The sequence below is a fragment of the Stegostoma tigrinum genome, chromosome 8 (assembly GCF_030684315.1).
Source record: "Stegostoma tigrinum isolate sSteTig4 chromosome 8, sSteTig4.hap1, whole genome shotgun sequence".
In the NCBI taxonomy this organism is placed as follows: Eukaryota; Metazoa; Chordata; class Chondrichthyes; order Orectolobiformes; family Stegostomatidae; genus Stegostoma; species Stegostoma tigrinum.
The window spans coordinates 34,548,590-34,620,678 of NC_081361.1; the positions used below are offsets into that span (position 1 = coordinate 34,548,590).

The window sequence follows — 72,089 nt, forward strand, 5'->3', positions numbered from 1 at the left end:
TTGCACAGTTTGCATTTAACAATTTACATTTTGAGATGATCCCTAAGACAATTACTTCAAAATCAACAAATGCAAATCAACATGGCCACTCAGTTTGCATAAGAAAATCATGTACCTGTCAAAGGTTATTACTGTACAGTGTAGAACTGGGGGGAAATAAATTATGCCCAGTAAAGATAAGAAGCATGATCCTTTATGCTTTAGGGTACATATACAAATTATGCTCTTTATTTAGTTTGATCTTTGGGTTATCTCTAAGGCCGTTTTCCCACTTTGCATTTTGTTCTGTTCTTTAAATTAATTTTCTTATCATCAACTGCATTTTTTACTTTCATGATCTGGTTTTTTGCTCTTATGATATTCAGTTTCATGCACTCTCAAAATTAGGCTTCAGTCCTAACTTCACACAAAGAGCCATAAATGAGTATATTTGCTCTTTAGTAAGCAAATATTGATCTATGACTATATTGTTGCCTAAGTCAAAGAATCACAGAAGTGTTACTGGTAGATGGAGGCTGGTTGACCCATCATGTCTTCATCAGCCCTACCAAAGAGCATTTAACCTGGTTCTATTCTCCCACCTTCTCCCCGGAACCTTCTTCATTTTCAAATAACAGCTGAGTCCCTTGTGAGTACAGAAAACACAAGAGAGCAAATTTTTCCTTTGTCATAGCCATTTCAAGGAACGGAACACCGCTAAGTTGGAAATCAGCCAGTGAACTGGCAATTGACTTATTTCAAACGACTTACAATACAGAAAAGGGCTCCTCCACCCCCATTGAGTCTATACTGAGGTTTGTGCTTCATATGAGCCTCCTCTTTACCCCTCAAATGCCACCAACACCTCATGTTATTCCCAAATTCATCAGTTGCATTATTAGCGACTATTTTATGCGAATAGACCCTAATTATGGTCTTGCCCACAAGTGGAAACTTCTCTGTTCCAACATTTCTAAAGAGAAGAATTGTTTCTTGTTCAACTTTTCCTGACATGTTCAACATCTCAGTTCTAGTAAAATCATCTTTTTTGCACATTCTGCATTCCCTCAATATTCTTTTCAGCATATGATGCACATGACTGCAAGGTGTCAAGGTCTATCCACAGTTCCAAACAATTAAAAAACTGAAATAACTGTGGATGCTGTAAATCAGGAACAAAAGCTGAAGTTGCTGGTAAACCTCAGCAGGTCTGGCAGCCCGTGTGAAGAAAAAAGTCAGAGTTAATGTCTCGGGTCAATCATAGAATCCCTACAGTGTGGAAATAGGCCCTACGGCCCAACAAAAAGAGCATCCTACCCAGACCTATCCCCTTAATCCAACATTCCTGAACACTATGAGCAATTTAGCATGACCAATCCACCTAACCAGCATATCTTTGGACTGTGCGAGGAAACCGGAGCACCCAGAGGAAACCCACACAAACACAGGGATAATGTACAAACTCCACACAGACAGTTAACCGCAGGTGGAATCAAACTTGGGTCCCTGGCGCTATGAGGCAGCAGAGCTAACCACTGAGCCATCATGGTGCCCCTCAGCTCTGAGGAAGGGTCACCAGACCTGAAATGTTAACTCTGATTTTTTTCTTCACAGATGCTGCCAGACCTGGTGAGCTTTTGTTTTTGTTCCAAACAATTTAACGTAACTTCTCAATTTTCAATTCTCCTTCTCTAGAAATGAAGCTAGGCGCTTTGTCTGTTTTCTTTGAGGCTTGAATCTCTAACTCATCTCTGAGGATTTGTATTATCAGGTTTTACTGTTTCTCTACCCATTTGGATACATTTTCCAAATAGGCTGTCTCCTTAGTCATCTTAACAAACTGTGATCCCTTAATGTACCTTCCTTTGAATCCATTGTAACTGCCTGTGATTGTCCAGCATCAGTGTATCATGGATGCAGAGGGTATGCCTACAGTAGTAATGTTTCTTCAACAGTCCATGCCAAACCTGTGCTTGCCACAACCTATAAAGAGTAAATACAACAGATGCGTGGGAACACCAATTCCCCACTAAGCCATGCATCATTTGACTTGGATGTACATCATCATTCTTTCTCTATTTCTGGGCTAATAGCCTGAAATTCACTCTTTTTATTAGCACTCTGGTAGGACTGCCTGGGAGATTTTCTGCAGATCAAGAAGACAACCCCCAACGGCGTATCATGCAATTGTGGATGGACAATAAATGCCATCTGTGGGATGTGAAAGAACTTGCATTTATGTAGCAACTTGCATTTTCTCAAGCATGTGCCAGATCACGTTGCAGGCAGTGATGTACTTTTTGAAGTATAGCCTCCCTTATAATGTAGGGAAATGTGGTAGTTGATCGCACACAGCAAGATCCCAGAAACAGTCTTGAAGGTAAGTGACCAGATCATTTGTTCTTCATATTCATTGCAGATTACATAGGTTACTGAGATACTGAGGAGAAATCCCTTGCTCTCCTTTTTAACATTCTATTTCTTGGTTAGAACGCCAGAAAGGGATTTGATTTACTATCTCACGTGCAGGGCAGTACTTCTGACAATGCAGCACTTGTTCAGAATTCCTCCTTTAAATTACTTTGAAAAATAGGAAGATCTTTCACGATTGTGGGATGGCTCAGAGCATTTATGAACCAATGAATACAAATTTTGTAAGGACCTCCATAGAATAGGGACATAAAAATTTACAACTGCACCTACCTGAACTCTACTGTCATGGTACCTGATATATTAAAACTATTAACCTGAGAAAATAGTGGTGCAGCCAATCATAGTAAAACGAGAGATAGCTTTAGAAAAAGAGATATTCTGCACGCAAGGAAAATAATGTTTCATCTTAACCAAGGACATTGTAATGTTAAGTCATATTTATGTATACTTCAACATACATTATGCTCATATAAATTGTAAAAACTGTTAAAAATGGAATTAGATATCTTACAATGCAGAATAGAGATGGATGATTAAAAGAATAATTGTTCCTTAATGTAATTATTCTGAAGACCTGAACTGCGTTCTTGCAGATCTCAAAATAGAAACTGTTTTCCTATAGGGTGGCTCCAGAGGATATGCATTATCTCATGTTGGATGTTACCTGCATATATTTTGTGTAAACTAATTGCATCAAAAATTCATGATTGGACTCCCTGCTTTTTGTGTAGTTTTCTTGAATCCTTTCAGCAGTTATCCATTATCCCATAAATTTCTTCTTCATTACAAATCCCCATTTGTTAAAGTTGCATGGTATAAAATCAATGATCAAAACTTCCATGTTTTGAAGAGGTGTAGGTGGCCCAGGAATGGTTTCTTGAGAAACATCCTCCAAGGAAGGAGGAGAGGTAGCCCATTCTATTAGAGATGAAGCAATTAAAGGAAATGTCTCAGCACCAGATGACTGGCTAGAAAGAAAAGGAAACAGTCAGATTTCTGAACAAAAATCCACACAGTGCATACAAGGCTCTACTTCAACCCTCCAATATTGTTCTGGAGCTATAATCTTTTGCGATTAATCTTTTGGATGCATCTGCAAAGACTGCAAGGAAAAGCAGTCAAGGGGATTAGAGTAAGTTATTTCATTTTTATTGCAGCTTTATACTTGTTAGTTTGATTAAATAAATGAAACAAGAAGAATGACCACGTAGGCAATGGATAGAGGCAAAAGGTCATGTAATAAAACTTGTAGAAATACATCCAAACAGAACCGGCAACCTGAAGCTCAAATGCAGCCAGGAGTAGCCTAGAAAGAAAGTTTTTGTGAAAACATGTAAATTAGCATATGGAAGTAATAGGCTCTATGGCTTGTGTTTTCCCTTTGTTTTGACAACAGAAAGAGATTCAATTAATTAGTGACATTATGATTGGCTGCTACGCTGTATACATACTTGCTTAGCGTAAAATGAAACAGCTCACCAATTTGTATCTGTGTTAGCACAGTTGTTTGTTGCCAAAGAAAATGAAAAATTGCACCATGGCACTTCCAAACTCTATGCTGCACTATTGGATAAATGAATGCTGGCAGGTATACATCGAAACACAACATGCTCGGACAATTTCTAGAAGTAGCCAGAACTGTTGTATCTGAGAGAATATCTAATGCAGTCCAAAAAATTGCAATGTATCATTTTAGGATGTAGTTAACCTAATTCTAATCTAATGCAGCTATTGATTTGCCTTCATGTTGTAGAAATATGAATTTTTTGTCTTTTATTAGTCGTTAGAAAGTATGACTCTTGTTTAAAGATGTGAACATTAAACATTCGTGCTGCAACTTGACAATATAGCACCTGAAGATTTTAATTTGAAGATGGAACTTACAGTACAGAAACAAACAATTCACTGTAGCTGGGCCACACCAATGTTTGTGGTGCAATGAATCTCCCACAACCACCCTTGTTCATCTAATTCTATCAACATGTCTCTCTCTTCTAATCCCTCTCATGTGCTCATCTAGCTTTAAATGCATTTAACCAGCTGCTTAATCAGAGAACTGGCCTAAGCTTCAGAGAGATTGCAATGTGTGATATCTGCTACGCACAGAAAAATGTCATCTTACAAATGGAAAACATCTGGGTAAATATTATCTTTTAAATTAAGCAAGGGAAGGGACCATTCCCCTGATGGATGGTCCGGAATCATAGAATAAGAAGTTTTAAGTGATAGAATAGCCATTAAATGTAATAAGAGAATTTTTTTTCAAGAGATAACAAAATGAGAGTTATTTCTAATGATCCCAATGAGAAAAAGGTCTGTTTTACTGTAAGAAAATTATCTTATCAACTGAAGAAATTGATGCGGCATAGTTCCAGTTAGATTCTCCTTATACAGAGTAATATTCTGGAGAAACTGGAAAGTGAAATAATTAGATCCTCAAGCCTAACAGTCAATGAAAGAGTTGTAAAATGATCCAATCATCACTGGGATGAATTTGCATGCAGTTTCGATGGGGTGGGTGTTCAACAAGAAATTTACTGTCTGGTTTGATGGCAGCTCACCTATGAATTTAGGTCCATGCTCAGGTTACATAACTGATTGCAACTACTGCCTCTGACGTCAGTGTCAGCATAATGAACGAAAGGATTGGTTTTTCACCGTGCTCACTAGTCCTAAAAGCACTTGACAAATGTTGAATTTGCTAGATGACAGAGAAATTTGTCACTATCTCCACAGTGGGAGCAATTAGGGAAATGACAGAAATGAAAAAAAAGGGCAAAGTGACACTAAAACACCTCAGGAGGTAAGGCTGGACTTAAACTGTTTAAGGAAGCTGAATATGTTTGAAGTCACTTATTTTTAGCTTCTGCAGGCCTAGTTTCTCAGGCGTCGGGATACCTTGCAACTGAAGAGGAAGGTAATGGGCCAGATCCATGAGGTAGACAACTGTACAGTATTTCCGGTGGGGAAGGAGAAAAATGATTCCTTTCCTGTCTCACCCTGGGTGACAAGACAACCTGTAAACCCACGACCTATCCAACCACCCTGCATTCCCCTCTCCACCACGATCTGATCACTGGAAAACTGGCCAAAGACTGACTTTGTCTTGACAACTGACGCAATTAAGAACAAACTTCAACGACTGAGATGGACACCCTCCCAATGATGGATCCCCACTTTCCCAATGACTTACTCTTCCTGATGTCTCAACCCTCCTCCTGAGTTGCCAGATCCCTAGATCTGGCCTTGCTCCATTCACCAGCAGCCAGGCAGCCCTCAGTCTATGCTGCAAAACATTATTACTTTCAAAATCTTGTCTTCGATCTAGTTTGACACGAGTTTCATGCTAAATTCCAGGCTGCCAAACCTATCTTTCTACATGTCTTTTGTTATAGGGGCCTTTGGCTGGGTGCTGGCTACTGAACCAAGGTTGACATCGTAGGCTGCTCATTGAAAGTTACAAAATATGAATGAAAGGTCATCAACCTGAAACCCAAATCGGAGCTGAATTTTACATGGGAGCAATTGTTGTGAGGCTACCCCTGCACCCTGCGTCCATATTGCTGACTCATCCCACAGCTATTTGACAGGCTTTGAGCTTTTATTTAGCTTGAAGCAAGCCTCCCACTCCCATTAAAGGCCAGGTCTGCGAGCGGCTGACCAGTCTGTTAGCTTCTCGTCCTAGCACTGTTACTGAAAGCCAGGCCCGATGCTGGGACTGCAGGCAGTCTCTGGCGAAGGGCAGCTTACAGGCAAATGTACGTCAGTGGGGCCTGTTTGGGATGAGTCTGATGAGGGAGGCATGTCGGGGGGGGGGGGGGGGGGGATTGGGATGGATTGGAAGCAGGGAAATGTGGAAGAGTGGAGGTGAGGGGGACCTCAGTGGGCAAATAATCCTGAAGCATATGGACAACTTGCCCAAACATAACTCATGCCAACTTCACCCACAGCCAAAAAACAACCCTGGTGGCAGTGGCAAGAGACCCAGAAGTGTTTAGTAATTGATCAACTAAGGGTCTCAGTTTGTTCAAGTGATGCTTACTTCCCTTGGGCAAAATACCAAAAGATAGGCAAGCGAAAGACAAAGGGTCAACTCCATTGCACCCAATGTTAATCAAATCACACCGCGCCAACTTCCCCATCCCTGCCAACCCAGGGGAAAGACAAGTTTTGTGCTCTTGTTTCACTCTCCACAGTTCCTGCCAGCCCTTGGAGCTATTTGCAAGCATATTCTCTTTTTGTTCTTAATCCAGCAGGTGTCTTCTGGTTCCAGATCATGGAAAGTACAGCAACATTTTAAGCATGGACTCCCCCTCAATTTCTTCTCTGTGCTGATCTCAGTCAGCTCATTGATTGTCAACCACAGTCATTCGGATGTGACACCACATCTGAGATAATTTCAAGTGTATTATTGCTGGATTATTCATTTTATACAAACTCCCCTAGCCTCCACTAAGCAAAATTTCCCTTTCAGGTTTCTGAATGAACTGCTTTGCAAGGGGCAGTACACCATCGTAAAACCCCTGTCACCTCTACTTTGGAACCTGACTCATGGTTCTTCCTCAGAGATAATCTTCAAGACTCCCTGCCAATGCCCCTCCACTTCACCCTGCTGCTGCCTGAAGCAATAGTTTCGCTTCCCTTATGTATTTGTACACAAGACACAGGCTACCACAACCACAACAGAGTGCTTAGTTGGAAACAGATATCTGCATGAATCAAATGTAATATGTGTCAAGCGTCAGGTTCTCTGCATACAAAGGTCTCCAGCAGCCCCCAAATTAGCAAATGCAACTGGGATCTTGACTTTTGACATTCTTCTTTAAAAGAGCAGCTTTGCTGGAGGGGCAATCTGTAGATCTTACACATAAGAGTAGAGCATTTGAAAGTTTTGTATTGAAATAGCACCTTTATCTATTAGCAAGCCACTTGCGTTGCAATGAAATTGACATTCCTTCCTCAGAATAAAACCTAGCTCTTTCATTATCATGACACTTGGGATATTTTTGCATCGATCAGACTTTCCATAGCTCCCCTGTTGTGGTGGGATGGAGTAGAAATAGCATGAAATGTACATTTTCACTCAAACTGATTCATGTTCAATCTTCAGCAAATTGCAGCAAATCCAAAACCCTTGTAGCCTGCTTTGTCCACTGCCCTTGGTCAGAGCAGGGCGCTACTTCTGCAGCCCAAGGGAGAATCAGTGACTGAAGTTAACCAACATTTCAAACTAACCAGCACAGTCATGGGTTACAGCAACTCCATTAAACTGGGGCCTTTAAACGGCCCTTGATCTTGAAACAATTTAGCTCATTTTTATTATAGGCATGAATTGCACTATGGATGTGCAATTCCTATTAAATAGGCCATCATTTGACCCAAGCATGTGAAGGGCCTATTCTTCATAGTGTGCAATGATTGAGCATTTTTCAACCTTCCTAAAGACTGAGGTGAGTTTTGTTAATATCTAGCAGAGATGTCAAACAAAGCAGTCATTCTGATTCTGGCTTGTAGATAATCCTTGTGCAAAGAGGAAAACGATACTCTTATTTTTGCAACACTAATTGCATCATCACATGCATTGATTCATTCTTTCCCAAGGATCTCAAAACTATGGAACTGCTTGGAGACAATTTTAATTTAATTTTTCGGACATGAAGTGCACAGGATTAGGTGGAACACTGTTTTAATTCCCTGAGTCATGCTCTTTTCAATTTATAGTAGAATTGGGCACAATGTAAATCTGTATTGTATTCAATCTCGTCAGGCCCTAGACAGGTAAAGTAGGTTAATATTTCCCCCATTGAACTACCACTGCTTTCTCTCCACATAATCCATACATTCCAGCAACAAATTTATCTGATCTATTTACATCTGGAAGTCTGCCTACCTGCCCTGTAGCACTGGTCATGTTCTTGCAGCTACAGTTTCCAATAAACAGTACTAACTGACAAAAAGCACATCATATCTAATGGTGCTTTATTTGGAAGACACGAGGGACTTCATGTGGTTCTTCGATTAGTGAGGCAGCCAATATTCGTCATGTCCAAGTTTGTGATCCACAAACCAACGTGGGAACTTGCATTCAATCCTTTGCAATTCAGTTGGGACGTATTTGCAATAGGGAGACCACAAAAAAAAAGCTTGGCAAACACATTACATTTGCCGTGAGTTAGCCACAGAAATTTGATTGTTTTACTATATTTTTGCATGTTGAGCTGGGACGGTTTGACTTTTAAATGTGGGTTGGGGGAATGAGTTATCCTCAGGCATTATAAGCATTTGTGATACCAAATTGAGGTGGAGTCATAGAGTCATACACCATGGAAATAGACCCTTCGGTCCAACCATTCCATTCCGATCATAATCCGTAACTAAAATAGCCCCACCTGCCTGTGCCTGGCCCATATCCCTCCTAATATTTCCTATTCATGTACTTATCCAAATGGCTTTTAAATGTTGTAACTATAAGACCATAAGACATAGGAGTGGAAGTAAGGCCATTTGGCCCATCGAGTCCACTCTGCCATTTAAATCATGGCCGATGGGCATTTCAACTCCACTTCCTTGCCCTCTCCCCGTAGCCTTTGATTCCTTGTGAGATCAAGAATTTGTCGATCTCTGCCTTGAAGGCATCCAACGTCCCACATCCACCACTTTCTCTGGAAGTTCATTCCACACACAAACCATTCTCTGTGTTAAAAAACTTGCCCCTCCTTCTTTTTTAAATCATTCCCCTCTCATCTTAAGAATAAACCCACTAGTCTTGAAATCCCCCGCCCTTGGGGAAAGACCCCTGCCATTTACCTTACCTGTACCCCTCATGATTTTACAAATCTCTATAAGATCACCCCTCAGCCTCCTGCGCTTCAGTGAAAAATGTCCCAGCCTACACAGCCTCTCCTCACAACTCAAACCCTCCAAACCTGGCAACATCCTGGTAAACCTTTTCTGAACGCTCTCCAGCTTGATAGTATCCTTGCTATAAGAGGACAACCTGAACTGGACACAGTGCTCCAGAAGATACCTCACCAACATCATGTATATGACATCCCAACCCCTATACACAAAGGTCTGAGGAAGGAAGGCAAGCGTAGCAAACACCATCTTAACCACCCTGTCTACGTGTGACACAGACTTCAAAGAATTATGCGTCTGAACTCCTAGGTCTCTCTGTTCTATAACACTACCCAAGGGCCCTACTTCAGCCACTCAAAGTATAGTCAGTGCTGTGTTTCCCAAATTTGCAGTCTTTCAGTCTGATGTTGAAGAGTTTCACATCTATCAAAACATGTCAACTTTCCTGCTCCTCTGATGCTGTCTGGCCTGATGTGTTCCTCCAGCTCTGCACCGTGCTATCTCTGACTCCAGCATCGGCAGTTCTTACTATCTCACAGGGGAAGAGAGACGTACTTTATCCTTTGTGAGCCATGAGACCAAACTGACTGAAGGCAGTTGAACCAGACAACTGAGATGGTGAATGCCAGGAAATAAACCCTTATTAATTGGTCATTCTTTATCACACTTTCTGCTGTATCATTTATATATGCTGTTGATGTCAAAATTGTGAATAATAAGGAGCAATTTATGTGCAACTTCATGCATCTAATCTTCTTCATATTGAACTGAAAAACTGTCAACTGGGCATTTGATGCATACTGTTGAATATACTAGAGTTGCTACGAGTTCCTTGGCACCTAATGTTATAAAAGTTCAATGACCTCACAGGAGTGGCAAAGATCAGTCAAAGCCACTACTGAATACATCACACCCCATCTTTCATCGAACAACAATGTCCACTGTTCATGACTCATAAGTAACATTCATAGCTTTACCTCACCCTCAAACATTTATCATAGCTGCACCTGTCACACCCACATCTCGCAGCTTGCCTTCTGTGGCGATTGTTCAACAATGACAACCACATCACAAAAGCATGTTATGTCATACTGACTGACTAAAATTGCTGGAGCCTCGGTTTCCTGTTCCTTTGCTGAGGTACCCATTGCCTTGGCTATATGAAATATGGCATATAATTTATAAACTTGGTGTGGAGTCTTTGCTTTGCACTGGCTTCATGTTAGCCAAGAGAATGTTTTGATGGTGAGTGACAGAGGAGGGTACTGCGTCTGAATGGAGAGGCAAGGTTGAGTTCACACACTGATCTCCATAGATCAGGGGCCCGACACAACCTCCTTATTTTGCTAAGGTTGTGCAGAACACAGCTGGGGAGATGACGGCTTAGTGACATTATCATTGGTCTGTTAATCCAGAGAGCCAGGCATTGTTCCAGGGACCTGTGTTCATATCCCACCATGACAGATATTGGAATTAGGATTTAATAAATATCTGAAATTGAGAGGCAAATGATGACCATTGTCAATTATCAAAAATACTCATGGCGGGACAAAACTGCGATGGTTTCTGGTGGGATATTGGGCACACGTGTGCATGATTCTCTGTGCATAGCACAGAGCAACTGGCTGTTAGGGAAGCAGAGCCTGCCTCAATAAGGCTACACCTCAGGGTTGACCCGCAAATGCCCAGAAGGCAAGCTCCATGCTGCCATGGGCACATGCACCCACATGGAGCTCCCAGCAATCCTCACAAAGTACCCAGGCTCAACCCAGCTGCCTCTCCCTAAGCAGAGGGAGTTACATGTGTTCACCTCTCTGCCAGCACAGATCCTCAGTGGCCTCCCGTATGCAAACAACTGACAGCAAGCTGCAAATATCTCCTGCTCCAATCTGAAAGGTGTCAGATGCTTAAAAATCGATGGCAAAAGCCACCTTCAGAGCATCCAGCAATGCATTCCTTAGTCTGGTCTGTGACTGAAGTAGAACAAAGATTTGCGTGAGCAATTGTAAGGTTGCCATAGTCTTAACAAGGCAATAGGGCTGCTCTCCTATTAAACAGAGGGACAACTAGAGGTCGTTTAACCTGGGGCGTGGGGTGGGGGGGGGGGGGGGTGGGGTTCACCATGTCTCAGGCGAGCATTTCCATACTGAGCAATGCAAATGTCTCCCACATTGTTCTTCACTGAGGTTCACTTGTTCCCTGAACCTGGGTGGATATGACTAATGGCTGTGATCCCTTCACCTGGAACTCTGCTCTCCCACTCCCCTCAATGGGATTAGGCATCATTCCTGTCAGATCCCTTCCCCAAATGTCTGGCTCCAAACAGAAACATTTCTTTTAAATTCACTCGTGGGACACAGGTGTTGCTGGCTGGGCCAGCATTTATTGCCCATCCCTAGTTGACCCTGAGAAGGTGATGGTGAGCTGCCTTTTTGAAGCCCCGCACTCCAAGTGCTTAGGTTGTCCCACATACACTTACGGAGGGAATTCCAAGATTGACGCAATGGCACTGAAGGAATGCTGATATATTTCCGAGTCAGGATGGTGAGTGGCTTGGAGGGGAGCTTGAAGGTGGTGATGTTGGGGTGTAGCTACTTGTTGGCACAAGCCAAGAGTACTGGCACTTATAGTCAATTTAGACAAAATTAAATCTCCTCTAAAATTTATCCTGATCGAAAAGTCAGTAATAAAAATAGCTGTGTTAGTGTGAGAACATAGATGAGACGAGTTGCACAATGTATTAAGTCACTAATGGAACAGAAAGTTGAATGTCTCTGTAATGTCATACATTTATGCCACTGGTGTCAAGTTGCCTGGGACCGTGGTATGTTCTTTCGATTGAGATTCTGTGTTTATCAACAGAGAAGCAGTATTCATGGTGATTGAAGGCCAGTAGAATCAGTTCCTGTTTCTCAATCAGTCAGGGCAGTCCCGTTCAGTGCAGCTGATAGAGATGTGGCCTGCATTATAAACTAATGACTTAAAAATAACAAATGATAGAACTAAATATTTTCCTTATTGGAAAGTTGAGAAGTTTTGGTGTTCTGTGCTAAAAAAAAGGCAGCATACTGAATCATGAGGAGAGAATATCATTCATCTCATACATTGCAAGATACCATTTAATAGACAATATTGTGAATAAAAGCTGAAGCAATATTAAATAGTGAGAATGACAATGGAGCTAAAAATATGTGTTACATTGGCCCAATGGTGGTTAATCTCAAAGGAGTCATGGGGTTTCTTTGTACAAATCTCACACCTACAGCAGTAGGTGTTGTTTTGGTTAGATCCAAATTCTAAAGGATGTATGAGGTTTGAGCTCAGTTTTCAGAATGAGGAGAGTTGTACACAATGTTGTCATGTAATCAGCATTAAAATTATTAAATTTGTGCAGGTACTTATGATAAATCATTTCAGGGGTTGGTATATAAACCAAACTCATTTGCTCGATGAAAGAATACAATTGATTTATGGGATTTATGACACCTTTGAGACTAAATTGCATATGCAGTCATTTCAAGTACATCAACTTTTTTTTACTGTAGCTAAACTTGAACCTTGATGCCGTTTCCATTTCATAAAACACTCAAGTCTGTAACGCATAATCAGTTTGTTTCTGATAGAGTGGAATTCCTGATGAACAATGTGTGATGGATAAAAGAAAGAGCTCATGAATTGTTTAATTGCAGAGGTGACATGAGAATGACTGCCCTTGACAGCAAGGCTACGGTTGACTGAGTGTAGCACCAAAGAGCCTGAACAGAACTGGAATCAATGAGAATCAGGGAAAAATTCTTTGCTGGTTGGAGTCATACCCGGCAGAAAGGAAAATGTTTGGGCCAGACGGAGATTAGTTATCTCAGCTTCAGGACACCTCTGCAGGAGTTCTTCAGGGTAGTGTCCTCATCTCAACCATCTTCAGCCGCTTCATCAAATACCTCCCTTCAATCATAAGATTAGAAGTACTGATGTTTATTGATAATTGCTCAATGTTCAGCACCATTCTCAACTCCTCAGATTCGGAACCAATACATTTCCAAATGCAGCAAGGCCTGGATAATACCCAAGTTTGGACTAAAAAGTGGCAGGTAAGACTTGTGCCACACAAATGGCAGGGGATGACCATCTCCAACAGCCCATGATATTCAGTGGCATTACAATTGCTGAATCTCCCTGGGGGTTACCTTTAACCAGAAACAGAACTGGACTAACCATACAAATAGTACACCTCCAAGAGCGGGTAAGAGGCCAGTAATCTTGCAGGAAGACGCTCCACTCCTGACTCCCCAAAGCCTGTCAACTTTCGATAGAGCACAAGTCAGGATTGTGTTGGAATACTCCCCACTTTTAGCGTATTGCGCCCATAGGTGCTAGCGAGTTTTGAGAAGATTTGTAGCCTTGCAAGAACTGTGACAAACACTACATTGGACAAACTGGCAGAAAGCTAGCCACCAGGATACATGAACATCAACTAGCCACAAAACGACATGACCCACTATCACTCGTATCCTTACATACAGATAAGGAAGGACACCACTTTGATTGGGACAACACATCCATCCTAGGACAAGCCAAACAGAGACATTCACGAGAATTCCTAGAAGCATGGCATTCCAACCGGAACTCCATCAACAAACACATTGATTTGGAGCCAATCTACCATCCCCTGAGAAAAAGAACAGGAAATGACATCACCAACCCAAGGAAACCTAACCAGATAAATAGAAAGCGGGACCTAACACCAGTGCTTCGTCGGAGGCTCACTGATGACGTTACCTAGAATGGTGACGAAATGTCTGAAAACTAACCTTCCAGCTCAGCGAGCAAATTCACAACGAGTACTCCCCACTTGCCTGGATGAGCGCAATTCCAACAACGCTCAAGAAGCTCAACACCATCTGGAACGAAGCAGCCCACTACTTGGCATCACATGCACAAACATTCTTGTTCTCCAGCATTTACGCTAAATAGCAGCAGTGTGTGCTATCTATAAAGTGCACTGCAGAAATTCACCAAAGATCCTAGGGCAGCACCTTCCAAACTGACGACAACCTCCACTTGGAAGAACAAGAGCAGCAGATACGTGGGAACATGAGAAGCTACAAGTTCCCCTCCCAGCCATTCTGCATCTTGACTTGGAAATGTATTGCTGTTGCTTTACTGTGGCTGGGTCAAAATCTGCAGCATGGGCTACAGCTATTCAGGAAGAAAGATCTCGCATGCAATTAGATAGAGGCAATAACTACTGGCCCATCCAAGTGATACATGCTTCCTATGAATGATTTTTTTGAAAACTATGTGGAAAGTGAAGTTTCTAATAAAAGAAAGAATAAATTGCAGGGTATTCATTGGAGTCAACAGAGTGCTGCATTACCACCTTTGGCACAAGGAGTTCACTTATAGCTATTGTTTAAACTTGCAAAAACCGTAAAAAAAAATTTACCTTAGAATTTCTCTCAAAAATATTCAAAAACAAGTTACATGCAAGTTACTTTGAAATCCCATCACTGTCATTTGATAAACAGCAATAAGGTAAACAAGCAAAAGTTTACAGTAATTCAGGGAGGAGTATTGGCCAAGGCACCAGGACCAGGAGAATTTGTTAGTTTTCTCTGAACAGCAATATGAAATATCTTACGTGAAAGACATTGCTGCTCTTAGGAATTTGCTTGCAAATTGACAGTTTCCATCTTGGAGTAGGACTTCAATCTGAGACCATATGACTCTGACCCAAAGTGCAATAATGAAGTTATCCGGCTTCTTTCACATTCTAAAGAACAAAATAGAAGCATTTTTTGCTATCAAGATGATCAAAATGTAAGGTAATAGTTGCTATTGCTGCCATCATTGGCCACCTCCAAGAACAGATTGACAGATTATTCATCTCATTTCTCTTTATCAAAATGGCAATAGGTAATGGCTTCTCAAAGTTATGTGTGAAGTGTTTTGGGATGTTTACTTGCTGTAACATTTTCAGTACAAAACCATGGTGGTTGTGGATGAAATTCTAACAGATTCAAATTTCACCATCATGACACTTCCGGTTTGAATGAGTTAAATTAAGCAAGACATGCAACTTTTAACTAATTAGCAGTGAATTATTTTTCAAAGAATCCCACTCTTTGCAAGCAACCGGTAATAGCCCATGTACATTTATCATTAAGACCACATACGTACAAAGTGAATTCGTTCTCATGCCATCATCTTTACTGGCCACAGACAAAAACAAAAACAGCTTTGTGACCTTTTGTTAACCTCTATACTGGAGGGAAAGCAGAAAATTAACTGTGCATTTGCTTAGACTCCACCTTCTTTTGCACAGAGATACAGAAATGCTGTTATCTGTCTCAAGAATCAAAGGCACAACATGTTCTGTACGGCAGGACACTTTCAGCTGATGTGATACAGTTTGGTCAGAGCTGCAGAAACCATCACATAACTTTTTTTGACCTTTATTCTCAGTTCTCAACAAGATGAGAGAAGACAATGTTGGTGATTGGTCATTTCCTTTAGCAAATTTGGGTACTATTATCATTGGAATCATTGAATCTTCACTTGAATCCAACTTGCCTTAACCCTAAACCCGGATCAGACACCGCTACTGCTATCTGGTTCTGAAGAAATGTCAGAGCGGACTTGAAACTTCAACTCTGTTTCTGTCTCTACACCCACTGCCAGACCTGCTGAGTCTCCAGAACTTGCTGTTTATTATTTCAGATTTCCAGCATCCGCAGTACGTTGCTTTTATTATAGCAATCACAATTTGGCTTAGTATGAATTTTTCCACTCTTTGTTTCAATCAAAGCTTTTCAGCAGGATTGCCAATTTATTTCTTTTGGTGACAACCAGTGCCATTTAATACAGATGTTATTTTTATTTTCAGTGCTGCCATGTCTTTTATCATTTTGAACTATTTTTGCATCATTCGTTCCTCCAGCGCTCCTAACATAGAAGTTGAGTGTAAATAAGCTTTGCTTAATAAATAGAAATATAATTCCTTCTTGAAACTTTAGGGAACTGCAAACTTCTTGCACCGGTCACTTCTGGCTGAAGGTAACGCTGTGGTGGGTTATTTGTGCGAAATTGGTGACCCATAAACTTTGTTATCTGTAAGGACAGGCGCGACGTTCAATTCATAGTTGTGTATAACTGAAATTGCAAACAGCTAAGCATTTAATGTCTTTGATGCACCGAATTGAATCTCACCATCTTTGAATTCTTCCCAAAATAATAATCAATGACTCAATTAGAATTATTTTTATCTCAGTTGTCATGAGACAGCTGTAATCATTTTCCAAGCTTTGAAACATAAAAATGGACATATAATAACAGTTGCTTCACCAATGACAGTGTGATTTCTGCATGACCAACAATGATATCTTTGTATGCCACAGATCTACAAAGGTCACTGATTATTTTTGCTTGAATGGTAATTTTAGAAAGCTGAGAAATGAACCAGTAAATTGCTTTTACTTGATTTGTTAAGTTGGCTTTCCTATTTCCAATATGACGATAGTTTCACTAGATTTGAATGCACAGCTGCACATAAGAATTTCTTTACATGAATTAATGAACTCCATCTTGCACTGAAGTTGACATTTGGAATGAAATAATCAAATGAGCTTCTTTTCCTTGACCTTTAAATGGGACTTTGGCCAAGGGGTTCTCTGCTACTGTCAACCAGAAATCTATCTTCACTAGTCAGTATATACATTGGGGTAAGATTGGCCTCATTTGTAACATATGAAAAGCATTTACTCTGGGTCCCGTAAAGTGCCAGTCTACCTCAAATAATCCTAGAAAGGTAAGGCAACCTCAGACATTTGAGCAATAGATGAAGCTAGTTGTTTCACACTGCCACTATGCAGGAGTTACACGAGTGGTATTTACCACTGACAGGATGCTGCAGTCAAGCCAAAAAGACGCTCAGCCAAACACACAAATGAGTACTGTGATATGTGAATTCCAGAGCTAGTGAGACGCAAAGTATGTAGGCTGTATGTCCCAAAGATTGTTGGATCAACTATCTTTAGTTGCTGCATCAATGACCTTCCCTCCATCATAAAATCAGAAGTGAGGGTGCTCGCCAATGATTGCAGTGTTCAGCACCATTCATGACTCCACAGATACTGAAGTAGTCCGTGTCCAAATGAGGTAAGATCTGAACAAAATTAAGCCTTGCGCTGAAATATGATAAGCAACATTCGTACCACAGAAATGTTAGGTTATAACCACCTGCAGCAAGAGACAACCTAACCCTTCTCTTTGACCTTCAGTGACATTATTATCACTGAATCCCTCAGAACCTACATTCTGGTGAATACCAGGCCATTGACCACAGGCCCGCAATAGAGTGGAAAGAGGCGGCGGCATGAAGGACAGAGCAGCGGCTCTCCTTCCAATAAAGATGTGCAGGACGATGGCCGTGAACAGAAGAAGAGGCAAGGCATCAAGAGAAGAGAGGAGATGAGCACCACCCAGCCAAAGCTGGGCATCACAAGTGGCCCAGTGAAACTCTACCTCCTGATGTCGAGAACCACAAAGTACCCATTGCATCACAGCTCCAGTCAATGGGAACAGTGTGCTCTGAACCAGGAGCAGAGCATAACAACAGCTCTCCCTAAAAAAAGAGCATCACGCAGAACCAGAACTTCCCAGCTTTGATAACACCTGATAAGGACAATGTCCCCAGGGAGGAATAAGGCAGGTGTGTGTGTGTGTGTGTGTGTGTGTGTGTGTGTGTGTGTGGGGGGGATACAACAGTTTCCAAGTGACAAAACCATGTAAGAACATTTATTGGCCTAATGGACGTGCGGTGATCTAAAAATATTAAAACAGGTTTGAAAGTTGCCGGCATAAATGTGTGTAGTGTTAAAGTCACGAGGTGATATGTCACCACTTTGGTTTACCTGGCCAGTGTCAAAGTGGACCTCCTGTTTCTGCAGGAGTGTGGGATAGCACACGTCAGCAGCTGCAGGCCTTCGATTTGGTCAGGGTGGTAGTGACTGTCATTCCTCCGGCCTGGATATTCTGCTGCGCGGAGGCAACTTGACCATCTCCAAGGTTAAGAAGCTAGTGGGTAGGTGCTTCCTCATAGCAGAAATGCTCCCCTGAGTCTAATTAACGTATACGCCCCAGTGATAAACAGCAAGCAGCTGGCCGTCCAGCCTCAACTCCCACTGCTGCTGGCAACATCCAGGCTGGTCATTCTGGCTGGAAACTTCAGCGGCATCATCGATGTGCTCAGACAATCCTGGTGGCTAACAGCAAATTGGACGCCACATCCATTTTCCGGACGTTTTCAGCACCCATACAGGCAGACCGCAGCCAGGTGGTACTATCTGTACAGGGATAGACTTCCTGTATGTGTCTCAAATGTTCCTGGCCAGAACCATGGACGTCAAGCCTGTGTTCTTCTCTGTCCACTGCCCCTTGCTGGCTGACAGTCACCTACAGGACTTCCAGTGAACTGGTGAGGGAACATGCAAGCTGAATGTTAAACTGTTGACCCCAGAACACATTGAAAAAGTCAAAAGGTATTATGGAGGCTGGAAATCTATGAAATCCCTCTTTGAGTCTCCAGCGGGCCAGTGGGAAACAGTCTTCCCCAATCCCCAGCATACTCCTTGCCAACACCTAAGCCATCAAAAACAAAAACAACATGTAAAGTTAGACTCACCTTCCAAAGGGAGTTGAGAGACTGCTGTGTGTTCTGTGTTACAGAGACATGGCTCACCCCTGCTACACCTGACTGTGCCTTACAACCTGAGGGTTTCTCAGTTCACCATATAGAATGGACCACTCAGCGTCCTCAGGCAAGGCAAGGGGCAGTGGGGTCTGCCTCCCAAACAACACCTCCTGGTGCTCAGATGTGGCAAGTTACGCTTTCCAGGCCTAGAATATCTAGCAGTAAAGTGCCATCCATACTACCTGCCGCACAAGTTCCCCTCCGCTATCGTGACAGTGGTCTACATCCCACCCTATGCAGAAGTGAAGACTGCATTTGAAGAAGTATACAAATCTACAAACAGTCTTGAGACAGAATACCCCGAGGCCTTGTTCATCATAGTCAGTAACATCAACAAGGCCAACCTCAAAAACATGCTACGAAAATACCATTAATATTTTGCCTGTCCCATCAAAAAATCCAAACACCCTTGCCTATTGTTATACAGCCATTGCTATACTGTTGCATCTCCAGTCTGTATTTTGGAAAATCAGATCATAACACAGTGCTCCTCTGCCCAGCAAAAATTGAAGTGTGAGGACCCAGTACAGAAAGTAGTGCAGTGTTAGTCTGAGGCAATGTAAGGGCTTCTACAGGGCTGCTTAGAATCAGTGGACTGGGCCATGTTCAAGAACTCAGCAGCCAACCTAAATCAGTGTGCCACTACTGGCACAGACTTCATTAATAAATGTGTAGAAGCCTGCGTGGCGAAGAAGTTAATCTGAATGTTCTCCAACATTCCCAGAAATCATGGATGATGTGGGATATTCACTCCCTACTGAAGACCAGATCTGAGGCGTACGAGTTGGGCAATACTGATCTGTACAGGAAATCCAGCTACAGTCTTTGGAAGAGACTCGAGGAGGAAATACCAAACTCAGCTTGAAACCCAGACCAACCACTTGGACATGTCACTTGTGACAAGGCTTACACCACATAATGGGCCACAAATTGAAGTCAAACAGAATCATGGGCAACGGTACATCCCTACCCATCAAGCTCAATGCATTCTATGCTCACTTGAAACAAAAGGCCAATGTAATGAGGTCACCTATCCCATCAGCCTCAGATGCACCTATACCTACGGTCACCGCTGCAAATGTTAGATTGGCATTCTTGAGAGTGAACCTATGGAAAGCAACCAGCCTGGATGGAATCTGCGACCAGGCACTCAGATCCCATGTGGACCAGCTGGCGGGAGTATTCACAGATATCTTTAAACCTCTCCTTACTACGATCTGAAGTCGCCACCTGCTTCAAGAGGACCACCATCATCCCAGAACCAAACACAAATGATGCAGCATGCCTCAATGACTGCCGCCCAGTGGCTCTGACCTCCATAATTATTTGATGCTTTGAGAGGTTAGTCATGGCTCACATCAACTCCAACCTACCAAATTACCTTGATCCTTTACAATCTACCTACTGGCACAACAGATCCACAGCAGATGCCATCTCCTTGGTCCTACACTCATTCCCAGAACACCTGGTTAACAAGGATACCTCCATCAGGCTCCTATTTATTGATTACAGTTCTGCTTTCAACTCCATAATTCCAAACAAACTCATCTCTAAATTCTGGGGCGGCATAGAGGCTGGGCAGCAAGGTGTCTTAGTGGTTAGCACTGCCCCCTCACAGTGCCAGGGACCCGGGTTTCATTCTGGCCTCAGTCAATTGTCTGTGTGAAGCTTGTACATTCTCTCCGTGTCTGCATGGGTTTCCTCCTGGTGCTCTGGTTTCCTCCCACAGCCCAAAGGTGTCCTAGTTAGATGGATTGGCCTTGTTAAATTACCCATAGTTTTCAGGGATATATCGATTTAGGTGCATTAGCTCTGGGAAATACAGGTTTAGGGGTTGAGTCGGTGTGGGATGCTCTTCTAAAGGTCAGCATGGACTTGTTGGGCCAAATGGCCTGTTTTCACGCCGTGGGATTCGATGAGTCCATGTTATGATGATTCTGAGACCTAGGCCTTGGCTCCCACCCCACTGTAACCAGATCCTTGACTTCCTGACCCATAGACCACAATTAGTAAGAATAGGGTGCAACATCTCCTCCAGCATAATCCTCAATACTAGTGTCACACAAGGCTGCGTATTGAGTCCCCTACTATACCCCTTATACACTCACGAAAGTGTGGCCAAATTCCGTCCAACTATACTAACAAGTTTGCTGACGACGCCACCATTGTAGGGCGGATCTCAAACAATGAGAGACAGACTATGGGAAAGAGATCAAGAGCTCAGCGATATGGTGTAAAGACAACAATCTCTCTATCAATGTCAGCAAAATGAAGGGGCTGGTCATTGACTTCAGGAAGCAGAGTGGAGGGCACGCTCCTGTTTGCATCAATGGTGCTGAGATAGAGATGGTCAGCAGCATCAAGTTCCTGGGAGTGATACTTACCAACAATCTGTCCTGGTTCCCCCCTGTTGACTCAATGGTCAAGAAAGCATAGCAATGTTTCTACTTCCTCAGGATGCTAAGGAAATTCAGCGTGTTCTGAAGGACTCCTACCGATTTTTAGAGATGCACCATAGAAAGTGTTCTATCTGGATGCGTCACAGCATGGTTTGGCAACTGTTCTGCCCAAGACCACAAGAAACTACAGAGATCCATGAGCATAACCCAGTCCATCACCAAACCAGCTTTCTATCCATTGACTCTGTCTATACTTTTTGGAACAGCAACCAACATAATCAAACCAGTCATACTGTCTTCCATCCTTGTCCATTACACATTTCTGAAAACACATACCAACAGGTTCAAGAACAGCTCCTTCCCCACTGTTATCAGAATTTTGAACGGACCCCTCATCTTTCTCTGCACCTTCTCTGTAGCTGTTACACTACATTCTGCATTCTGTTCTATTACCCTGACGTACTTATATAAGGTATGATTTGCCTGGATAGCGTACAAACGGTGCTTTTCAATGTATCTCGGTACATGACAATAATTAATCAAATCAACTCAAATGGTCCTGATCAGTGCAAGATGAGAAACATCAGTAAATTGTGTCTTTCTCTCAGCAACCTCCTGTGGTTTATCAAGGTTAGTGCTCATTTCTCTAATCTAACTGGTACAGTTGATGCATATGCATCGACTTGTTTATCTTACTTAGTGGGTGGCAAACTTGTAACCTACCAGCACCACGCCCATCTCCCTCCGCACCAGTCCAGAAGCCCCATCATTAGTTGTGGGCTGATCAATTACTCATTTGCATGCCACTTGCACACCTACTCACAAAACCATTATTTTTTTAAATTCATTCATGGGATGTGGGCACTGCCACCTATGCCAGCATGTATAGTGTATTTTCAAGTGCCCTTGAAAAGGTCATAAGGTCAATTCCTTTCTTGAAGTGCTGCAGTCCTTAAGATGTGTGGACACCTGTTACTGAGGGAATCCCAGGATCTGAACTCAGATGAATTCAGCAGCTGGTGGAGTACTGGTAATATCACTGGAGGAATAATCTGAAAACCCTAACCTATGTTCTAGGTTAAATTCCAGCATGGCAGATGGTGAAATTTAAATTCAGCAAAAATCTCACTTACTGTTAGCCCGAGCAACACTGTAGTCAATGGTGAAATCTCTCTGCTGGTTCGAGTCATATTAGGTGTGTGTGAAGAATTATGTTCATAGCTTGGAATTGTCAGTCAGGTTTGCAGCACAGTGCACCTGTGTATACTGGAAGTTCCATATAATGCTACACAGAGCCCTGTTCATGCACTGATCCTGTTTCAATTCAACAACATTGGTGATTTTATTTTAAAGAGGACTGCTACAGCTAAAATAGGGCTATCGATGTAAATTCAGTGACAGTCCGGCAGAGTCCTTTGTGGACCCATGGAATATCACACCTATACAAATTCAAGGGAAGTTCAAACAGAATATGAATAGGAAGGGTTTAGTGGTTTATGGGTCAAATGCTGGCAAATGGGACTAGATTTATGTAGGATAACTGGTTGGCATGGAGGAGTTGGACCGAAGGGTCAGTTTCTGTGGTGTATATCTCTACGACACTATGAAAATTTGCTATGATGTGATATTTGATCTAGGTGAAACTTTATATGGAGATGGAACTAGCATGTCTCCATTTTCCCCCTGCACTGACCTATGAGCCCTCCCCACACATTTTACTAAAGCAATCATTCTCTGGCCAGATCAGAACAAGAACAAACAGCCTTGGAAATATTTACTGCATCAATCATCAAAACTGCGACCTTCCCAATCTCCTGGATCTGTCTCCAGTGCAGTAAAGTTTCACTCAAACTGAGTTATGTGACAGTTTGTGTAAAGTTGTATTCCCCAAGCTGATGAAACACTGCCTTTCCCACCACAAAAGTACATGCCAACCTTATAACTTTTCTCCATTAAAAAAAAGCAAAATTTTTTTTCAAAAAACAGGTTACAAACTTGCTACCAGAAATAATTCCTGCATTTAGTAATTTGTCAAAATACTTCCTTCCTTGCACCAGGGTGTGATGTAACATCATTACCTCTTTTGCAGTATATCAGTCAACCCCAGTTATTGTATAGCTAATAGAAACATACAGTCCAGAAGAAATTTAACATGCCTGCCTTGATACTCCTACAGATCTACAAGTTATGTCCAGCCCTTTCCCCATATCCCTGCAAATACTTTTAAAGTCGAGATCCAATTCCTTGTTGAAAATCACTACTGAGTCTGCTTTCACCACCCTTTAAAGCAATACAATACATATAAGAACTGACAAAGGTAATAAATACAAACTCTTTTCATCTCTAAAAGCAGTCATCCCTTTACTAATCTTGTAAATCAGTACATTATTAAGTTTAATTCAACAGTCATTTTATTTTCTTCTGTTGATATGATTTGAAATTCTTTTTTATAATGTAGAGCCAATGTATTTGTATGATGTTCAGGACACTAATTGTAACACTGAACACTGATTGGTAATCTAAACAAAGGTCCCAGCATATATTTGTGGTTGCAAGTTTAAAATTACATTTACAGCTTGGTAATTCGAGGTGATGGTAGAAAGCATCTTTCTTTCCCCATGATAATCTAATGCAAATAGATAAATTAACATTTTCAAAACCAGTTCATAGATGTATTAATGAGCTTTACAGAATTGTGGCAAATAAGCACAGGTAATGTATCAATCTGCAATGATTAACTGAAAGGTCCAAAGCAGGAGAACAGTCTTCTTGTGATCTGTTCTTATAAAACATCAAATGGCTGAAATGAGATCTCAGGGTTTGAGGAATAATGTTGATTTGCTTGAAGAGTTCTTTGGGATGGACTGCAACTTATGACTCATTAAAGATTTTGGCCAAAGAAACTGAGATGGCTGCCATTGTTCGTGTAGTATAAATCCGCCAGACATTAAGGTTTAGTAAACTGTATTCAATGGTCACAGTTTTATATTTTACACTTATGCAATTATTTTAGATTGATTCTTTGTTGATTGGAGCTGCATTTTAAGTTATTTCTTTTCCGAGTGGTAAGTATCTTTTTTTAAATTTATTTACTCTGTAGGTGTATGCAAAGGTTTTCAATAAGTCTGCTTTCACTGCCATTTCATTCTTATATAGGAAACCTGGACCATGGGCAGCTGTAACCACGGTGTAGGTACACCTTGAACTCATACACCATGCCATCTGGATGGGCTGTCACATAGATAGTGTGATGAGTGAAGTGTGAAAACTCAGAAAGTTTGTTTAATCCAGATGTTCAGTACTCTTCTAGGAGAAGTCATTAATCTCAGGCCCATCGCCTTGGAATCTTTATTATGGTAAAGGCACAGCATAAATGCATACAGTTGCTACATTCCCTTACAGACAATAACCATGTAGTAGAACAGCTTCAAAGCTGAGCCGTTTAGGTTTCTAAATTAATGTTCAGTGGAAGTCAGATTCTGACAAAATATCTGTTTGCACTGCCAACCTCACTGACGAGCAGTACAAGGCCTGTTTATGAATTGTTACCCCATTAAAGACACAATCTATAACGTAAAGCTGAACCAGTACATCTTTTGAATCAGTAGCAAAAACATTCGAGTGAAAACATGATGCGCTAGTTGCGTCTCTGCTGGGACCTACGCAATAAGACAATATTTGCATGATCTTGAGACTTTGCGCTTATTTGAATTAGAAACCAAAGTGCAGTTCTGCATGCGCACGATATGCTGTCAGGTTGAGCAACAACGTCAACATTGGCCCAAAAACAGACAACTTCCTTTTTTGTGGTATCATGAACTCACATCAAACAGTTCTATTTGAGCAAACAGATACTTCCCCCCCGAAACCCTCCACCATCTCACCCCACCCCTCCAACACAGGAGCTCTTACATATATATCAGTACGATCTAAGAGGAACAAGAAATAATCAAAGAAGCGCAAACAGAACAGCAAGTGAAGCAGTGCCTCCAAGGCGAGTCAACCACTCGGAGATGCCTGAATTCGTGCTCCCTCAGAATACGTCAAGCAATTTGAAAGAAGTCTACTGCAACTGTAGCTCTACTGGAACTGAAGAGACAGAGAAAAAGAAAGCAAAGAATTTGTAAGTAATACTCTTAAATGGAGCTTCAAAATTACAGCATTTCTAATAATTTCTAGGAGTTGTATTATGCCAACATGATTGGCATTCCCTCCCAAGCTGAAATTTAATAGTAAACTTGCACATTTTGCAAACAACGTAAACCTTTTTTTTATCTAAATAGTATTTGAAGTTAAACTGAGTTATGGATACCTTAGAAAAGTCAGTTTTCACGTTTTTGAGCAAGTATTTCTCATGTACATTGATATCTTCTCTGCTTATTGATAAAATTACATGCTGCCGAAAGGGAGGTGCAGATTACAATGCAAATTAGAGCTGTACTGTACAATGAATACTTTACTGTTTATTGTATTAATCACATTATGAAAATATTACCCTTTTACTTGGATCCAAAATGGAAAACTAATGCAAATTACTTGAAGGCAAAAATGAAACGTCAGCAGAGTTCTAAGTGACTTCAACTCAGAGCTTTTATCTATAAAGCAAAGTCTGCCTACATTAGTCTATCTATATCTCAGGCCATTTCAACAACACATCTTCAGAGGTCACCTTGTTCCATTTTGTCTAAACCCGTATTTTCTTCACGTACTTTACTTCTGCTTCTGGTACTCTTCAGATGACTTACTGCTCGTTAACTCTATTCCATTTCTTTAAACAACATAGGATATGAACTCTATATTTGAGTAAAGCAAAACTAAAAGAAGGAAATTTCAATTCTTGAACGGATTGCTTTAATTCATTTAATTGTAGTTATTTAATCAAAAAATCTTCCTTTGACAATACTGACACTTGCTTTTCTTAAAATGATGTTTAGAACCAAGGACTTGAAGAGTCGGCTGTTTTCTGTATTACTGAACTCCAATTCTGAACATCCGTCCATAAACTTTCTACCCAGGATGTCAGCAAAATTAAATCTGTCCATTGGGTAAGTACCTCATTCATTCCTTTGAGTATTGAATTCTCTTTGACAAAATATTTGAGCGCAATTTAAACATTGCAAAATTGTAATCTGCAGTGAGAGAGAGTCAAGAATGTGCTTTTCATATGATAGAAATAAGAACATTTACTGACAGGGAAAGAAATATTTCAGGTTTAAACTCTTTTCACAAGCTAAGTCTAACATTTCAATGTTCTTAAAGTAACTTTATTTAGTCTATGTATCATCTTACCAAAGTAATAATCAGAAAATTTGTTCATTTTAACCAAGTTAAAAGTTGCTTTGAATTTAGGAATTAAATATTCTATGTTATTTCTTCTGTCTTTCCACAGACTGACTCATGAAGAAGCTATGCAATGGTCCAAGTCTTTGGACGTGCTCCTGGCTGATCCATGTTAGTGATGTTTCTTATTCTTTGATGAGTGCTAAAAAGCATTACTTAGAATTTTTTTCTTTAAGACAATAAATAATGATTCGACTTAACATTTTCATTTCCTCCAGGTGGTCTTGCTGCATTCAGGGATTTCCTTAAGTCAGAGTTCAGTGAGGAAAACATTGACTTTTGGTTGGTCTGCGAGGATTACAAAAAAACCAAGTCTTCTTCAAAACTGGGTGCCAAGGCTCAACATATTTACTCAGAATTCATACGGAGTGATGCCCCAAAGCAAGTGAGTGTTTTTTCTTCCATCAACAGAAATACTGCATGGCCTAAACTGCATCAATAGTACTAATCTGTAACTAGTTTAAACAAAAACAGGAACAAAAGCAGAAGTTGCTGACAAAGCTCACCCGGTCTGGCAGCATCTGAGAAAGGGTCAGCGAACCCGAAGCATTAACTGTATTTCTGTTCACAGATGCTGCCAGGCCTAGTGAGCTTTTCAGAAACTTCTGTTTCTGTTCCTGATTTATGAAAACTGTTCTAATGGAAGTCCTTTGGAGTTGTATTGAGACTGGAGTCCCTTCACCATTTGTAAAAGTATGATAACTAAACCTAATTATGTCATTATGGTCCACTCAAACGAAACCTTCCCAAAATCTTTCGTTCATTTAGTTGCAATGATCAATGCCACAGTTTAAGAAAGGTCAAGTCCCATCCTCACCTTGAGAGATTACTGTATTCTATTCAACTATTACATGACAAAAAGTATCTGCACTCAGAATAGGGCCTCACAGTCACTATTTTAAACATTAGAACTTCAGTTAGAGACAATCTATGAGCAAGTACATTTTTCAAGTACATTTTTTTTCAAGTGACCAATCAGACTACAGATTTGGAATGAGTATTTTTTCCTCACCTTGAGTTTTTAACTCTAATTTCCCCCCTGTGAGGACTAAATCTATTTGCAAAAATGTACCCCCAGTTGGGCCATAACTGCTGTGATGAAGACTGAGTGTAAAAATGACCAATTGCCAAACTTCAGGTCACTTCACAATCTGTAAAGTATAGGCTATCGTTGCATTCCCCCATGAACACTGCTGAAATAAACCAATGTGGAGTAGATTGCACAATAATCTGGACACAGCAGTTTGAACATATCATAACTTAAGTACAATCTGAGCTCAGGCTAGAATTGTAGGACCAGCGAAGCTGGACACCCAGGTACCACTTTCAAAGGCTTTCAAAGTACAGACTCTTATGACTCAATAAAGTGCCTCATGGCAGAATAGCAAATGATTTGCCTGGCTCTGTTTTGCAGAATTGAAATGACTATCAGACCATCAATGAATCTTCATTGTCCTAGGGAAAAAGGCAGTTCTTTATGATAGGGATGATGCATCAGTTATTTAAATAGATTCAATGCTGTTGGGGAAGTTGATTTATTCTCATGATGTGTAGTGACCTCATCAGAATTTTGGTCAGGATATAGAAGTAAATTATTGATAGCACAATAGAGAAAAAAGGGAAAACACAGAATGGTCTATTCAACTGATCTCTTCTTCATTCCGTAGGTCAACATTGATGGTAATACACGAGATTTGGTCAGCAAAAGCATTCTACTGCCGACCCCTGCTTGCTTTGAGGCAGCCCAGAGAATTATCTTCAGTCTGATGGAGAAAGACTCTTATCCCAGATTCCTAAAGTCAGATGCCTATTTAAACTTGATAAACAAGGCAGAGGGCAACAAGAGCCACAGCTAAATGAGGACTTCCAACCCAATAACAAAGAAAAGTATGAAACTTCAATTCTGTATTGCTCATTCCTGAGTGCACCACAATACTTCATTGAGTTAGAGAGTTGGATCTGCTGGGAAGTATGAATTAAATCTGAAACTCAATATCAAATGAACAATGACTCCGTATATAACACAGCTATGACAATTCAGATGAAGGGCTAGGACAATCTTCAAGGACAAATGCTGTGCTTCCCAGTGCTCTGGTGTATGTGTGTAATTGCAACCCTTCTCACCATTATCAAGATCATTGTTTTTCCTTCACACAAGAATTACACGGTGAACATGTAACAAATTTGTTTTAGTAAAGGGGCTGAATATCTTTGTACAGAGGAGCATGAACTGAGCTTTCCTGTTTGTGCTCTCCGGATCTTAAACTGAAATAATGCATTTCCTTTGATAGTTGCAACATAAGCTAAGTGGTACAATTTTATCAGATGTTAGTGTAAGCCTCTCAGTACTGAATTTCGTGATACGCCATCCTCCTTATCTAATGTAACATAACATTCTGGTGCAGAAAGAAGTTAGTTGGGTGAAAAGATAATTTATTTATTATTTTATTTTTTTCTAATATTAAATGAAATGTTCTAAGAGTAGCATTATTGCGATGTCATGAGAAAGCCTGTAGATGTAGATTGTGCTAAACCTGTTGTTGCAGTTAATGACAATATATGACCTGAGTTCATTAAAGCACTTTGGCATTTTGGGTGGTCTACAACCTTTCACCAGCAACATATTGTCTTGTGAAGGTTATTGCTATAAGATACGGTGATAGCGACTGCTATAATACCTGAACCATGACCATGGTCTCCAGGAAACAACTCATCCATTGGTGCCTCTTCTGATTGGTTGAAAGTCATTACAATTTCTTGAATAGAGCTAGATTATAGCCTCTGAAAGCTTTCAGAGTGTAAAATACCTTACCTCAAGCTTCATTTGTGAAACACCTGGAGTATATATCATGGATAGCATCTTCTACACAATAAGACAGATGTCAAAGCAATGTAATCTGACCAAAATTAATACACAGGCTAGAAGGATGAGTGATCAAATGTTTTGTGAAAAAAAATTACACCCACTATGTCTGCCTTTGGTGCTATTGGTGAACTTATTTCTGGAAATTCCAGTGGTCACATGATCAACAACATAATGGTGAGTGAATTGTAGGATATGGTTCGAAATCTGAGTATTCCTGATAAAATAGTTTCCTTTGCTGACAAGGAAATTATAATCATCACTGTTCCTGCAACATTGCCAAAAGATTTTTGCAATGGATTGATTGAATAAATGTTGGTATATCCTGGCATTTTATTCTTTCTAACCTCTGATGCTCATGAACAGAAAATAAAAATTCGTTGCTGTAATTAAACTGTCAAGACTATTCACTCTTCTACTAATCTTGGCTGCATTCTTATTTAACAAAGTTTTTTTTCTGTTGATAGAGAATTAAGAGTAGAAGTTTCTTCATAATGTTTGATGGGTTCAAAGTATGTTAGTGATATTCTATCATTTATGATGTTTCCTTTTGGAAAATTCCATTGGCCACTGTGATGTCTATTTGTTTAGTGATCCAACTCATGCGAAAGCATTAATGATCATCAAGTAATCGAAGGCCATAAAAATTGTGTTATAAGCAATACTTAACTTATGGGAGCTTTTCTGAAGAAGGGTCCAGACCTGAAATGTCAGCTTTCCTGCTCCTCTGATGCTGCCTGGCCTGCTGTGTTCCTCTAGCTCCACACTGTGTTATCTATGATCACAACTGGGTGCTTATGTTGATTACCCACCACAGGCAATAGTAATGATGAGCATAAAGACTATTGGCCTTCCTATACGTGCATGCAAAAACTTCCTATCTCTCCTCTGTGCCACCCTCCTTATCAGACCAGCTGCCAAAAACCATGTGCAAGCCATTAGTAACTGCACACAGGATAACAATCTATTCCATATGTAAAACATGAACAATAGTAGGGTGTTGCATGTATTCCTTAAATCAACGCCTTATATTTACATTCTGCCTTTAATGTAATGGAATATCATCAGGTGCTGCACAGTAACAGTATAACCACAAAATATGATACCAAACTACATAAGCATGGATTAGATCAGATGATTAAAAGTCTGATCAAAGACATGGGCTTTAATAGATGTCTCACAGAATAGAATCATAGAATTGTTACAGCACTAAAGAATGTCATTTGATCCACCATGTTCACGCTGGTCCCTCTTAGTAATAATTCACAACAAACTCTTACTTCCTCTCCCCACATCCATACATATTCTTTTTCTTCGAGTATTTAAAGTGTCTTACAGAAGAACAGCGCAATACTAGAGGCAGAAAGAAGTCAAATTCAGAATTTGAGGCCTAGGCAGCTGAAACCATAGTTAGTGATGATGAAGTAATTATTTCACAGATATCTCAAAATGGTATGGGGATGGAGGAGATTCCAGAAATGCGGAGGGGCAAGGAATGGAATGATTTTGGCGAATTATAAGACCAAATCATGGCTTGTTTGGAGGCCAGTATGCAGAGGGTTGTTAAGGGAATAGGACTTGCCATTGGACATGGGCAACAGAGGTTTGGATGACATCATGTTTATGGAGGGTAGAAAGTTGGACACCAGCCTGAATTTCACTGGAATAGTCAGGACCAGTGATAAAGCGAGCAAGGTTGAGGGTTTCAGCAGCAAATGAGCAGAGACGGAAGAAACATTGTGCAATGTTCCAAAGAAAACTGAAATTAAAGCTTATTTTTACTACTACTACATCTACTGTTAATGTTTTATTAACCAAAGAAATTCTCTATACAGAGAAACATACCAATGACTTGACAGCTTTGGTGACAATGGTTTGCATCATGTACTGTAAGTTGAAAGCTGCTGGATACAGCTGAGGGAGCTGGAGTTAGCCCATGAAGATTGTGCCATTTGTCGAACTTCAAGTTCTAGTGGTACACTGAGATTTTAGTTACGTGTGTTCAGCCAGATTCTGCAGTTTAACATGGACATCCATGAAGCCCAATAGGGGCAGTGATGATAAATGTCACAAACCCTGAAATCTTATCCTTATGCTGGGTCACAATTGCTGTATTAAACATTTTAAAAGCACTGTACCTTCCTTAGACGGTGAAGTTTGTGCAGATGCTGCAAAAGTCTGGTTTCTCCCGGCTGACAAAGGCAAGCAAAATAACATCAGCACCTGGAGCCTTGCCCATGACAAGACCATCAATAATTTTGTGAAACTTCTGGATTCGATATCAAAGTCTTCTATGACAGAGTGGTTCCCTATGATGTCCCGAGCTTCCTCACGACTGTGTTCTCCCCAAAGTACCAAGGTAATGCTTTATTCACCTCTCAAACTGTTTATAACAGTTGGTAATGACCTCTACTGCCTCTGTTTTCAATTGAGTCATTTTCTTTGCTGATGAATGCGTTGCCCTTCTGATGCCTTCGTAAGTGTCCCCTAGCATTCCATGTGTCAAAGGACATTTGGATATCCTAGTAAAGTTGTGACCAGTAGTCACTGACACACCACGTAGCACTCTATTAGATTTTACTTCAGCAGGACTTAAAACATTCGAGTTTCGCTCACTCAGAGGTCTCCCATAATTAATGAGACCAAATTGCTTGGTTTTAATGATAGATTACCTGCCAAGGTAGTAGCATCAAACTAGTCATCATTTTTCTGTCTTGCTTCCATATATGGAGAATGATATTGTCTTTGGTATCTGAAATATGCTCTACTTCAGCTGCATTCTGTGTGAGAATTTTGGAAAACACCTGTTCATTCAAAGCAAGGAACAATTGGCTCTTATCTAAGAAGGCAGAATGGCTAATTTTGAAATACATTTATCCTTTCTGCTTTGAATGACATGGATTCAAGGGTTACATTCTACCCAAAATCGTTCTTGTTTCTCTTTCTCAGACTATGATGTTTAAGACCCAAGGACCAAGCGTCACGGTCTGTGCCCATTCTTGGGCTGAAATCCCCCGCACAGGTAAAGACCCACTGACTTTAGTATTCTGCTACATCAGCATCAATCTTCTGATAGGACTGGTCTTTCATATCTGTAATCTCAGAGAGGATTTTTTCAGTGACCCACTCTGGGCATGCCTGGTATCTGGCAGGGAAGCTATGCCAATATTCATCCACGTCATCCTCAGCCATTTCGACCAAGTTATCACCAGGGGCAAGTCTCTGTCAGGACCGTGCACTTGGTCATGACATTCCAGCTTGCTGACCAAGGAGATGACATTTCCTTTTTGTTTGGTTTGTTTCATTGCTTGTAGCGATGGATTCATTTCACTAAGCTATCCACTGAATCATGCTTGCAAAATGACCTTATTTGGGATTAATATCCTTCAACAAAGAGGAGAGACACATTCTAGTTTTGTACCACAGCTGCAGATTTCTAAATGACATGCATACTGTTCATCATGAAAAGTACGCAAACATTCAGTCAGCTTTCACAGTGGCCCTTTCAAGTTGAATTCTCATGAAAGTAACTCAGTGCCAGGAAATAAAACAGCAGGATGTTTTTGTGTTTCTTGTGATTAGCAAGTTAAAATGATAAGATCACAACTGATCATTTTTGGTTGGTTGGTTATCGTGACATCCAGAATAGCAAGGTTAGGACAGATTACTTACCTTCTGTTATTGCTCAGTTCATTAAATAGGCTGTGAGACAGAACAACTAGTGGTGCGATCATAGTTGCAATTTATTGCACATATGCCTGGGCTCCTTTCCTGGAAACCATGTGACTCCTTTGTCTTTCAAAATCAGCATAATAAACATAGCGGATAAATGATAATTGAAAAAGGTGTTTCTACTGTGTCCATGAACTTGTGAACTGAATTTTCATTTGCAAGTGAGTGGGAAACAGAAGGGGGAAGCAGACACTCACTGGAATTTTGACAGGGGTGCTTGGAAACAGGTTCCTAATCCAATTACAGGGTGGTGAGAAGGGTCCCAAAGCTGCGGGATCAAACAGAGACACACGAGCTGCAATAATTCATAAGTAACTGAAGGGGCTTTTCAACAAGGAAGTACCATCTCAGTCACTTTTAAAATTTGAAATAACAAGAACTGCCACTGACAGGGTTGATGGTGGATGTTCCTTCTACAGGGAAGCCTATATCTACAGCTAGCTCCAGGTAGAAAGGATCAGCTTTGAAGCCTGCCAAGACTGTTAGCTCCCTGGCTTGTCACAAGGTGCCCACCACCAGGAAGCCAAACTGTGCCCCTGTCATGTCGGAAAACTGGAAGCCAATAAGAAAGTGTCTTTCAGCATCCATTACTCACCACTAAAGCATTAACTGGTTGCCTAGCTTATAGGTGTCAATGGCCAACTTTGGAAATGGCGCTGGAAAACCAGCATGCTGCATTTTTAGGCCCCTATCAACTGCCATTGCCAACTTCAATGGGGTCTGCAAACCATGCCAGTTACTGTCACATCAGCGTTATTGACTGTCAAGACATTGGAAATCACTCTAGTCACGTTCCTGTAAACTGGATTTTTCCATCAGTTTTAATCAGAATACGTAACTACATAAATATATTAACACTGCTTTGTATTAATATCATAATGAGTTTTCCAAATGTTTCCAAATGCCATATGGCTTCACATATTTCATCATTAGCCACAGTAATTACAAGTATTTCCTGTGCTCTCTACTCTATCCTTTCAGTACAGCTTTGTGTTCAATGAAGGATATTTGCAGTGGAAAGCTGAATGCTTGGACCACAAGGTGTCAGTATCAAGCACTTTCAGCCCTATCCTGAGGTAGTCATTAAAGTTTGGACATTCAAAGTATCATCCTGCCATCCAAATATCCCATTAACATCTTCTGTAAATACACCACCTTCCCCAATATCAGAGATCTGAGCCATTTGTTTTGTGCCTTATGGAGATAGCCCAGATTTGACAGCCATCTTTTGTCATTAGGTGGCATCTTGCAAAGTTATGAAGTTATTGTGGCTTTGGTCTACACTTGGGCAGTGATATGTTCTCTCAGATGTTACATTAGCACAAAGCTAGTCAGCTAATGGCTGGAAAGTTTGGCATTCCTCCAATGCTGCCCCTATATTATTATTTCATTGTGTACCTGGGCTCTGACAATGTGGCGGATGTCACATATTTGTTTGAGAACGCTGGATGTACCAGATAGACTATAATAGTTTAATGATAGTTTGAGCAATTTTTCATCCGGACAGGTACATAACAAGCAAAGAATTGTAAGAGAATATGCACCAGTGTTCAAAATCACTACTGTATACAGGACAGTAGACCATTAAATTTCTGATTCAAATTAATGTTGATCGTGTTTGTTGAATAAATATTGATAGTCTCGTCATGTTCTATTACATTAATTACAGGTAACTTGAGACTATAAGTAGATTCATTTGAGATAAAAATCAAACTAAACAACATTGATAATGGGCATTTTATGATGAAACTTTCAATGAACATTATCTTCGGAAAATATTAGAATGGGGGAATTAAACACTTGACAGCTTTGTTAAAACAGGAGATTAGAAGAAGTTCAAATAGATTTATAACAAATGTTACAATGGCTGTTTTTATCCCTGTCAAGGTTAGGTATGGGAAATAAAGATTCATCAGAAAGTGGGGTTACTGGTAGAACGCTAGATATGCAGAGGCCAGCATTACCCCCATACAATGTAGAAATTTAACCCACACCGTGCATGTGATACCACCGGCACACTCTTCTCAGTGGCTAGCCTGTTTCAGAGGCTTGGAAGGAGGGAAGCTTTGAGTGAAAACCACAGGAGAAGCTAGGACTATAAGAAACAAACACCACAATTGCTGGGAAAACTCAGCAGGTCTGGCAGCGTCTGACGAAAGAAAGCCAATTTAATATTTCAGGTCCAGTGACCCTTTTTCAGAAGCCAGGGCTTTGCGTTGGACGATGATGGGGAAGTGAACTAGGGGCAAAGGTCCAATCCTAGCATCCAGAGTTCCTGGGAAAAGGGGATGTCCAGGGGGTCAGAAGCCAAGTCCAGGGAGGTAAGAAGCCACGTGGGTGTGAGGAAAGAGCTGAAGGTAGGGTTTGGGGAAATGAAGGAGAACAGAGACCTTGGTGGGTCCGAATTGGAGGCCTTATGAGGATGGTTTGGGTTTGGTGGGGTTGATTTAAGGGATTGAAAAGTGCGCTCAGTCAGAGTTGAGTGTGAATGCATTGGTCACTCAGGGAGGCCACTAGATACAGCAGGAAATGTTAAGCATTACCCCACTTTCCGAGGTGTACTGACTCATTCCTATGCCCACCATCCCCCAGCCCACACCCAGTGAAAGCTTATGAAAAATAATATTGGCTTGTAAGAATTAGAATTGTTATACAAATGCACATAAGAATATAATAACATAGCAAGTTGGTATTTTTTGAGGAAGATGGTGAACTAATCCACTGACTTTGCTCTCATTGAATCCAAAACAATCTTCCAAACTCTACTCATTGAGACAATAACTTTTCCATGTCACACACTGACCCTGAGCTGTAGGATTGTGTTCATTTCTGGGCAATACACTGTAGGAGGGATTGACGGAGTGCAATAAAAATTTACCAGAACAGTTCTGGGGACTTCAATTACAGGGAAAAGTGTGTGAAGCTGGGGTTGATCTCTTTAAAGAGGCAGTTGAAGGGAGGTTTGATAGCATTGTTCAAAAAGTTGGCTGTGTGTCCTTTTCTTATTAGACTGGAGACAATATGATACAAATTTTCCTTCTGTAGCATCATAGCAAAACTCGTAAGTCTTGCCCAGGTTCCCTTCTAGACATTGTGGAGAGTGGCTGCCATTCATAAGGGTGATGTACAGCTAAAGCAAATTGGTTTGGGAAACTTTAGAAATGCTTCAAATTTACACTTTTTGTCTGTAAATGTTTTGCCTCATGTTCCATTTTTTTATTGAAAGTAATTCTTCCACAAGTTTTTTAACATGCACTCAATGAGCAGGATGCAATAGCAGGAGGATGGAGCTTAAAATAATCTGGGAGTCTTTGTCTATTTAATGATAAACAAGTTTAAGCAAATGAAACTGCACTGCGGAACATGCCACCTTTCCTATGAGAATTTAAACTGAGACCTCATCAGCCTGCTCGGGTGGGTGTGAACGGTCCTAGGGCACTATTTAAAAGAGGAGCAGAGCAGTTATCACTGGTTTTCTGGCCAATATTCATGCGTGATTTGGCATCACTAAAAAGAGCAGATTATCTGGTCATTATCATATTGCTGATTGTGGGAGTTTGCTGTGCTCATTAACGGTGACGTTCCCCAAATTTCAACAGTGGACTACATTTTTCTTATTACAAAACAATACCGTATTCATAAAAGAATTATCTTGAAATGCATGCACAAGGTACTAAGACTGTTCTGTAAAGTTTTTACAGAGAAAAAGATCAAACATGTTGGAGTTTAACATTCCTCAAGACTTCCCTACGGTTGCAAACAAAGGCATTTTCTACACTTGCAGGACACTATTTACATACGCGTTGAGACAGCGAGGGGGTCTGACACTGAACGGACCCTCATTTTTCTTTGGCAGAAAGACCTTGGACAATGGTCCTTCGCTACTGCAACTTGGTGACAGCTGCCCAAAGCTTTAGTGCACCCCTCAGCACGTAGTCCTGGATCTTGAAATGTGCCAGTCTGCGACACTTGGTCAAGATCAATACTTTACACTGGAAGACCAACAAGTTTTGGGCAGACCAAAGAACAACTTTCACCAAAATGATGGCCTTCAACTCACAGTCAATCTTTGTCTCAGTGTGCGTCTCAGGGATCAGGCTGTAGAGCACAGAATCCTGTGTTATGGAACTGTTTGGGGCAAACCTAAAAAAAAAACCTGCATCTCTCTCCAGACTTTCTTTGCAAAGGCATATTGTAGAAGATGTGTGGCAGTCTCTACACCTCGCAGCCACTTTTAGGGCAGTATGCAGTGGCACAGAAAGTTCAGGCAGACATGAATTATCTGACACACAGTGCCCTTCTCATGGCAGCCAAGCTACATCTTGGTGCTGTTGGAACTACGTTTCAGTAGTATGACATTGGCTGTCGTGTCTGTTGGTCGTCATAGAGTCATCTAGCACAGAAACAGAGCCTTTGGTTCAACTTTGCCTAAGCCAGGTTTCCCAAATGAAATTAGTCCCATTTGGCTGCATTTGGCCAATATCCCTCGAAATGTTTACTATTCATGTACTGAAGCAAATGTGTTTTAAATATTGTAACTATACCTGCATCTACCACTTCCTCTGACAGTTCATTCCAATTAAGCATCACCTTCTGTGTGAAAAAGTTGTCCCTCAGGTCCCTTTTAAATCTTTCCCCTCTCACCTTAAAACTGTTCCATCTGGTTTTGAATTCTGCTATCCTAAGAAAAAAGCCCTTTGCCATTCACCTTATCTTTTTATACCCAATTTGAAGCATCAATCTGGGAACAATGTTAAGACTTTAAAAGTGACCTACAGAACTCTATAGAAACTGCGCAGCGCCAAAAAGTGCAAATACTGGAATATCCCTGTAGGTTCAATTATGGAGTGCTGTAACTAGAACTTCAAGATCGTGAATAGCATTATCTAAATATAAGGCTCTATCTCAAGAAGGTGGCCAACAATCTAATCCTTTCACAAAGCATGGAAAGTTCACTTTCAAAGATAATGGAAACTGCAGATGCTGGAGAATCAAAGATAACAAAGTGTGAAGCTGGATGAATACAGCAGGCCAAGCAGCAACTCGGAGCATCTGAGATGCTGCTTGGCCTGTTGTGTTCATCCAGCTTCACACTAAAGTTCACTTTCACTTTAATTTTCCCTTCTTTTCCCCAATTTCCCATCCCATTGTGTTATACTTTCCCATCAGCACTTTGTCCCCTTCCTTATGTCAAGATTTGGCCAATCATGATTGACTCATTATCTGGTACTCCATCCCTAAAGGGAAATACCTTGAATTCACAGACATCACATTTAAAGGACTCCAGAAAAGTTAGGAACTGACTATATGTTAAATTCTGGCCACACCTCTTTTGATTTAAACTATTCCACATGAGTACAATCACAATACAACAGCTAAGCACTCTCGACTTAAACTCTTTAATGCAATGTATAACATTAAATTGCTAAATCTTTATAATTACAGGACTATCTTTCATCAATGAGCATTGCCTTTCAGGTTTAGGATTGAGTATGAATAACATTATAAACATCCTTAATACAATAACCTAAACTGACCTCACCACTATTTCCTATTTCACATATTTATGCATATTAGCCCTCAGCTCAAGAGATACCATCACTGAGTATTACAACATTACACACATCATGGAAAAGGAAGCAGACCAATTTGATTGCACTGGGTCTGATCATTCATATTTCCCAATTACGAAAATAGTTTACTTGTGATCTCAGCCAGTGTGACAAGGGACAGGAGAAGAGGTAACCACATGCTTGTAGCTCCTACTCACTGCTGGAACGTGCTAAATCAGCCCACTGTACTTGTAAGAGCCGCCAACAAAGTTGGGAATGGGGTTAGCCCATGTTGATTTCTCACTGCAAAACTACTGATCCACGCTCAGTGCTAAGTTCACCAAAGATGGGAAAACTGCCAGAAGGCTGATTGCATCTAAAAAGACTATGTAGCATTTCAGTCAACAGTGGACATCTGAAAGCACTTTACACCCAATAAATTGTTTGTTATTGAAGTGTAGTCACTGTTGTAATGTCAGAAATATGACACCCAAAATGCACAGAGCAAACCCCCAGAAGAAACGAGATGGCAGTGACCAAATAATCCACTCTTTTCCTGTGATCATGTTTGAGGGGTAAATATTGGCTAAGGCACTGGGGAAAACTTCCTTGCTCTTCTTGGGGTTTCTATTTAACATCTCACCTGAAAGACACCACCTTCAATAGTGCAATGCTCCTTCAGTACTGAACTCAATTGTCAGCCTTGATGCTTGTGTTCAAGCCCAGGAATAAGGCTCCAAATCAAATCTCGTGATTTGTAAGTGAACATGCTGCCAACTGAACCTTAGCTGATAGTTTATTGAAGTGAAGGAGCCGCACTGCTCTATTTGCTATTGACACATACTACATAAACATTGCTGTATTCTTATTCTTATCAATCAACAGCAACATTTTCATAGGGCATCACTCCCTGCAGAGAGACAAACAACCAGCCATATATAGTCCCATTATTTTTCTGAGTAGTACAGCCTCAGGTTTACACAAAAATCTGAGCAATAGAACAACTGGACTCTACCAACATTAATGTGGTCTACTTTCCACCCCATGTCATCAATGCAACTGTCTACACTATTTGTCTTATACATTTATAAATCATTTCCATAAATCCAAAATATGCTTTGTGTTTTTAGGAACTGAGGCTTTGATTTTCAGCCTGTACTCTCAATTGGTGAAGTACCCCTGCTCTGACAAACACCACGCCTGACCGTTTGCAATGCCTGAATTTCCTACATCCTGCTTAAGGAAAGTAGAGACTTCATCCTCAATAGGTCAACAACCACTTGTAACCAGATCCCAGTCAATTTCAATCTTTCACAGAATCATAAAATCATAGCATCCCTACAGTGTGGAAGCAGGCTGTTCTGTCCATCGAGTTCACATTGGCCCTCTGAATAGCATCCCATCCAGACACAGCCCACATCCTATCTTTTAACCCTGCATTTCCCATGGCTAATCCACCTAACTTGCACATCTTTGGACTTCTCTGTTTTCTCTGGGAATGCTGGCAAGAACAATAAGAGATGGCTGTCGGCATGGGAATGTATCTCAAAGTCATTATAAGGTTCCATGTATATGGATCATGTGCTTAACTCACTTCCCCATTAATCACCCACTGACAATTCAATTCAACCACTCCTCGTTGCGTCAAGTTCTTCATTCTCGTTGCCCTTTGAGAACTGAAGTTTCTCCTGACGTGAAAACAACCCAAAATAAATCACTCGTGTTCAAGATCTCCAGGAGTTATAGCTAGAAACCACTGGATCCCCAATTTAAAAATCATGAGATTGATTTTGACCTTTGGATAGGCATTTATTCGGAATGCCCAACGCCTCCATTGCTCTAAATTAATGAATCATTTACCTCAAATCTTATTCACACAGCTTCCATGTTCCTGTAATATTCTTGGTGTAAAATGGTAAGACTTTCCGAGTGGTCTCCTTGATCTTGAGATGGTGACTATGTACTTTCCAGCCAAGTGTAATCATTGCTGTAATGTTGCAAACATGGCTGCCAAATTATGCACAACAAACTCCTATGTGACAATGATGCACTTCCTGCTGTTAGTTTAGGGATATGGCTTGGCTTGGACTTTGGTCAAAACTTGCCTGCTTTTCTTAATAACAGTGCTTTGAAGCCTATATATTCCCCGTGAAGAACAACAGCACCTCACTTTAGTAGCTGTTTTCAAAGTTGAGACCTCCGATAGTGCTGCACTCCTCCAGTATTGTCTTGGCTTATCAGCCTGAATTTGGCTGACAATAAGCACGGAGAAAATAAAAAATCCATCTGCTTTTTGCATCTTGAAGAATTCTAGACCAAAGTGATTAAAAATCAAAGAAATGCAGAAGAATAACTGGATGGGCTCGATGAAAATTGAGTAACTCTTGTCAGATCTTCATGTGGACGCCTACTTTGACATTCCACTTTGAGTCAGTCCTCTGCTTCCAAACTTCTCAGTTTACAGAAGCATCAAGGGCACAAGCATATCAGATGCTTTAAAAACAATAGATTGATTAAACATATAATCAGAATGCTGAAGTGAGGCACTTAGATCGGCAGAGAGAAGGACCAACTCTCAGAATGAACATGATCAGTCCTGGATGACATTAACAGCAGCAGAAGGTGACCTGCAGTCACTTGTGAACTTATTAGTGTCTCACAATGTTGGATGGAGACATTGGTGAGGCCACTTTTAGAACAGTCTGTTCAGTTCTGGTCTCCCTGCTATATGAAAGAACTTGACAAACTTGAAAGGGTTCAGTAAAGATTTACAAGGATGTTGTCGGGTTTGGAGGGTTTGAGTGATACGGAGAGGCTATTTTCCCTGGACCATCAGAGGCCGAGGAATGACCTTACTGAGGTTTTTAAATTCGTGAGGGGCATGGATTTGTGAGGTCTTTTTCCCAAGGTAGGTGAGTATAAAAGTAGAAGGGGTAGGTTTAAGGTGAGAAGAGAAAGAATTAAAAGGGACCTGAGGGGCCACTTTTTCACGTAGAGGGTGGTGCATGAATGGAAGGAACTGCCAGAGGAATCGGTGGAGGCTGGTACATTACAACATTTAAAAGGCATCTGGATGGTTACATGAATAGGAAGGATTTAGAGAAATATGGGCCAAATGCTGGCAAATGGAACTAGATCAGTTTAGGATATCTGGTTGGCATGAATGAGTTGGACCGAAGGGTCTGTTTCAGTGCTGCATAACTCTAAAATATGGGTTGAATTGCTTTTGAGCAGTTTTCTCATCAATTTCAATTGTCTAAGATAGACATAGCCATAAATTTTTAAAAAATCTCGAAATCAAATCTAATTTACACCACTGTTGTAAATCATAGGTAGCTGTTCGTAAATGCTTCCAAATTGCCTAGTGTCCAAAAATCCCGTTCTTAGGTAACAAAAAGTTAAAAAAAATTATTCACACAAATAACAAAGTAGGATTCGAGCAGCTCAGATTTTTGTTTATTCTTCCTGTTAAAAATTTGAAAATACATAAATGAACTAACACCTCTGCAGCGCAAACAAGAGGGTAGCAAAGTGAAGCTGGTCCCTACCGTTTCGATTTGCATTGCATTTTGTAACGATTTTAACCTGCACTATCGTTAAGATTCATGGCTAACACGCCTAAAATTGAACTGCTCGTTTTGTTCATGTCCACAGTCTCGAACAATTTGGCACAAATGGGATCACATCTTTAAAAGAATTCTCATAGTTTCAATGCTCTCAAATTATTAATCTCATTTCCGGTGGCTGTTTGTTGACACAATGCTTGCTTTCACTCAATGAGCCAAAAATATTGTTTGCGCCCTTGGCTGCTGTAGTCATGCAATCCTCATCTTGCTTCGCCTGAGGCCGTCCGAACAGAGTGCTGCTGAGGTTCATACGTCAACAATGTACTAAATAAGGGTTCCCTGTCTATTATCATGGATCTGGTTCTCACTTGTTGCTCAGTAACAAATCGCAACAGGTACAGCTATTCCCCGCCCACTTGCTAAATATCACTCCCGTGTGTGTATATATATAGAGGCAGGCAACAAGAGAAAGGCAGATACTTTTGGATCTCGACAGAGAGTTAGTCATCAATTGTGAGGACTGAGCTGCAGTATACAGCACAAAAGGAAACATGCAGAGTGGACTGATCTTGCTTGTTCATCAGGAGCATTCTCTAAACAAGAAAGAATACCAGCACTGCCAGGAGCAGAGCGAGATGCCAGCAAATATGAAGGAGCATAGCTTGTAAGTAATAAGTAACATTTGAAGCCTCAATGTAAGCTGTTATGCAATAAAGTTGCTCATGTCAGGCGCTTGGGCAAACGCATAAGGTACTGTCTTTCGACTGCATACTGAGCAAAAACTTTTGCATGTTTAGTGCCTTTTGTATTTGCAAAGCTCCTGCCGGTGTGTTCAGCTGGAAAGGATATCATGCGCGCAGTGGATGGAGCTCGGCTGTGATCGTTCCATAGTCTGCATACACTCAACACCAGGGTTACCTTTGAATAATGGACATTTGGCTGAGCTGTCAGAAAACAACTGATAGACACGAGGCATAGCCAGTTTCTGTTGCATAAGTAAAACTGAACAGTTAAAGGTGGAGTTACCAGTCTTAAAAAAAAACACACTAGCTTAATTCTGTATTTAGCCAACGTTAATGGAAACAAAAACGTAATAAAAAAAACCTAATCTGATTGTTAGAATACCACTACCTCGTTCTGGGTGGAAAGTTAATTGCAGGATATAGGCAGATATAGCAATGTATAGCTCTTGGAATCAAACTGTTTATTTTGTCTTGCCTAGTTCATTTTTTGTGACTGTACAATAAGATGTAACACTTGCACATAAAGTTGAGATAGGAATTAATAATTTGGGGGAAGTGGTAAATAATGCTGTGCAGTCAATTCAAGCACATTGCCACTTGTGACTTTTCCTGCATCATTCTTAATGTTCGTACCTTTCTTTCACAGTATTAAAGGACTGAAGAACCGATGTTTGCATCTTTTGCATCAGCACAAGGCAACCACTAATTCTTCTCAAGTGACCATCAAATCAGAATCACCAAAACTAACTTTGAAGTAAGTTACTGTGATTATCAATATCTTTGTGCTGTCATTTTATTTGATCCCAATCCAAGTGTATCTTTGTAACAACTTCTCAAGTGAAGACACCTATTTATTTTGTTTCTATTTTGTCCACAGTCCTTCCCGTGAAGAGGTATTGAAGTGGGCTGATTCTCTGGACAACTTACTGGCTCATAAATGTAAGCATCTTTGCTATCTCATTGCACAAGGCCCCTTTAGGAGGTTGACTATCCCTTTCTTGGCAAAATGCAACAAACAGCTTTGCATGTCTTTTTAAAAGTATCAAATGAAAGGTGCCCATTAAAAATCAACGATCAGTAAAAGTATTTCAGTAACGTTTTGATTATATTGTGATCCTGAAAACATTGTTATATACGGGCACAGTATGACTTGATTTGAATTAGCTTATTTATCAAAATTCATCAAATTTGCATATCTACTTAAAGATAACAATTGATTTTATGGTTGGCTGAGAACTGAAAATTGCAACGAGTTCAGAGAAAATTCAAAAGCAGTTGTTTATGAATGATCTCTCAGCACTGCCTTTTACACATGGTCTCCCTAAGAATACAATTTAGTCCTTCATAAAGATCAATTGAAGTGCTAACAATTTAAAGAACATGTTGTTAACATCAAAATATTTAATATTGTGAATAATAACACTGTACTGCATCCTGCAGTATTGCATGTGTCAAAATTGCAGCTAACTGTAGAAGTTGGAAAGGAAGTATTAGCCTATAGAAGTGACTCTCTTCTTGAGTTTGCTGCCTGAAAACTGGTCTTTTGCAAATTATATGCTAAGCCACAGCAAATTGCTGGGATTTATATCATGGACAGACCAAGGAGCCAAGCCATAAGTAGATCAAACCCTATGTTGTTGCCATTAATATTATCCACGTACCAGCCATTTACCCAACCAAGCTAACTGGCACCCAGTACAGACTTGATACTGCAGAAATCAAATATTTTGCGAATATATAAATTGTTAATAGATGAGAATTAGAAATTCATCAGCTCAGTGCAGTCTGATGTAATATTATGAAAATGGAATGAATTTGTATCAGTCTACAATATCTTATTTTCTGTTATTTTCCCTAGATGGCCTGATTGCTTTCAAATCCTTCCTCAAATCAGAGTACAATGATGAGAACATCGAGTTCTGGCTGGCCTGTGAGGAATACAAGAAAATTAAGTCACCTGCAAAACAGGCCTCCAAAGCAAAGAAGATCTTCACAAATTTTGTGGAACCAATGTCTCCGAAAGAGGTAATTTTTGAGATTCTTCCCTTTATCTTTTAAATAGCTTTAATCCATTGTACCCCATTTGGACATAGATGCCTAAGTAATCAATCAGGACATTGGAATGTATAGTAGTCCTGTCTCCATATGTCACAGATACAACTCTGCTCCATGATCCGTTAACTTGAAATGCCCAAAGGCAATGGTGTCCATGATCACAGCATCCCTTAGGAACAGGCAGTGAATAATTACTGCAGAATAGCTCAATGTTAATTGTTGTGTAGCAATCACTAATGAATAATTTCTTTCTTTTAAAAAAAAGATCAATTTAGATTACTACACCAAAGAGGCAATCACTCAAAATCTTCAACATCCAACCTACACTTGCTTTGAGGCTGCGCAGAAGAAAATCTACAGTCTGATGGAAAATAATGGCTACAACCGATTCCTTCAGTCAGATATCTACCAAAACATACTCAATAATAGCCATGATCATCACCAAACATGAATGCTGTTACTCTTCCACAGATCAGATGATGGTTTCTTCTTGAGCTGTTTTCTGCTGTGACCAAAGTATTCGGTGTGAAATCAAATGACACCAAGATGCTTGATGCCTATAAATGATGGGACATGGAAAAAGAGACCAAAACTTGGATGTAGAAAGTATGGCAGAGAGAATCAAAGAAGTCTTCTCAAAAGCCGAAGAGAGGAGAGTAACAAGGTGTGCCATGTGGGCAGAAGGCTCAGTTCCCTTCTGGGGCCTGAGCTTCAGGGCTTGGCGTGGTGCTGCAGAGGGCAGCGAAGCAGAACCCAATATTTCCTCAGTAGGAAAAGGAACAAAGTAAGGTGGAGAGTCTCCTTGCTAACAGAAGTTTTGTAGTCCAGAAAGATCTTTAAGAAGCAGGTCTGAAAGGAAGGGGAAACAGATAATTTAAGGAAGCAAGGGAACATATGCAGTATCAGAATGGTACCTGCATTCAAAATTGTACTAACACACTGAGAATGCCATTCCTCCATCACTGTATATCACAGTACTGACACAGTTGAATATCTCCATGTTAGTCTGGCAACAGAGACTGTAAAAAGTACATCAGTTGAAAGAGCTAATTGTTTTGAGCTTGTGTTACATTGATCCTTTACCATACAACATTACCATTTCAGTTTGGTGTTCAGTTTTTTACGTAACTATAAAGATTGATTGGCTTAAACCTAATACATGTTTTTATACCATCAAACGTGATATAAGCCAAACAATCCTGGAGTCTGTAGAAAATTTTTGACCACTGTTACAGTTCGGATTGGAAGTGAAAACTTGGTGTGATGAGCCACAAAATCCAATGTATAATCTGTGTCTGTCTTTATACAAGATAACACATCCTGTATGATGATAAAGCAACCTTCTGGATACTGAACTAGACAATGCTACTTCTGAGGGGCATAAATTATTCAGTGATTTATAATCCAAAAGCAGCAGTTGTCAGAATCATGCAGTAGCTTGCATTGTGAACATTGTTTAATCGACTTGTATGTAAAGATTCTATTGTGTATTCTGAGCCAAAATAACAAATAAAGTTGTATGAATAATCAACAATGCACTAATTTTCTTGTCTTTTTATGCATGGCATAGACACTATGTAGCCTTCGAGTTCTGTGTGAATCTTACTATCTAATAACTCATTGCAAGATAAGCAAAATTAGATATGTGGAAAAATGTGATCCCACTTCATTAATGCAGATTATCTGGCCGAAGGACATTGCTGTATGTTGGGCCTTGCTTTGTTTGAATTGACATCTGTATTTCCCACATTATAACAGTGAGTACACTTCAGATATTCTTCATTAGTCATAAAATGCTTTTGGGTTGTGAAAGATGTTATATGAATTCCTTGTTGTTTGGAAGAATGAGGGCAGCCTAAATTTAATGGTTTCATGTTAAAGACAGATAATCCTAGAGGAACTCAGCAGGAACTGAAGAGGCCAAACAAAACAACTGTCTTCACAGATGCTGCCATCCTACTGAGGTTTTTACAGCATTTTTTTTTTATTTAGATCCCCAGCATTTGCTGTGCTTCATTTTTACTTGAGTGTGTAATGCTGAGGAGTAAAGGTACAAACAGTCTTGGGCGTGTGCATACACGAATCTTTGAAATTGGCAGGACAAGTTCAGGTGGCTGTTTGAAAAGACTCAGGATCCATGACTCATAAATAGAGGTGTAGATTGCCAAAACAAGATAGGTTTAAACATTGGCCCATTGCGTGCAGTTCTGGGCACCACACTTTAGGAAATCTGTCAAGGATTCCACAAGGATGAAAGACTTGAGTTATCAGGCTACAGAAACTGGGATTTTTCACAGCAGAAAAGATTTCAGTGAGGCGACACAGGGATGTTCTCATTCCTAAATAGAATATAAGCAAAAGTGCTTCTGGTAGCAGAAAAGCCCGTTAAGCAGGAGGACATAAATTTAAGGTGATTGACCAAAAAAAAGGCTGTTAAGTTTTTTTTTTTCTTTTTGCAGTGATTTGTTGAGATTTTGAATGCACTACCTGAAAGTGTGGGGGAACTGAGTCAATAAGAATTGTCAATAGGGAACCAGATGTATTAACAGGGACATGGTGAGAGAGGCAGGTGGGAGAACAAATGAACTGGATAGTGTTTTGAAGAGTCCTAACATGCAATGGGAAGAGTGGTCTCAGGCTTTGTCATTCTATCTTTCTGGGATTGCATTTCCTATTCTTCTTCATGAATGAAAGAAATTAGGAGAAACTTCTTGATTCCTAGTGGTGTGAACATAGGATTCACTACCCTTTGAATGGTTGAGGTAAGTGGTATCAATGCATCTAGCAGAAAGCTGATGAATGCATGAAAGAGGAAGGAATCAAAGGAAAAGTTGACAGGATGAGGTGAAGTAGGTGGGGAGGAGATATGTTGGGTAGAATAAGCTGTTCCTGAGCCATAAACTTGATACTTGTGTGCACATGTGACCAGTTGACTCAGCAAAGTCAAAGGTCAAACTGAACATTTTTGAACTGTAGAATTCAGACCAACCTCTTTGTTGTAATTACACACTGAACTATGGTATTAACAGACAATCAGCAGTGAAAAAGTTAAATATGATGTGTAATATTCTTGAGAACACTCACAGTGACAAATTCAGATAAGCCCATTCACACTTAAATACTACATAACAACCTCAACTGTTTTGGAAAGAAGAAGGCAGCGATTTGGCAAGCTCAGAGGTGAATCAAGAACAGGTGATAAGATTGGAATGACTGAAGCAGACTGTGACACATCCTTTAGTGTATGTGGTGTGGCTGTCATACCCAGCTGTTAAAAGAAACTACAATCCTATTCACAAAAGCACCTATTATAAACTATTAGGGAGTGATAATGAAAGGATTTCAGGTTGCTTGTGAAATATACCTGTTGTTCATAGATGCAACACCCTGCATTAAGCAAACTATTTGACTGCTAGATCCACACGTAGTTTTAGAGAGTGCTTATGCTGAGTCAATGTTGCAGAATACGAATTCAATGACTCAAGAAGCTTTGGCAAATTTAGATGATAAAGTCAGGGGCCACATGGACCAGCATTTAAGTGGCATCCTTTTGTTATTCACGTATAGCCCTCTCCTATTTATCACTTTACCATTTAGAGGCTAGAGACCTGTGGAAATGGAAAAGAAGGAATTTGCTTCTGTACATTTAGGTTTACACGGAAACCTGAATTTAGCCACGGGTCAAGGAAAATGTAAGTCTTTACTGCCAATTGATCTTCAGAATTCCCCAATTTCATACAATACAGCTGCCAATGGAATTCTCTCAATGTGGAACAGTACATTTGCCACAGGGCTTTCAGAAGAGAGTACCAGGGGATTTTTCTTTCATTAGAACATCGGTGACATTGACAAGGCTGTGTTTGTCCTGAAAGACCTGAGCACATTAAAAGCAAAATTTTAAATCACTCACTTACAAATTAAAATCCGGCACAAATTAAGAATCAACGACAGTGTGAGACTGAAGTCACATGTAGGCCACACTAGTAATGCTGGAGTTTGCTACTTTCCTTTCATGACATTAATCTTGTTTTAATTGGGTTGTCCTATCCATTGTCTAATAGCAGCTTTACTGAATTCATTTTAATTGTCATGGTGGGAATTGAACACATAACTTCTCAAGAACCAGTCCAATACCAGAACGAAAGTTACAATACTCAACAAACTCTGTTTCATGAATCAGATGAATATGTCCCACATAGTACATTTGATGCTCAATTTATATAGTTTCCCAATGCATTTTCAAATATATAGTGCACACTATGGACAATCACCAAAAGGGACATAGTGTGTATTAAGCAAATATGATCTTGAGCCCTCTCATTGTGCATTATATCTGGAGTGGATCTAATGTAAAAACTTCATCTCAACCTGGTTTTAATTGACTTTGCAGTGTTGAATTCATGGCGAATGATGCCAGGTCCACTTTGGTCTTACTTTCCCTTTAAAATGATATATTTATTCTAAACAACAAGCTCTTATCTATGATAGTAGGAACTGCAGATGCTGGAGAATCTGAGATAACAAGGTGTAAAGCTGGATGAACACAGCAGGCCCAACAGCATAAGAGGAGTAGGAAAGCTGATGTTTCGGTCTTTGGCCCTTCTTCAGAAATGGGGGAGGGCAAGAGGGTTCTGAAATAAATAGGGAGAGAGGGGGAGGTGGATAGAAGATGGTTAGAGGAGAAGATAGGTGGAGAGGAGACAGACAGGTTCTGAAATAAATAGGGAAAGAGGGGGAGCCGGATAGAAGATGGATAGAGGAGAGAGGGGAAGGCAGATAGATATGGATAGATATTCTGATATTTATATCAGAACCTCCTTCCCCTCCCCAGTTTCTGAAGAAGGATCTAGGCCCGAAACATCAGCTTCTTGCTCCTCGAATGTTGCTTGGCCTGCTATGTTCATCCAGCTCTACACCTTGTTAGCTCTTATCTATGTGGGGTGTCTACTTTGGAGAAAATATCAAATCACACACGCAGGTATTGGGTCCAATTGTTAACAGAGTTAAGTGCTATCATAGAACAGAAAAAATTGCAGATGGAGGATGTGGACAGATAGGCTAGGTTAATAGAGCATATACGTTGACAGGCCGATGAGGGGAGAGGCCATTCTAGACTTGGTGCTCGGAAACGAGCCGGGGCAGGTATCAGATCTTGTGGTGGGAGAGCATTTTGGTGATAGTGACCATAACTGCCTCACATTCTACATAGCTATGGAGAAGGAGAGGATTAGGCAGAATGGGAGGATATTTAATTGGGGAAGAGGAAACTATGATGCGATTAGACATGAGTTAGGAAGCATGGACTGGGAGCAGTTGTTCCATGGTAAGGGAACTATAGACATGTGGAGACGGCTTAAGGAACAGTTGTTGGGAGTGATGAGTAAATATGTCCCTCTGAGACAGGCAAGAAGGGGTAAGATTAAGGAACCTTGGATGACGAGAGCGGTGGAGCTTCTAGTGAAAAGGAAGAAGGTAGCTTACATAAGGTGGAGGAAGCTAGGGTCAAGTTCAGCTAGAGACGATTACATGCAGGCAAGGAAGGAGCTCAAAAATGGTCTGAGGAGAGCCAGGAGGGGGCACGAGAAAGGCTTGGCAGAAGGAATCCGGCAAAACACAAAGGCATTTTACACTTACGTGAGGAATAAGAGAATGGTCAAAGAAAGAGTAGGGCCGATCAGGGATAGCATAGGGAACTTGTGTGTGGAGCCTGAGGAGGTAGGGGAAGCCCTAAATGAGTTTTTTGCTTCTGTCTTTACGAAAGAAACGAACTTTGTAGTGAATGAAACCTTTGAAGAGCAGGTGTGCATGCTGGAATGGATAGAGATAGACGAAGCTGATGTGCTGAAAATTTTGTCAAACATTAAGATTGACAAGTCGCCAGGCCTGGATCAGATTTGTCCTCGGCTGCTTTGGGAAGCGAGAAATGCAATTGCTTCGCCACTTGCGAAGATCTTTGCATCCTCGCTCTCTACTGGAGTCGTACCTGAGGACTGGAGAGAGGCAAATGTAATTCCTGTCTTCAAGAAAGGAAATAGGGAAGTCCCCGGCAATTATAGACCGGTAAGTCTCACGTCTGTCGTCTGCAAGGTGTTAGAAAGGATTCTGAGGGATAAGATTTATGACCATCTGGAAGAGCATGGCTTGATCAAATACAGTCAACACGGCTTTGTGAGGGGTAGGTCATGCCTTACAAACCTTATCGAGTTTTTTGAGGATGTGACTAGAAAAGTTGATGAGGGTCGAGCTGTGGATGTGGTGTATATGGACTTCAGTAAGGCATTTGATAAGGTTCCCCATGGTAGGCTCATTCAGAAGGTCAGGAGGAATGGGATACAGGGGAACTTAGCTGCTTGGATACAGAATTGGCTGGCCAACAGAAGACAGCGAGTGGTAGTAGATGGAAAATATTCTGCCTGGAAGTCAGTGGTGAGTGGAGTTCCACAGGGCTCTGTCCTTGGGCCTCTACTGTTTGTAATTTTTATTAATGACTTGGACGAGGGAATTGAAGGATGGGTCAGCAAGTTTGCAGACGACACAAAGGTCGGAGGTGTCGTTGACAGTGTAGAGGGCTGTTGTAGGCTGCAGCGGGACATTGACAGGATGCAGAGATGGGCTGAGAGGTGGCAGATGGAGTTCAACCTGGATAAATGCGAGGTGATGCATCTTGGAAGGTTGAATTTGAAAGCTGAGTACAGGATTAAGGATAGGATTCTTGGCAGCGTGGAGGAACAGAGGGATCTTGGTGTGCAGATACATAGATCCCTTAAAATGGCCACCCAAGTGGACAGGGTTGTTAAGAAAGCATATGGTGTTTTGGCTTTCATTAACAGGGGGATTGAGTTTAAGAGTCGTGAGATCTTGTTGCAGCTCTATAAAACTTTGGTTAGACCGCACTTGGAATACTGCGTCCAGTTCTGGGCGCCCTATTATAGGAAAGATGTGGATGCTTTGGAGAGGGTTCAGAGGAGGTTTACCAGGATGCTGCCTGGACTGGAGGGCTTATCTTATGAAGAGAGGTTGACTGAGCTCGGTCTCTTTTCATTGGAGAAAAGGAGGAGGAGAGGGGACCTAATTGAGGTATACAAGATAATGAGAGGCATAGATAGAGTTGATAGCCAGAGACTATTTCCCAGGGCAGAAATGGCTAGCATGAGGGGTCATAGTTTTAAGCTGGTTGGTGGAAAGTATAGAGGGGATGTCAGAGGCAGGTTCTTTACGCAGAGAGTTGTGAGAGCATGGAATGCGTTGCCAGCAGCAGTTGTGGAAGCAAGGTCATTGGGGTCATTTAAGAGACTGCTGGACATGTATATGGTCACAGAAATTTGAGGGTGCATACATGAGGATCAATGGTCGGCACAACATTGTGGGCTGAAGGGCCTGTTCTGTGCTGTACTGTTCTATGTTCTATGTTCTAAATTGGATTCTTAACTGATGACAGATAATTTCATTACTTCATCTGCTCCCACTTCTGATTTTCTGTTGCCCTTTATTCTGCAGGTGGTGACTTCTGGTAGTACATACCTATGTAAGTGTTGGAAGTCCTTGGCATCTGATTGAGTGATTGTTTTCTATGTCACTGTGAAGTTCTAAATTCGTATCCAACTCCGGGCACACATTCATACTTAGCTCAAAAAAAGCTATCATCTCGGTTTAGTCTCAACAGCTCATCTAGACAAGGGACTTTCATAACATAACATTAAGAGCACATGGTTTATTTAGCCACAATTAATTGTGTTTCGTATGGTTGTCTGTATTCAGGGGTAGCCAGTTGAGTCTTTGCAGAAGCTGTCTACTGCTGTTCAATAGAAAGTTATGCTATCAGAAGAAGATGCAGTGCACAGATCAAATCTCTCTTGTATTTGTCTATCGACCATCCTCGACAGGACAATGGTGTATTTTGCACAGAGAAGCAAGTGCAGCCGCCAAAGGCAAATTTAAAAAAACGTGAGTTTACAGGGCATAAAATTATATTTATGTTGGAAAAATGAATTAAAATTTATAAGGATACAGTAGATCATAGAATCTTAGTACTGGTCTGTCCCAGTCATTGTTCCACCCATTGACTTATGACTACTATGCGCACACCCAGGAGGAGAGCATGATTATGTACGTGTCATGTCTCCATCTTAATGACACATGATTATTAACATGCCTTGTTAGTAACCTTTTGTATAACAGACATTTTATAACACAAAAGTCTAAATTTGATCCACATTCTTAAAAAAAAAGGCTGTTAAATTTGCTGCTAACATGACATCTGATCAGAGAAATATGGAAAAAGAAATAAAATTAGGACTGCAGTGTCTGAGCTCACAAGGCAATAACATAGGTGACAATAATGGCACAAATAGAAATAAAGTAGCTGTTATACAGGAAACAGGTTAAAGAACAAAATATTCCAAGGTACTCAAATTGTCAAGAAGAAAACCAAAATGGAAAAGGAGGTGTGATAGGTCTTAATAAATGATGAGGTGAAGGCAGCAGCGAGAAAAAATATCTAAGAAAATGAAGGTGTAGAATTAGTATGGGAGCAACTAAGAAATAGTAAAATGTAGTATGCAAAGGTGGGAGTTAATTGTAGACCCCACCCCTCCAACAGTTTCAGAGATAGTAGGAACTGCAGATGCTGGGGAATCTGAGATAAGAAGGTGTAGAGCTGGATGAACACAGCAGGCCAAGCAGCATCAGAGGAGCAGGAAGGCTGACGTTTCGGGCCTGGACGCGAAACGTCAGCTTTCCTGCTCCTCTGATGCTGCTTGGCCTGCTGTGTTCACCCAGCTCTACACCTTGTTATCTCACCCCTCCAATAGTAATTGGTTGGACTGAAAAGCAATCATGTACAAATGTCTTTCCTAATCTGTCTTATCATGTTGCACACAGCCCCATAGGAAGGACATCGTGACTTCACTTCAAAAAAGTCCTCATGTTCAACACATTCTAGTGTTGCACGCTTAAAGTATAGGGCAGAATCTTCCAAGGGCCTGAGTGACATGAATTATGAAGAGTCAGCTGTGACATTCCTTCTCAATGTCAGGAACAACTCGTCGCATCTTTTGACTAGGTTATGGATGTCAAGGTGAGATTCTCACTAGCTGGTAGTGAATTGCCCATTTGGGTGGATTATTGCTCCTTAACAGCCTTATTACCTGCGCATCTCATCTCTTTAACATTCAGCTTTCTATTTTTCTGTCCACCACAAACAAACTAAACACTGCAAACTTTCAATACAGACGTCAGTGCGGGCACCTGGCAAGTTCAGCTTCCTGCTGCCTGTGAAGAGGTTCCATGTTGGTTACCACACACTGGCATCTCAGAGAATGCTCCTTGGGCATCGGCCGCATGCACCCCAATTCAACTGGCATTTGACAAGCGCCATCCTCCGCGGCGGTACACTTAAAGTACACTTCTGTAATTCAATGCTGCACTTTGGGGTGCTCTGGCAGTTATTGTTATAATGAATCCCAGAAACACAGGATTATCATGGAGCAGCATGAGGTCAATCAACCCATTGTGCGTGCACCTTACAGCAGCAAGAATACTGTGTGCTCAGGAACACACAGCCAACTCTAGGGCTGGACTCAGCTGCATCTCTAGGCGGTTTCCTTGTTCTCTTAACTGGATGCTCACCGTATTCTTGCTTTGCGCTTTTTTTTTGAGCTTTACCCCTCAACCAGAGATACCAGGCTCACAGTTCTCCTCTAATATCTTCTTGTTCAGTTTAGATACAAAGCTAGGAGGCCTGTCATGATTGTCAGCCATAGTCAGCCAAGCCAAAGGGACTAGCCTTCGCTCGAGGGGTCCTGGCAATGTATGTCAAGGGCAGCTTCAGATACCAGCCCAGGACATTGGACATTGTCAGTCAACCACGTGAGGCAGTCAGAGTCAGGATTGTCTGCACATAAGAGGTGAAGAGCTACAAGTTCGGCAGTCCACTACTTATCTTGAACATTTCTGTCCTGTCATAGGCTAGTCTTTTCCTGGAAAGACAGCAAAGAGGGTATTAAGGGAGATGAAAGTGAATGTCCCAGCTGTTGCTTTTGGTGCAGGTAGGGAGGTGAGTGAGTAGGCAGCACAGAGGGCATACAGGTTGAGTAGCCTCAGGGGCTGGCATGAGTGAGCGCAAGTGAGGGAAGATGCTTCGCGTGATAGTGAAAGTGGCAGTGCATGAGCCTTGGTGGGAGAGAGGTACAGGAGCAGAAATGGAGTGAGGTATCGGGGAGAAGATGGTGACATTTAAACTGGCAGATTAGAAATTCCAACCTTCCTCCTACAATGCTGAGGACTACTCCAGATGGCTGGGATTGCTTTAATTTTGGAGAAACGTCAGACCAGGCTGACATGGCCTAGCTTGGGGCAAAAGGATCACCCTCACATGCACCATACCTTCCACCCAAATCTCCTAGTCCCTGTCCTCAAAACACCAATCTTGACTTCTCTGCCATGTTCGGAGGAAATATCAGGAACCATACATGGCATATCAGGACTAACTGTGTTTATCAGATGCACAATGACCTATGAAAGATGGCACAGTGGATGTTGGTCCATTCCAGCATATTCTGACAGTGGCAAGTTATTCCGGGTGTGCTGAGTGGTAGAATAGGTAGCAAATGAAAGGAGATTGGTAAGATGTGGCAAGGGAACTTGCCAGGCCTTACAGAGAGGAAACCCCACCCCGCAACCTCAAATTTTTCCCTTTTGTATAATTTGCTTTTCTCTTTTATGAGTGGCTTACCAAGAAGGTGAATTAGCAACTGTTCTGTAATCAATACCGATAAAACTTTTGAAAAACATGCACTTTATAGTGCCTCGTCATGACTTAAATGCCCCACCTAAAATATTATGAAGCTTAGCAAGTGTTACTATGAAAGCAAAAAAGCAACAACACAAGCACTGAACAGCTAATTAGTTTTTGATGCTATTAATTAAGGGAGGAATGATGACCAGGACATTCATCACCAATTAGTGTCACTGGATTTTTAACCTCAGTTGAACCATCAAAAACAGGGAAAAAAGAACATGGTCATTCAGCCCTTTGAGCCTATTCCATCTTCAAACTGATTTTAGCAGACTTACTTCCTTTGATGCATATAATCTTTTCATGCTTTGATCCAACAAAAATTCATTAGGCTGTTATAAAATTTTCAATCATCACAGCACCCACTGCCTTCTCACGGAGAAAGTTGAAGAATGTTCTTCCAGAAGATCCTGCTGGATGCTAATTCGGCTTGTTTATTTTTGGATGGATGAACTTAAATGTAAAGTTTGTGATTGGAACATATCATTCAACGTAATTCCATAGCAACAGTAACCATCATTCCTGCAATCTAGCATTTGTTCCCTGCAACCAGCACCACTGACCATTACACAATGTGCCAGGCATCTCAGTCAATTTCCTCGCCACCAGTTACTAGGTGGGCAAACCATAGCAATGAAAGTAACATCAATGACCACTAATCTCAAGCCACTAGGTCTTACAGCAGGCATATGCAGAGGAGGCAATGGCCTAGTGGTATTGTGACTGGACTGTTAGTCCCGAGACTGATAATGCTCTCGGGACCTGGGTTCAAATCCTGCCATGACAGATGGTGGAATTTGAATTCAATAAATGTCTGGAATTAAAAGTCTAATGATGACTATGTATCCACTATTGTCAGGTTCACTAAGCTGTCATCCTTACCTGATCTGACTCCAGGCCCATAGTAATGTGGTTGACTTTTAACTGCCCTATGGGCAATAAATGCCACCTGGCGTGTGTGCCCATATTCTGTGAATGAAAAAAATATATAAACAGGACAGTGATGGATCAAAACAGGGACACACGTATTCCAACATCACCACCACCAAGAACAACACAGAGTGTGTGGTGACATAGTCATAATTTCATTGGAGTTAGTCATCTAGATTCACAGGATAATGCTTTGGGAATATGGATTCAAAGCTCACCATGTTAGTTGGTGAATTCAATGAATCGTTTCTGGAATTTAAATATTGTCCCAGTAGCGATGATCATGGAACTATCAGTGATAGTTGCAAAAGCCCACCTGCTTCATTAATGCCCTTTAGGGGAAGAAAATCTGCCGTCCTTACCGGGTCTGACCTACATGTGACTCCAGACCTACAGCAATTTGGCTGGCTCTTAACTGTCCTCCGAAATGGTCTAGCAAACCACTCAATTCAAGAGCAATTAGGGATGGGCAAGAATAGCTGAAACTGCCAATGATGCTCATATCCCACGAAAGAATAAAAAGGAAGTGTCGGCCATCCTTTCTAACACAACTGAGAAACTGACAATAAAGAAAGCGGTCAAGAGCTTCTAGCTCAGATGTTAGACTATCTGAAAGATCTTGACATCAGGGCAGTATTCGACAGAGTACAGCACCAAGGAGCCCTTGATGAAGTAAAATTGGAATCAAGGAGATAATGCTCTGCTGCAATGAAAGATGATTATCTTTGTTGGAGGTCAATTATCTCAGCCCTAGCCCATCTCCGCAAGAATTCCTCAGTGCAGTGTCCTTGACCCAACCATCTTCAGCTGTTTCACCAATGACCTTCCCCCAAAAATTAGGTAAGAAGTTGAAATTTTTCCTGAAGATTGCACAATGTTCAGCACCATTTGTGACTATTCAGATACTGAAGCAGTCATGTTTAAATGCTTTAAGGTCTTGACAACATCCTGGCTTGGGCTGACAAGTGGGAAATGATACTAGGACCACATAAGTGGCAGGAAATATCATCTCCAACAAGAGACATTCTAAGTCTCATCTGTTTACATTCAATGACATTATGATTGCTGAAATTCCCTACTCGAAACACCCCGGGCCATAACATTGATCAGAAACTGAACAGGACCAGCTATATCAACACTACAGCTACACGAATGGGTCAGAGACTGGGAATTTTGTGGAATGTAACTCATATCCTGTCGAGCTTCTACAAAGCAGAGTTTGGGGTATAATGGAATGATCTCCACTTGTCTGGATGAGTGCGGTTCCAACAACTTACAAAGCTCAACACCACACAGGACAATACATCCTACTCCTTCAAACACCTTCAACATTCATTCCTACCAAGCCTGACACTCAGTAGCAGCAATGTGTACCATCTACAAAATGCATTACAGTAACTCACTAATGTTCTTTTGCCAGCACTTACCAGCCTGAGACTTCTATCAGCTAGAAGAAAAGGGCAGCATTAGCATAGGAACACTAGCCCTGCAGGTTCCTCGCCAAGTCACACATCAACTTGACTCGGAACTGTTTCATCATTCCTTCATCGCCATGAGGTGAAAACCTTGGAACTCCTTTCCTAATAACACCATGGGTGTACATACATCCCAGGGACTGCAGCAGTACAAAACGTTAACTCACTGCCACCTCCTTCAGGTCAATTACGAATGCAGAATAAATGCTGGCCTGGAGGATGATGCCCATGAATGAAGAATGCTCCAAATTAATTAATGGAATTGCTCATCAGAAGTAAACTTGAGAATTATCAATAGCGTAGAAATCTAAGAAACTTTGATCAATATGAACTTAGAAGCTATATTCCTTGGTTTCTTTGAAGAAATGACAATCCAGGTCGACTGTAGTAAGCTCCATGACATTGGATTACAAAATATTACTGCACAAAGGAAGCCATTCAGTCCATCATGCCTATGTCAGTTCTTCAAAACAGATAGCCAATTTGTTCGATTTTCCTGCTCTCTCCCCACATTGTCTTTTGAAAGTTATTATGGGATCTGTTCCCAGGAGCCTTTCAGGCAGTGCATCCGGATTACAACTCACAACACAAAAATTTTTTTTCATTATATTGGCATAAAAGATTTATGTTAAGGCTCCCCCCTGTAATGAGTGGCATGAGGGTCAGGTGGATTCCACTGACTATAACATCCTTGATTAGGGATTTAACTTGGGCCAATCAGGGAGTCCTATAAGATATAAGCAGGGGATTCAGAGAGTTTCCTGACTTCAGAGACTGACTCTGAGCGGCTGGTTACAACCAGTGTACTGTGCATATGTAAATAAAGGGTGGCGTGGTGATGGGGACACCGACCTCTGTGCAATTATTTCACCACAAAAGACCATCAATGAAACACCAAGCTATGGGATAACAATAAGCTTCCATTAGATGCAGTATCCTTGATTGGCAGGATGATGAGTAGTAACTTGGGTGCCTTAGATTATGTCTATTATGCATTTCACTGTCAATGGAATGGGGTAGGGGGAAGGACTGGAGAACTGGACCCTTTTAACCCAGAGAGGAGGCATGGGCTCCTCCCGGAAATTGGAGGTCGCAATGGCAGCAGGGATGCGTTGCCTTCCAGCTTTCGTGGCCAATTACTGCAGTAGAGCCAAAGCTCCTGCAGCAATCAAAGGCAGCAACTATAAGAATTGGCCTCTGTAAGCAATCAACGTGAGACTTGGCGGCTGACCAAGGCTTCCAGGCCATGGTTAGGCCCGGGGACTTGCATCGGTGGTTCCAGACACCTTTATGAAGATAAGGTTTAAACTTTATAAGATCTGGGCAATTTTCTTACCTTCTGGCCGTCTTTTAATTCCACTTTTTTTTTTCAAATTCAGGTTTTGAAACTTTGTACGCTTTTCACTGGACTCATGCATCCTATACTGGAGTGCATGTGACAACAAAATCTAATTCTAATTCTAAAATCTAATGCCAAAGCCTGGTTTATTGAGATAAATAAGTGTTTTGAGGAAGTAGAGGACATTAACCTAGTGTGTTAGATTACTTCAGATTAAACTGTGGGAGAAAAACAAGAGGACGCAGTGCAAACTAATAAATAAGTAAATACAAAGTGATATCAGTTTATTCTTCTGTATATGGCTAATCAATGGGTGGACTAAAGTTAGGATAAAGTAGTGGAGGGAAAGTCTTCAGAATTGGCACAGTGGTTAGCACTGCTGCCTCACTAATACAGGGACCCAGGTTTGATTCCACCCTTAGGCGACTGACTGCGTGGAGAATAGTAGGAACTGCCAATCCTGGAGAATCTGAGGTAATAAGGTGTAGAGCTGGATGAACACAGCAGGACAAGCAGCATCAGAGGAGCAGGAAAGCTGTGTGGAGGTTGCACTTTGTCTGCATGGGTTTTCTCCAGGTGCTTCAGATTCCTCTGACAGGCCAAAGATGTGCCAGTTAATTGGATTGGCCATGCTAAATTACCCCTAGTTTCCAAGGATGTGCAGGCTAGGTGGGTTCGCCACGGTAAATGCAGGGTTACAGGGGTGGATCTGAAAAGGATGCTCTTCGAAGGGTTGGTGAGGGTTCAATGGGTCGAATGGCTTGCTTCCATACTGTAGGGATTCTGTGATTCTGACTGTGCTGTTATAGGGTAGAGGGTATAGCTGCTATTAGGATCTCTATGTTTGGATGGACCAAATCATTCTTCTTTTGTTAAATTGCATTATGTGATGATCATATAACAATGGATTTCTGACTCTAGGAGATAACAATTCATGCAACAGGCTGAGGGCATAATAATTACCAAGGTCTATTAAACCAGACCAAAGTCCTTCTCCAACTTGGGAATCACAACAACTTTGGAATTGCAACGATACATATGGTCCTTCCTTGTATATTTGTTATGACGCAAGCTGCTGGTGTTGGACTGGGGATGGACAAAGTCGGAAGTCACCAAGGTTTAGTCCAACAGATTTATTTGAAATCACGAGCTTTCAGAGAACTGCTCCTTTGTCAGGTGTGAATTTCCTGTCATCGTTGTTAAAAATCTTGGTGATGAGCCAGGGTTTCATTTGTGGCATACTGTGGTCCTCCTCCAGACCTCAGAACTGGGTGCAGCACATGTGAAACCATTCAGAAAATGTACATCAAGCAACCGCCACAGAGAATACCAGCTCATTAACACTATGGCCGAAATCAGTCCAGTTCACAAAGGGTTAGTAAGCCGCTAGATGTTGCCTAGATACAAAATGGTTTACTATTATTTTAAATAAACTTGTCAAAGAGGCTCTGCTTTCATTCTAAATGGACGTTAAACAGTTTCAGATAAAGTCTGGAAAATGCAGAGGAGTGCAGTGATGCTCAATAGCTTTGAAATAATGCGTTTCTTGATGATAAAAAGGGAGTATAACTTGCTTGAAGAAAACTTAGCTTGAGGACATGAAGTGTCCCGACTTCTTTGTTTACCCATTTATGACTCCAAATCCACTTATTGTGACTTCAAGTGTGACTCCAAAAGGTCATACATTTAACAGATGCTTCACGCTTCAGCTCCACATTGTAAAATCACTGCTGTGTTGTTGGGTCACAACCCACAATGTGAGTCAGTACTTTTATGTACTATAGCGTCAGAGTAAAATGGCAATGCTATGAAGCATCATTAATACTTTAAACCTCTGCATCTTGTGAGGTCATGAGCTGCACTTTGTCATCGATGTTGCTGGTAGAAGTTATAAAAAAATGGAAAGTAATGAAAACTCATGCTGACAGCCGCTGCCCTTTCACATTCCATATATCACTGCCCAGCACAGAGATTTCACGAAGAGCAGTTTACGCATGCCAGTCTTTAACCATGCATTTGGCCTACGTCCCATTAAACGTAGGTCATGTCAGAACCACTAAAATCAATAGCCTTGCAGCGGAAAAAGTATAAATTTCCAAAGACTGGAACTTACTATCTATAGGGTTGGTGTAAGAAGATTTTAAAAAGCAACTCTGAAAGGAGATTAGATAAATACATGAAAAGGAAAATCCCATAAAACTACATCAGAAGTGTGGCAGGTGTACGTCTCAAAGAGCTAGTAGAGGCAAGATGGGCCAAATGATCTGCTTCTGTTTAATGATTGCAAGATCCCAAGACATCTAAAAAGCCATAATATTGTAGCTATGGGAGCTAAACCCAAAGTTTTGACTCATTTGCCATGAGTCAGTAAAGTATTCTGCTACTGCTCTCATTGCCTAGGAATATTATTTCCTTTCTCTGAATAGTAGAGACTTAAAAGTCTCATGAGTAAATAGAATGAAACAAAGTTGTTTCTATGGGATGAAATTAGATTTGAAATAAGCAGATTAAAGTCTTTGTGTTACCGCATGAATGTGCCAACACCATTTATTGCAACTCTAACCTATTAGCACATCATTACTATCTTTAGAGCTCCAGCACAGCAGAAATCTATTCTAATTATTTTTAGTCACTCAGACATATTATAACACACCTCTAGGGCAGGTGGACCCGAATCCAGATCTTCTGACTCAGAGGAAGTGACATTGCCACTCCATCACAATGCCATGCTAGTATTCTAGTCCCTCTCAAAACCAATAGTTAATTAGTTGGGAGAGGCTCTTCATCCTCTGATTCATTGAACATCCTGCTGAGATCAGGAACTGATCATTTAAGGTTGCAAACCTCACACCTCAACAGCACAGACTAATGATATGTGGCCTCAAAAATGACGCAGGTGCAGAAAGAGTATGTGAGGACATAGGCCCATCATTCATTGTTCACACAGAAATTAAAGGACTTTCTCAAACACTGGCACATTACTTCCAAAACAAATATTCTTTCCTTCCGTCTCTCCTGAGGCACTGCCCTGTTCCCATCCTCATTCTATCACCTTTCTGGGTTAGAGTCACTTGAGCAGTACCACCGTATGGCAGGATGACAAAATGGCCACATTATAACTTTACAATGAGTTAGGACCAGGTACGTGATCTTAGAATCTTAGATCTTAGAATCCCTGCAGTGTGGAAACAGGCCCTTCGGCCCAACAAGTCCACACCGACACTCAGATCATCCCACCAAGGTCCAGCCCTCTATAACTCACCTAATCTACACATCCCTGGGCACTATGGGCAATTTAATGTGGCCAATCCACCTAACCTGCACATGTGAGAGGAAAACGAAACATGGTGGGAGGTATTTCTTCTTTATTCATTAATGGGATGTCAGCTCCTCCAGCTGGGTCAGGATTTATTGTCCATCTCTAGATGTCTTTGAGAGAGTGGTAGTGAGCTGCTCTCTTAAACCATTGCAGCCCATGTGTAGCAGGCATCCTATAATGCCAAAGGGGAGGGAAATCCAGGATTTTAACTGAAAGAATGGTGTATTTTTCCCAAGTTTGGGTGGAGATGGCTTGGAGCAAAACTTGGAGCCAGTGTTTCTGCTTCCTTGTCCTTCTAGATGGCACAGGTCAGGAGTTTGATGTGTGCTGTCTACGGAGCCCTTGTAAATATCCACAGTACATACTGGGGATGCTACACACCACTAATACGGTGCCTTTGTATGGAAGGATGGAGCAGACTTGGTGGGTCGAATGGCCTAATTTCTGCTCCTATGTCTTACAGATGGAACACGCGTGGATGTGACGCCAATTAAGTGGCCGTTTTGTCCTAGATATTGTCACGTTACTTGAGTTTTGTTGGATCTACACTCATCCAGCAAATGGGGAGTTTTTCAGTATGCTTCTGATTTGAGCTTTGTAGATGAAGGACAGGCATTAGGGAGGCAGGAGATGAGTTACTCTCTACAGGATTCCTAGATTCTGGTCTGCTCTTGTAACCTCAGTATTTATATGGCAAGTCCAGCTCAGATTCTGGTCAATATTTACTTCCATGATATTGATACTGGGGATTCAGTGATAGTGTCAAGGGATAATGGTTACATTTTCTTTCGTTGGAGACAGTCATTTCCTGACACTTGTGTGGTGCAAGTGAAAAGCCATTTGTCCTCCCAACTGGATACTATAACCGGTCTTGTTATATTTACACATGGACTGCTTCAGTATCTGAGGAATCACAAATGGTGCAGAACATTGTGTAATCATTGGTGAACATCCCCATTTCTGACATTATGATGGCGAGTTGATCATTAATGAGGCAGTTGAAGATGTTTGGGCCAGGGCATTCCCTGAAGAACTCCAGCAGAGATGCCCAGGAGCTGAGGTGACTGGCCTCCAATAACCACAGCCATGTTTGAGGAATGACTCCAGCCAGCAAAGAGATTCCCTCAATTCCCATTCACTCTGGTCTTGATAGCTCTCCTTAATGGTCCACCCAGTTCACTGTTGTTTTGATGCCAAGGATAGTCACTCTCAAATAAAAATCAGAAGAGCTGCAGATGCTGTAAATCAGGAACATAAACAGAAGTTGCTGGAAAAGCTCAGCAGGTCTGGGCAACATCTATGAAGGAAAAATCACTTCAGGTCCGGTGATCCTTCCTCAAAACAGTTCTGAGGAAGGGTCACCAGACCCAAAATGTTAGCTCTGATTTTTTTCTTCACAGACATTGCCAGACCTGCTAAGCCTTTCCAGCAACTTTTGTTTATCTTGTGTTGATAATCACTCTCACCTGCCCTCTGAAGTTTTGCTCTTTTGCTCATATTTGGGCCAAGGCCGTAATAAGACTAGGAGCTGCGTGACCCTGACAGAATCCAAACTGACTATCAGTGAGCATGGTATTGCTAAGCGGGTACTGCTCGATAGTTCTGTTGACAACACCTTCCCTCACTTTACTGTTAATCAAGAATGGACTGATGGAACAGAAATTAGCCAGGTTGGATTGTTCCTACATTATGATTTAGGAGAATTTCAAGAAGAAGCATTATGAAACAGACTTAAGTGCAGCACCCTGACCACGGATCACAATTCCAAATCAACAATGGGCTTACCGAATTTTACATGACATGAGATTCAGTTTTCAAAAATGGAAATAGAGCCAAAAGTTCCTCAAATTATGGCTTGAAACTAAATAGAGAGTATTGAATTCTGAAGATGGGATACCTAAGCTTACAAAGCAAAAAATTATGTCAGTATGGCAGGCCAACTATTTAGGTAATGATACCCGGGGTGAGACAGAAAAGGATAGCACTGAACAGAAAAACTCAGCAGCAAAAAGAGTCTGCAGCAAAAAAGGCCAAATTACTAAAACACAAAATTACTCTTTACTTAAATACACATTATATTTGGAACAATATAAAAGAATTAACAGCACAAACAGAAGTTAATGGGTTTAACTTTAGAGCCATAACAGAGACAAGGTTACAAGGAGATCAAAACCGTGAACTAAATATTAGTGATATGTAATGTTTTGAAAGGATAATCAGGAAGGAAAGGTTGCTGGATTAACTTTGCCAATAAGAGATGGCAAGAGGATAAGAAATTATCTTGGATCAGGAGATGTAGAATCCATTTGGATAGATGTAAGAAGTAACAAGTGGAATAAGGCATTGGTTGTAGTGGTCTTTAGTACCCTTCCACCCCCACCACCCCCCGCCCCATCCACATCAACATATATTCAGGATGGTTTTCCAGAACAACAATATAAGCCAATGTTTGCATTCAAAGGAACATCAGATTAATTTACTGTAGACTTTGTCCAGTGGCCCATGCTGTAATGCAGAAAATAGAGTAGGAGTCGGAAAGTATTGAGATGGAGAACATTGTCACAAATGTTGAACAGGGTAATTGAACTACTACTATATTGGTGGTACCAAAGATAAGTTGTGTGTAAGATTATGTAGAGATTCCAAAATAACTGTAAAATAGATACTGAAATATGATACACTCAATATGTGGAGCTTCTCATTATGTTTTCAGGTGGCAAGGCATTTTTGTCAGAATCAAATCTGAACAATGCCTATCTGGAACTTGAAATAGATAATAAGAAAGACATATTTGACTATCAATACCCACATGAAGGTCAATTTCAATTTTACAGGCTGCTATTCGGTGTTCCTTCAGCTTCCAGAACTTTTTGAGAGGTAATGAATTGAATTTTGTGGGGAATTCAGGAAATCATGCATTACTTGAATGATGAACTTATTTCAGATCCAAATAGGCGATCCCATGATGAAAGGCAGTGGAAGGTGTTCCAATGTTTGGAAAATGATGGAGTTCAAATGACACTCAAATATGAAATGTTTCAAAATTCTGCAGAGTACTTAGTCACCAGGTAGAATGAGGATGGGGTAACAACTTCCCCAGAATAAGGTTCAAGCTATAATAAATGCACCATGCCCTCAGGCTATTTCTTGTGAATTATTGTGATAAATTCACAGCAGAGTCGGCAACACTTGCAGAATTTTATCAATACTAATGGGTTTCTGCAGAAAACTGTATCTAATAACAGACCTAAGACCATTCAAATTTCATGATAATTAATGGAATAAAACACACGAGGGTTACACCACATCATCCTGCTTCGAATGCAGCAACAGAGCACAAAGTGCATATTGTCAATTGTGTTGTTGTTAGATAAAAGCTAGATACAAACTAGAAGAAATGTGAAATGAATCACAAACCGATTTTTTGTTTTACTTATTTATCCTTGCATACCTCACGCTTCTGCCGGTAGAACAGTAGGGCGAATAGTTCTGAGAAGGCAGCCTAGAAGGAAATCCCATCTTGTGCAGTCAGTAGAAAGACAAACCCAATGGAGAGAGAGTCATAATAGGGATAAACTGCAGAAAGAAGTCTGAAGTTAACATTAAGGTGAAATAAAAAGAAGTCGTTGAAGTGGCTACCAGGCAGAACTGTAACAATATTTGGTCTTTACATATATTTGGTAAAGATGTTCAATAGTGGAAGATATATTTGTACAGTCAGATTGTGTCTAACTTCCAGAGCTTTATGAAGGAGTTGGATAGAATGAAATGAATCTGCTGAATTGGGCATTTGGGGTATGAATTGAGAGCCAACAGTTAGTTGCACACAGGTTCTGCCTGAAACCAGTTGAAATTTGAGTCAGCCAGAGCCAGATAGGTAAGTCTGATGAAGGGGAACATCAAAATTCTCCGTCGTCTCAGATAAAAACAAATCAATGTCCTTCCCCTTGAAACTTTCAGTCAAAAATGGAGATATCCTGTTAGGAGGAAATGAGTGGTTTAGTTGAATTTGTAAACAAATGGAAAACAAGTAACATATGTAAACTGTAAGGGATTTGAACACTGTGTGGCATATTCATTAATGAGGAAGGAATCTAATACGTCATCTGGTGGCCATTTTTACATATATTACGTACATACTCAAATAAGCCAGTTTTAGTTAGTTGTTGACTTTCCATATGCTGCACACTATTTTAGTCTGTGCTGCAAAGATACCAGACTAGTTTCAGCACCAGGGAGTCATTTACTCTATTAATGAACACAAAATGGAAGAAGCTCAGAGACCTTATAATGTTTCAACTTCCAGTTGCTTCTTAAGGCATAAGTGTTTCAGCATTTTTTTTCCCTTGATGCTGTCTTGCTCCATACAGTCAACAGATTACAACAGTCTGATGAGAGATGATCAACCCTACGCTTTTTGATTCCGTAATGGTCAATTGCAACCATTTTAAAAATTTACTCCTTAACATGCACCTATCATGTTTCAATTAAAATATAATTGACTAGGTCAAAATCTAAGTGCCAATTCTCAGATTTTCTTGAGTAATAGAAGAGATTTTATTACATACCACACAGAAAATTTTTAAAAGTGACATCAAACATACATGGAAGCACAGAAAATAAGCCTAAAAGAAAGAACAAGTTTGTTTATGCAGTGAAGAAGGTGCAAGCAGTCAAAGTTCAATGTTTTTAAAGTCCTTGATTTGTAGGAATGAAAGTTGAGTTCAAACAATTTAGCTGTTGGTCTGATCCTCAGGACTGACAAATATTGCAGATAATCTTGATCTTGATATAAACAGTTGTTTTTCTAAGTTGTTTTTTCACCAGTGCAGACTTCTGAGACTGAGAGAGGGAGAGAAAAGCTTTCAGAATCTTTGCTGTTATCAATCCATGTTAATTTTGCTTTTATTAGTTGCTCAAATGTTGCTGTTGGTATTTGGGTCTACAGAGGAGTCTGCTGTCTGTGCTACAATTTTATGTCAAGCTGGATAGTTGAGGCAACCATTCAACTCTCAACATGTGTAGTTATCTTGTAAGTGTGATTAAAAGGGCAGCACAGTGGCTCAGTGGTTAGCACTGCAGCCTCACAGTGCCAGGGAACAGGTTCGATTCCTGCCTTGGGCAACTGTCGGTGTGGAGTTTGCACATTCTCCCCGTGTCTGCATGGGTTTCCTCCAGGTGCTCCGGTTTCCTCCCACAGTCCAAAGATGTGCAGGCTAGGTGGATCAGCCATGCTAAATTGCCCGTAGTGTTCAGGGGTTTGTGGGTTATAGGGGGATGGGTCTGGATGGGTTGCTTCAAAGGGCAGTGTGGACTTGTTGGGCCAAAGGGCCTGTTTCCACACTGTAGGGAATCTAATCTAATCTAAAAACAAGAGATGCAAATTTCTTGACACCTCACTAAGTATCAGACTTCTTGATTTTAATGGTAATTCCAATGTAGCTAGTTTCATATTTTCCATGTAGCTTGCCTTAACTTGTCAGGAGATCTCAGCAATCATTTTATGTCAGTAATGCTTCCTTTAAAACCAGTTTTAGTCCACAAAAGTCAAGTACAAATATTTCTCCTATAACACAATAGTTGCATTCTTATGTGTCCTCGCTCTATAGAAAATCGTGCGATAGTGAAATCGCTATAGAAAATCACTATACTGTACAGTAGAAAGTTGACATTATCCAAACAGTGTCCACTATTCATCAGAGATAATGGGAACTGCAGATGCTGGAGATTCCAAGATAATAAAATGTGAGGCTGGATGAACACAGCAGGCCAAGCAGCATCTCAGGAGCACAAAAGCTGACGTTTCGGGCCTAGACCCTTCATCAGAGAGGGGGATGGGGGGAGGGAACTGGAATAAATAGGGAGAGAGGGGGAGGCGGACCGAAGATTGAGAGCAAAGAAGATAGGTGGAGAGGGTGTAGGTGGGGAGGTAGGGAGGGGATAGGTCAGTCCAGGGAAGACGGACAGGTCAAGGAGGTGGGATGAGGTTAGTAGGTAGCTGGGGGTGCGGCTGGGGGTGGGAGGAAGGGATGGGTGAGAGGGAGAACCGGTTAGGGAGGCAGAGACAGGTTGGACTGGTTTTGGGATGCAGTGGGTGGGGGGGAAGAGCTGGGCTGGTTGTAGCCCAGCTCTTCCCCCCCACCCACTGCATCCCAAAACCAGTCCAACCTGTCTCTGCCTCCCTAACCGGTTCTCCCTCTCACCCATCCCTTCCTCCCACCCCCAGCCGCACCCCCAGCTACCTACTAACCTCATCCCACCTCCTTGACCTGTCCGTCTTCCCTGGACTGACCTATCCCCTCCCTACCTCCCCACCTACACCCTCTCCACCTATCTTCTTTGCTCTCCATCTTCGGTCCGCCTCCCCCTCTCTCCCTATTTATTCCAGTTCCCTCCCCCCATCCCCCTCTCTGATGAAGGGTCTAGGCCCGAAACGTCAGCTTTTGTGCTCCTGAGATGCTGCTTGGCCTGCTGTGTTCATCCAGCCTCACATTTTATTATCCACTATTCATCAATTGTGTTGCAGCCAATTCGCATTAATGATACACATATTGTAGTTGAACTACCTGTATTCAAGGCAGTTGATGAAAATTGAATATCGAGTCCATTTTCACTATGATTGTAACGAAAGGACAAACATGGCTGTTTTGTAATGTGATTCCTCAACTGCAGTCCTCCTTATAGCATTTTAGCATAAAGAGAGGCTGGATAGGTTTAGGTTGTTTTATTTAGAGTAGAGAAGACTGAGGGGGGATCTGATTGAGGTGTATAAGACTATGAGGGGTTTGGACACGGTGGACAGAAAGCAGCTGTTTCCCTTAACTGAGGGGCTGGTAACAAGACAGCTTAATGTTAAAGTGAAAAACAGGAGGTCTAGAGGCAATTTGAGAAAATGCTTTCACCCAGAGGGTGGTGAGAACTGGAATGCATTGTCTGGGAGGGTAGTTGAGGCGGGATACCTCACAACTTTTAAGAATATTTGAAGAGTTGCAACGTTCAAGCTATGAGCCTAGTGCTGAAAGTTGGCAATAGCATAGATAAGTCAGTGCAGATTCAATGGGCTTAAGGACCTCTGGACAATACAATGGTGTTGGTTAAGCAATACATACGGAGAACTCTGGTTCTCATGTTCAAATTGGGCCATGGGTTCCTGTGTATCCACAATCATGCACAGAAGGGCTCTTAGTTTTACATCAAATCCAAAGCCTAGATTTATGCTCAAGTCTCTGGAATGGGACTGAAACTCAGAAGCCCTGCCTCTGTGATGAGAATGCTACAAACTGAGCCACAACCAGCAATCCAGTCTAACCATTTCTATTAAGTACATTGGCCAGGCTCCAGAGCTACTACATCCGCCTTCAGAGAATTAAACATTAATAGTATGAATGATGCCAAATCAGATAAGCTATTTCACATCATCACATGGGTTGGATTGTTATCAAAATATATACTGCTTTGAGGTGTTGCCTGGTATTAAAATAAGGTATTATTATGTCCAAGGTACATTTTGTACTGAAGCATCATGTACATGATGTAAAGTATTTCACAATACCTGTAATATAATAAGATTCCATTTCATGGAGACAGGCTTTGGCTATGAAAGGAATGTTGAGTGAACCAGGTTCTCATTGCAGTTCAGAACGCAATGTAGAGGGGTAAAAATCAGCCTTCAGAAAAAATAATGAGGTATTAATTGAATGTGCTGATGAATATGTCTGTGTTTCCATGAGTTGTTTTCTAACTACCCACCTAAGTATTCTTGTTAAGTTCGGAGTCGTGTTTCACACAATTTTTTTGTGATCCAAGAACGCGCAGGGATGAACAATTAACATAAATAGTTCAAAGTACAGAATGTCATTTGATTGGAATATGACAGTGTAATATTTGGAACAGTGTGGTAATTTACAACAGCTTAAAATGTTGATATTTTGCAAACCAGCTGGGATCTAGAGTACAGGTAAGTAGATAAAACAATTAGTATATTATATCACTCAGTTCAATAAAAATCAACAAATAGATTGTAGAGTAATATTCCATAAATACATTCTAACTGCATACTGTCTATTGTAACACGAAATGAACAAACTCAGGCTCTCCTTTCCTCTGCTAAAATGAATGGAATGTCATAATTGTGAAAATAAATATCATAATTCTGTGTTCTCCTGCTCTTCTGTAAACACACTGTCTGTCATTGGGAGTTACAGTTTTGCGGGAATTCCAAGTGTTCTGGTTTCTCACTCTAGAAAGTAGAGGCTGGCCAGTTGCCTGTAACGTCTCATCCTGATCATTAATGCAAACTTTCCTGAAGCTAATGGATGGGAGTCAGGACAGAGAACGTGATGACTACTCACTTGGAGCACAGCAATTCTACTACCACCTTGTTTGAGATCTACTAAGTGTTGCCACGGGTCAGATCTGAGGCATTCTTGGTGCTGATGACTAAGGTGATGACAGAAATAGCCAACAGATGAGGCATCAGGGAATTGGCAATTCAGTTTAAACACTGACATTATTGGACCCTCAGGACTGGTTGATGAACTTGCATAAATTAATAATCATTCAAACCCATCAAATACAAGTGTAGCCAGAATCGTAATGAAGCAGCACCACCGTCCATTGTGGAAAGACTGAATCGAGGACACTCAGTGCCTGAGTATTCCCTCCCCCTGCACGGCCCGAACAAATTCAACTATCTGTGAATCATCTCACAAATGGATTCATAAAGTTCACCATCATGACTATGTCCATCAATGACAGATGGTTGCCAGCAGTTACCTGCTGAAACATTAGAACTTACTTTTAAAGGACAAGGTCCAACAAGTGCCAGGAAAAGATGTGGAACCTTTAAAAAAAAAATCACTTTATAAAAGTGTGATCTCACTTAGCAGTCCCAAGAATGGCTAATGGGGTGAGAAGGTGAGAGGAGTCGTGGGGGTGGGGAGGTGGTCGTGGTGTATGGGGAA

At 41.0% G+C, this 72,089-nt stretch overlaps 2 protein-coding genes across 2 annotated transcripts; both read left to right on the forward strand.

Moving 5' to 3' along the window:
* Positions 1–21,942: 21,942 nt before the first annotated feature.
* On the forward strand, positions 21,943–28,940 carry LOC125456337 (regulator of G-protein signaling 8-like). The gene is made up of 6 exons (XM_048539371.2): positions 21,943–22,047; positions 25,251–25,540; positions 26,352–26,462; positions 26,807–26,868; positions 26,976–27,142; positions 28,425–28,940. Exons 1-6 carry the CDS (start codon positions 21,943–21,945, stop codon positions 28,611–28,613), a joined length of 924 nt encoding a protein of 307 aa, XP_048395328.2. The 3' UTR covers positions 28,614–28,940.
* Positions 28,941–42,798: 13,858 nt separating this feature from the next.
* Positions 42,799–46,802, forward strand: LOC125456338 (regulator of G-protein signaling 13-like). Its single transcript, XM_048539372.2, has 5 exons — positions 42,799–43,134; positions 43,860–43,967; positions 44,091–44,152; positions 45,072–45,238; positions 45,534–46,802. Exons 1-5 carry the CDS (start codon positions 43,022–43,024, stop codon positions 45,717–45,719), a joined length of 636 nt encoding a protein of 211 aa, XP_048395329.1. The 5' UTR covers positions 42,799–43,021; the 3' UTR covers positions 45,720–46,802.
* The last annotated feature ends 25,287 nt before the right edge of the window (positions 46,803–72,089 follow it).

Bases quoted from the DNA above. Each gene is read 5' to 3' on its own strand.
- LOC125456337 (XM_048539371.2), top strand. From the start codon at position 21,943: ATGACAATAATTAATCAAATCAACTCAAATGGTCCTGATCAGTGCAAG. The intron at 26,463-26,806 runs GTAAGTACCTCA...GTCTTTCCACAG, and splicing joins AAATTAAATCTGTCCATTGG to ACTGACTCATGAAGAAGCTA. The intron at 26,869-26,975 runs GTTAGTGATGTT...CATTTCCTCCAG, and splicing joins CGTGCTCCTGGCTGATCCAT to GTGGTCTTGCTGCATTCAGG.
- LOC125456338 (XM_048539372.2), top strand. From the start codon at position 43,022: ATGCAGAGTGGACTGATCTTGCTTGTTCATCAGGAGCATTCTCTAAAC. The intron at 43,968-44,090 runs GTAAGTTACTGT...TTTTGTCCACAG, and splicing joins TCACCAAAACTAACTTTGAA to TCCTTCCCGTGAAGAGGTAT. The intron at 45,239-45,533 runs GTAATTTTTGAG...TTTAAAAAAAAG, and splicing joins AACCAATGTCTCCGAAAGAG to ATCAATTTAGATTACTACAC.